Source organism: Oreochromis aureus, linkage group 3, assembly GCF_013358895.1.
Source record: "Oreochromis aureus strain Israel breed Guangdong linkage group 3, ZZ_aureus, whole genome shotgun sequence".
Classification (NCBI taxonomy): Eukaryota; Metazoa; Chordata; class Actinopteri; order Cichliformes; family Cichlidae; genus Oreochromis; species Oreochromis aureus.
The window spans coordinates 103601249-103673337 of NC_052944.1; the positions used below are offsets into that span (position 1 = coordinate 103601249).

Genomic DNA, 72089 nt, shown 5'->3' on the forward strand with positions numbered 1-72089 from the left:
AGTTTACTTATGTTTCACTTAGGTCTTCTACGTTAGTCATGTTTCTTGTCGTCTTGACGTTGCATAAAATAAGTGTTGTCATGTCTGCGTTCCATACGGTTTCCTGTTTTATTGTGAAAGTCCCTGTCATGTGTGCATTGTGTCTAGTTTTGCTTCCCCTTGTGTCCTTAGGTCTGATTTGACCCAGCTGTGTTCCCACCTGTTCCCCATCCCCTCATTATCTCTCTGTGTACTTAAGTCCTCTATCTTCCTTTGTTCAGTGTCAGGTCGTCTGTTGTTTTTGTGCCATGTTTTCATGTAGCTTTGGCTACGTCCACACGTACACGGGTATTTTTGAAAATTGAGATTTTTCGGCTTTTAAAAAATATCCCGTTCACACGTGCATTTTTGAAAAAATATCTCCGTCCACATGTAAACGCTAAAAACGAAATGTTGGCCAATCAGAAGTCTAGAAGCCTGGGAAGGAAAGACTAAACAGGGTTTTGTGCCCTCACACAATTTAGAGACAAAATACTGTTGTTAATCTGACTATCTGCAGTTTTTATGCCTAAATCTCGATGTCGGTTTTGAATAAATTTACTTTAACAAAAAAAAAAAAAAATACATTTATGTATGCATTTTGTTCATTCCTAAGCTGTGAGTCTACCCCAGCCAAAATAATGTCTTTAGTTATTAACATTTGAAATGATGAAGGCACTTGAGAAGTAACACAATGATCTGCCTTTTCATAAAAACCAAAACTTATCAGAAGTACTTAAAGTAGAAATTCATCTCATGTAAACAATAAGCTGGTGCACAGCGTCACGTCAAAAAAGGCGCACGCCTTTGATGTTGCGTGACTAAATCTCAATTTTCCCTAGCCGCACATAAAAGCAGAAACGGAGATTCAAAAATCTCCACCCTGCAGAGTTTTTAAAAAAAATCTGTTTTCAGTGATCGAAAACGCTGTTTATGTGTGGAGGAAAGGTGCAAACGCATGGAAAAATCTGCGTTTTCAAAAATACACGTGTACGTGTGACCGTAGCTTTTTTCTCCACATCAGGTTTCATGTTTTGTTTTTTTATGTTTATCTTTAGGTTTCCCAGTTTCGGTGATGGTTTAGCTTGACCTCTGCCTTTTTGTTTCGTAATGTTTTATCAGCCTTATTAAATGGCTCGCTTTTTGTTCACATTCAAGTTTTGCTCCACGTTCCTTGGTGTCTGCATTTTGGGTCCGCTCCGCAAATTCTTACAGTCAGCTTCACAGCCTGACTGTGACAGTTTAGAATATTGAAATGTAATGAAGCGTTTTTCAAGTTTAAGAGGGAACCAAACAAGCTAGGACCACCCCAACTCTAGCCATTATAATGAAAATAATCTTTCCAATCATCTCAGTTTCAATGTGTGGGTCACTGTGATGTAAAGATCTGTAGGGGCTTTGTCTTAACCCAATCCTGGATTCTGTATAATCCATCTTTAAGTAAAATAAACATTCTATTTACAGATTTAATGATTGCAGTGATCCATACCCACTGCAGCAGCAATCTTCTGGGGAGCCTCTTCAGTGAACAAAGCAAGTTCTTCTGCTTTGACAAGTCTGTCCGAAAACAAAGTTAAGCACGATCCCTGAGACACTTTATTATTAACATCATGTCATTAAAGTAGGTAGAGGTGGAGATGTGTATGTGTATATATGTACTAGATTTAGATCGCCGCACATTAAGCTGGTGCCCGACTACTTCACGGCCAATGTCTCTGTTACGTGACCTTAGTTCAACCAAAATGCCGTTGATCCTTTTAATTCCAAGTCTGACTTGAGGTGGTGACATGTTTAAGATATTTTTCATGAAAGCACAGCATCCATCAGATAACAGAAACAGGAGGTCAGTGTTTGGAATTGCTGAGTCTGCCATGAATTTCAGAAACTGGATGACACGAGTAGTTCGCTGCCTTGCATTTTCACATAGTTTTCTGCTAGGGTTCACACCTTCTGCATGGGCCTTAAATTCTTCCACCATTCTTACTGATGAGGCAAGAACAGACATCATATTAAAGTACATATGTATAACCCTCATATTTAAGCCTTGGGTCTTTTACGTCAGAGGGATTTCATTGATAAAACACACATTTTTCTTCGAGCTAAAATATAAGATATATTATTTAGCATAGTGAGGGGGTTTGCTGGGTGAAAAAGTTTACGTCTGCTATATTTAACCTGAAATAAAAAGGATCATTATGCAGATTTTTTTATCAAAAGTAACTTAAAGATTTTTTCACTATGGAGGTGTACAATCACAGAAGTTAAACAACCCATATGGAAAAGAAATAGAAAAGACTTATAAAAGACTTGCATAAGATGTGGCCTACTTCATATAGTGAATCGTATAAGGCTTATATGATTTACTCATGAAAGTGGCCACTGTCTCATTACTTTCATATATTGTTTTAGTAAGTATCCAAAACATACAAGTTTCATTTACATAACTTTTCAAGGGATCTTATATCTGTTTTCACTCTTGTATGCTTTTCATACAAGTTTCACACAAGACAGATACAAACTTTATAAGATTTATATATATCTTTTCCATATGGGAATACTCACATTTGCATGCTTGGTTGAAGAATGTAGCTGCTTGAGCTCAAGATTTCTTTCAGTTTCACACTCTAGCAGCTGCTTCACCACCTGTAGCTCAGTGAATAGTATCTGACACTTTTAGCAATCAGGAGCAGGTGTCCTCGGGAGAGGATGTCCGTTTTTTTGCTTTGCTGCATAGTAAGGTGCACTGCTTGGGCTTAACACATTAGGGGATATCACTGTTGAATCACAAGCAACCTTGCTGGCAGAGATAGAAAAAAGCTGCATAATTGGGATTGTGTGGTCTCAGGGATTGTCATCGGTAGGGAGAGAAGGCTGTAGGTTTGTCTTTTTACAGAGTCACCAGGAGCCTCCCTATCAGAGGGAGGAGCAGGCTGGTGTTTCAGTGTGGCATGGTCACTGGGAGCCTTGCTGTACGAGGCTATAGGAGAAGTAACCTTTGACCTTGCCTCCAGTGCCCTAAAGATGCCCTCTTCAATTACTGCATCATCCACTTCATCCACATGTGAGACCACTCGTGATGGGGGATTTGAAGCCCTCAGAAGTGCCAGTTCCTTAGCAATGCGTCTGTCCCTTTACCGTAAATATCTGCTGGGCCCAGTATCACTCCAGAGCTGTATATATGGTGGTGTGCTTTAGATCTAGGGCTGGCTCACCCACACAGAGACAGCAACTCAAAAAGATACCTGTAATTCGTGGACCTTTTCCAGGTGCTTGTCAAGCCGATTACGATATTTTGACTGACATAAGCAGACTGGACAGTCCAGATTTGCAGAAAAGCTGTAAAAATAGTTAAAAATGTTGTAATAGAAATTAGGTGTATAAAAAAGGTAGCAATTAAATGAATGCAGTGATTAGAAAAAAGGTGTAGGGACAGTAAATATAAAGTTAGTCTCTTTCAGAAATTATTACAGCTTACAGCTGTCTCAAAAGAGTCAGCTCAATCTCATTTACCACCTGCTGTGTGACTCTTAGGTGCTGGATAATATCACCATATACATGTCCACAAATGGGACACTTATGTCCATTTCTGACATTGTGATGCCTTTGAGTCTTGGAGATGACAGCAACCTGTTGCTGCTCCTCTGTACTCTGTGGCTCCTCAATGTTCACAAACACCACTTGTACACAAAAACCAGACTCATACAAGAACTGAAGGACAAACATTTTTGAATTTTTAAATCACAATTAGGCAAGTTTTGTTTTGTTTTTTTGTCTTACTGTGCCTTAAAACAAATTATCTGCACTACTATTAGTAATTATGCAAAAGTAATTGTATTACCTTTGATATTAACTGCAAATGCAAGGTGACTAAGGGGATATTAAATGCATTAACTGATAACAGGTGTTATTGTGTTAATTATAATTAATTAACAACACAATGACAATGTTTTCAGATCACAATTCTCATTGCAAAAGCTGCCAAACAGGACAGGTTTAAAAACAACAAACCATAAAACAATGACAAGATACGTGCACACATTGTAACGGCAGTGTGGCGAGGAAGGACCAGCTAGTAGGTCCAGCGGGCATGTGGTGTGGAGGTTAGCTTGACAATTCGGAGGCCAGTCAGTTAAATAGAACAACAGATCTTTATTTGACATTAACAGAACGAGACCATACAAGCCACGGCTTTAACCTATTCGTACATACATGTGCGTGGGTTAGGTAGTCCACAGCGCCAGCCCGCAGATGCACAGAGAGCAGCATGCTCGACTGCTGTGCACTCACACTAGGAGACTCTTCAACTACTACAATAACAGGACGACACCCCCCATAGCTGTGCTATACCACAATACGGGTCGTTACAACATGTCTGTGCAGACCTTAATTCAAGTAACTTCTGAAAGATAAGCTTCATATCTGAGAGCTGGTACCTTCGAGTTAGTCTTCCATGACGTTTCTAAACTTTCACATAACCCATCCCCCACCTTTCTCTCTATCACATGACAGTTGTTACGTTCCCGTAAAAAGGTCCAGGGGATGAGGGGAAGTAACAAAAAGTGTCCGGGTTGAAAAAGGAGAAAAAGAGGCAAAAAGGTTAAATTAAAAAGGTTTTTATTAATACTTCCACAATACTAACTCAAAGAGACGGTCAAGCTGCTATCACCTTTTAAAAAGAAAACACAACGAAACTCAGTAGTTGGCCAAAGCCCTGGAAAGTAAGTAAAACAAAAGGTTAATCACCAAACACACTCCTTTCCACAGAGCAGGAGTAATCAAGCAGCATGCGCACACACAGCTCACCAGCTGCAACACCACAAGGCTCTCTGGCCTAGAGCTTACCTATTCCTGGCTTAAGTACCTCTAACTGCTGATGGGAGTCAACTGTACCAAACACCTAGGCAAGAGAGAGAGGCCACACCCACACCAGGGCGATTTCAGGAGGAGGCCCTGCTAGGGCCGAAAAAACAGTCTTTTCTGATTGGCTGCTGTCAAGGTCGGCAATTTTTTTCTGGCCACCATCTTCAGTCTTCAAATTTCCTCACGGCTTACTTCAAGGTAATAGTTAAGACTCTATGTTATTTGTGATTATTTCTGTTTGAATCCTATTTAATTGCTTTATTTTAGTCCCTTTTTTGATTATTTGCTACAGTGCTGGTTTTAAAGCTATCTTTTGTCTTTCTGTTTTTTAAAGTGTTATTTAGTGTGAAATTTGTGAGCCACAGTTAGGAAATAGAAGGAGCTGCAGAGGAACTACAGCTGAAAGTTGTAAAAATAAAGTCATCCATTTTGTATTCAATGGTAAGCAAAAATCTACTTTGACAGGTCAAGATATTTCACCAGAAAGTTTTCCGCTATGGCTTTTGATCTTCATGGGAATATTAGAACCCCTTACCAAAGATTCGGTCTGTGCTCTAGAAATAACCTCACACATAAAAAAAAAACTATTATGTGGCTAGGGACTCCAGTGTGACCCTTAGCTGTGAGTTGGTCCTTGAATCTGAGAACTTGGCATATATGGAGAGAGTGGAACATTGTTCCTTCAAATAGACAGTAGGGCGACAAGATCAATATCTGGTATACTGAAGGTGTGATATACAATAACCTACTTCTTATTTGGCAGCTTAACCGTAGTTTAAAAAGCCCTGTAAACAACTAATGTTGCCTTTTTAAGTCTGTGTGAGGATTTTAATGACAAAAACTTTAATAATTCTCTTTATAATCATCAATCTGGAGACTAATGAAAAGTATAATAGTAACAAAAAGACTTTATTATTTGAGTAATACCTGAATCTGCTCAGAGACGTAGTGAACAGAGTTGTTGATGGCAGCTTTACATCTTTAAATCCACCTCCTCCCCCCTCCCCCCTGTGTTGCTTCAGGTGGGGTCCCACCTCCTTCCAGAAAGCAGCTCACCTGTGTGTTTGTGTTTAGTGTCCAGGTGTGGAGTGGAGCTTGTTGTTGGTGTTTGTGTTTAAAGAAACTGCAAGTTTGCGTTTTCCTCCTTTAACAGTTTGTCTTTAAGAACTTTATTGTTTGTTCAGCTCATGTTTTTACAACCTACAGCTGTTTGTGATCAGAGTCTGGTGCTCCAGGTTTACTGGTTTTAATTGGTTTACTGGTTACATTCACTCAAATATCGATATGCCGTTCCATTATTGTGTACAAAATAAGCATATATGTCTCACCTTTATTCAGCTCAGACAGTTGCTGCTGTATCTTGACCTACACTATTCACAAGAACCATTGACTCTCTGTAACTATTACACTATCTCACTATTTAACACGGGGATGTTTCCTGAATCATAATCATGTTTTTAGAGGATCACGTCCGGTTATTTGAAAAGATAAGTGACAGAAACACATACAGAATTACCTACACGTTCCCATATGGAAAAGATATATATAAATCTTATAAAGTTTGTATCTGTCTTGTGTGAAACTTGTATGAAAAGCATACAAGAGTGAAAACAGATATAAGATCCCTTGAAAAATTATGTAAATGAAACTTGTATGTTTTGGATACTTACTAAAACAATATATGAAAGTAATGAGAAAGTGGCCACTTTCATGAGTAAATCATATAAGCCTTATATGATTCACTATATGAAGTAGGCCACATCTTATGCAAGTCTTTTATACGTTTTTTCTATTTCTTTTCCATATGGGTTAACATGATCAGGAGGTTTTATTTATTTATGGAATTTATTTTATCAAAAAAGTTCTCTTCAGTAATCAGATGTCTGAGCTGGTCACACATGAGATGCGTTTGATTATTTTGTATAAAGTATTGTGATGATGTGTCCGTGCCGTTTAAGGATCTTTGTAGTTTAATCTTGGATTCGTGGTTTCTGTGCTGTGGGCCTTTTACCACCACCAACAAAGTTATGAAATAATAAAAGTAGTTTTCAGTGTCACTTCCTGACTGGTTTTGTGTATTTATTGCTGCTACCTGCATTTTCTGTTTGGCTACTCAGACAAGTACAATGTGCACATGCAAAGTCATGTGCGAACTGCCATTAAATGCAGGATTCCTCAGAGAACAGTTTCTCTTCTGTAGCTGCAACTCATAAATCTGTGGTATACATTTCTTCAGACTCATTCCAAGTAGCGGCTCGCCTTTTTCTAAAAAACAAGCACAGCAAGTTTGGACTTGTCATTGTTATGAGAAGGTTCACTTAGGACCTCTGAGAACTAATGTAAATTCTGTAAATGTGATTCAGTTCACAGTAATCCGTGTTTTTACAAAGACAAGTACAAGGTTTAATATAAAGACATACAAACAAGCATGCACGCAGAGTTAAATCCAGTCTGAAGTGAGACTCAAAGATCAGTTTGTACACAGACATATGAAAGAGAGAGATAGAGAGAGAGAGAGAGATATGAGGGAGAGAGATGGGATATATATATATATATATATATGTGTGTGTGTGTGTGTGCACAGCGAGGAAACACAGCTGTCTCACATGTTTCTTTTCCTTCCAAAGTCAACTCCACACAGAGATGTCATAATGTATGACACGCTGCGCTGGCAGGCCCACTGCTGTTTTCCACTTGCACGCCACCATGGCCGCAGTTTTCTCTGCAAAAAGCTCCTCGCCCACAACGCTTGTGTTTCCTGATCTTCCTGTGTGTCCCCCCTGCAGCCTTTATTCAATAGAAATCACAAAACACTTTTGCATTTCATCCATCCATCCATCTTCTTCCACTTTATCTGGGGCCGGGTCGCAGGGGCAGCAGCCTAGGCAGAGAAGCCCAGACCTCCCTCTCCCCAGCCACCTCCTCCAGCTTGTCCGGGGGAACACCAAGGCGTTCCCAGGCCAGCCGAGACATATAATATCTCCAGCGTGTCCTGCATCTGCCCCGGGGCCGCCTCCCGGTGGGACATGCCCGGAACACCTCACCCAGGAGGCATCCTTGTCAGATGCCCGAACCACCACAGCTGGCTCCTTTCGATGTGGGGGAGCAGAGGCTCTACTCTGAGCCCCTCCCAGATGGCTGAACTTCTCACCTTATCTCTAAGGGAGAGGCCAGCCACCGTTCGGAGGAAGCTGATTTCCGCCACTTGTATCCGCGATCTCGTTCTTTCGGTCACTACCCACAGCTCGTGACCACAGGTGAGGATAGGGGCGTAGACCAACCGGTAAATTGAGAGCTTCACTTTTATGCTCAGCTCTCTCTTCACCACGACGGACTGGTACAGCGTCCGCATCACTGCAGCCGCGGCACCAATCCGTCTCTTGATGTCTGGCTCCCTTCTCCCATCACTGTCGAACAAGACCCTGAGATACTTGAACTCCTCCACTTGGGGCAGGAACTCGTCCCCGACCTAGAGAGGGCACTCCACCCTTTTCCGGCTGAGAACCATGGCTTCAGATTTGGAGATGCTAATCCTCATTCCCGCTGCTTCACACTCGGATGCGAACCATTCCAAAGCGAGAGAAAGACCATCACCCGATGAAGTCAACAGAACCCCATCGTCCGCGAAAAGCAGAGATGAGATTCTGAGGCCACCGAAGTGAAAGCCCTCTGTCACTTGGCTGCGCCTAGAAATCCTGTCTTTAAAAATTATTAACAGAATCGGTGACAAAGGGCAGCCCTGGCGGAGCCCATCACCCACCGGGAACGAGTCCGACTTAATGCCAGCAATGCGAACCAAGCTCTTGCAACGGTTGCATAGGGATCGTTCGGCCCATAGCAATGGGACAGACACCCCATACCTCCGTAGCATGTCCCACAGGACACCCCGAGGGACACGATTGAATGCCTCCTCCAAGTTCACGAAACACATGTAGACTGGTTGGGCAAACTCCCATGCACCCTCAAGTATCCTTGAGAGGATAAAGAGCTGGTCCAGTGTTCCGCGACCAGGACGAAAACCGCATTTTCCTCCTGAATCTGAGGTTTGACTAGCAGACGGACTCTCCTTTCCAGCACCCTGGCGTAGACTTTACATTTTTCAATTAACAGAAAATATCTGTTAATGATACAAAAAATATACTGTGAATAAATGCAAACAAAAAAAAAAGGGAAAGTTGTCTTTATATTAGCATTTACAGGCACTTCGTTTCACTGTAACTCATTAAATGCACTTCTTTATATTTCTATACAATTACCACCTAAAATTTGAAAATTCAAACGTATATCTTAAAATGATCTGTGCTTCATACACGACAACAGTAGAACAGGTAATGTGAATATTTGATTGTCTTCAAATCACAAACTAAAGTCAAATCTAACAACAGCATCCATCTACTCATAAAATGATTAAACAGCTGATACATGGCTTGAACATGAAATCAGTTTGTGCTCATGTAAATGTGAATAGGATGTTTCTGAAATTTGGTATAAAAACATCCTGTCAGCCCTGTGCTGAGAGGGCTGTGCTCATCCATCCGTCCTGTTCTAACAAAGCCAAACTTCAAGATAAAAGTACATTTACTGGATTTGTTTTTTCAGCTCTTTCTTTTCAAAGACAGTTAAGAGCAAAGTCCAAATAGAAGAGCTTGTTCTGAAAAATAACTTTTTATACAGTATATAATATAACTTTATACAAAAACAAATATGTTTTTTCGATGTTTTTAGTTCTATTTACTGGTTTACTAAGAAAAATCCAGTCTGTCTTGTGCTTGAACAAGTAAATTGAAATATGGCTGAATGTCTGCAAGAGGTAACAGGTGATCATCAGTGACAGAAGGTAAGGATGTGTTGAACTTCATCACTGAGAATGTGATGAAGTTCAACAGAAAACCAAGGTCTGCAAACCAATCTGCATCTGAAAGCTCATTCACATATGTAGGTATGCTCAAAGGATTCTAGTCCTCTTTGGATCTGTCTCCTCCTGTGTGGAAAGTTCTCCTGTTTGAGTGAAGAGTAAAGTTGAAGCAGTGGGACTGACCTAAAGTTCTCTGTCAGACATTTGTCAGACTGCCAGTCACTGAGTTCTCTGTGAACATCACTGGGTGCATTATCCACACTGCAGGTGAAAGGAGAAGAAACTATGTGCAGTTCGCTCTCAACCATTTTGAAGTCCTGAAATCCCTTTGAAAACACACCAAGAACTCACCAAACTCACCTTCTACCATGGATGAGTACCTGTGGAGCTAATCAGCTCATGGTGTGGCTTCCTTCATGTGTTGGTGTAGCCGGTCTGGCCGTAAACTCTGATTGCCGTTAGTTCTCTGCGTTGTGTTGTGCGAAAGACCAGAGGAGTCAGCTCTCACTTTGCCAGCTGGGGCGAATTTATTCTCCCAGAACTGTTTAAAATAAAAATAAAACAGTACAGCGACTTCACTTTACTGGACTTCTGCCTGAACACCTCTCCTCACCGGGGCCTCTAGGCGACTGAGGTGCAACATCACAGCAAATCAAATTAACAAATAATACTGCTAAAATGTATTTATAAACATATATAACAAATGAAAATGCACTGCATCGTGACCATATAGTGACAATTACCTCATCAACAAAATGATACTTTAGTAGTTTGAATTACTTTTAGTTACTTTTACTGTGTTTATTTGCTCTGTAACTGAGAACACTAGCGTACGCTCACCTCTCCTCAGCGGGGCCTCTAGGCGACTGAGGAAAATAACGCGCAGCTACAGGAAGTGACTTCACGGGAAGTCAAAGGTCACACAAACAAAATAAAAGCTCCCAAAATATAAATACAGAAAAGAAATATATATAAATAAACACATACACATAACCAAAATAACACTGCAGGATGGATCTTTGGTGAAATATAAATTATTTTTTAATACACGCGTTACATCGGCATGTGTTGCAGTTTGATATTCAGTTCATTCATCTGAGCAGTCACATCTACAGAAAATCAAGGTCTGCAAACCAATCTGCATCTGAAAGCTTATTTCTATTTTATTTCTATTTTATTAAGCGTATAAGTTTTTCTAATCATGCTTAACTTTTCATCATTGTGTGCTGCTTTTATATGAAATGTCTATGTTTGTGTGGCATTTTATCCTCTGAATGATTCCTCGATCAAATGGGTGTAGAGAAAATAAAATACACAGCCAAAAAGCATTTGAAGCCACACAACACGAGTTAAGACAAGAACACATTGAGAACAATTGAGACAATTCTTCCTCACAGATTTGGAACCTTTGACTCCATTCAATCAATAATCTGTAAAACTGATAAAAATCATCATCAAATGATGATTTGAATTATTTCAGAACACAAACTATTTGTGTTTTTTATTGTGGGAAAGACATACAAGAGGCACAGATGAGCACGCAACTGTCTCACATGTTTTTTTTCCTTCCAAGGTCAACTCCAGACGGAGATGTTGTGTGCCCACCGCTGTGGCCGCGGTTTTCACTGTGAACAGTTTGCTGATCTTCCTGTGTGTCCCACCTGCAGCCTTTAGCCTAGCACGACAAAGGTCAAAGACACTAGGAGCTCTTCTAACATGCAAGCACAGCTAGACTCAAAGAAAAACTACAGGGCTTTGGGGAAAATAGCACAGCTGTTTGTTTGTTTTGTGTGGATGTTGCTGTTTTGTTTTAGATTCTTAAAAAAGTAATTTTTCTGTTTATGAACAAGATGTCTCGCTGTATTCTGGAAGTGTGAGGCCCCTGGTTCCTTGTCTGTGCACCGGTTCTCTCCGGAACATCATGTCCTGAAGTATTTTTGTAATGTTAAAACCAAACATGCAAATCTAATAAATAATAATTTTTTTTTAACTTTTGTGGCATTGCAAAAGAATTACCAGTTTGCACTGCATTGCAAACACACCTGCACTGAAGGGGTGTGCTTTTTATGACCAGTATTCCTCATTTTCGTCAAATTCAAAGCCAATCGCATTGAAAATATGAGGGTATTTATGCCCTTGGCAACAGTGGGAAGTAAAAACTCCCTTTTAACAGGAAGAAGCCTCCAGCAGAGCAATACATAAATACATAAATTTTACCTCTTGAAAAATAAAACACTATTAAAACAATTTTGCTGTGTTGTTGTATTAACTAAACCTTTGTCTAACAGAATTATCAGAATTTAGGCATAACCCCAAGACTTCATAGATTGTAGAGAGGCAGGTGAAGGAACGTATCTCTGGCAGTGCTCAAATTTCACTAAAATAAAGTACATCCTAAATTAGTAGCCTTTATTACACCAAAAGAGCACAAGTACCTTGCTGTGCACCCACAGCCAGACAGCCAGACACAGCTGAGGTTATAAAGGAGGTCAAGAGAGAATGACCATCTCATACCAGCAGATGGAGGGATGCAGGGAGTGGAGAAAGAGAAGCTGCAAATCAGGACAGCATGACCAAAAGCTTATCGGCTGTTCTTAAGGTCTCATCCTGTTTGCTCCAGCACACCCACCTTATGTGTATGTTAAACTTTGCAGTAGAGGAGATGGTAGCTTGCAGAATATAAATCAATGAGCGGGAGTGCAAGCAGTGAATAATTAAACTTCACACACACTCCAAGATAATTGTAAATAATACTTTCAATCCATTTCCATAAATGAGGTGGGGAGTTTTCTCCTTTCAATTTTTCATTTGCCTGGTGCACTTTCCAGACCTACTGCAGCAGCACTATCTCAGGAACACATTCGCTTACTTGTCACCTGAAGTCACCTCTATTTCTCTGTGTGTCTTTCCAGGAGCAGTTCCAGGAGAGCCAATGAAGAAGGATGAAAACTCCCGGAGAGGGAACTGGGGAAACCAGATCGAGTTTGTCCTCACCAGTGTGGGCTTTGCTGTGGGCCTGGGCAATGTCTGGAGGTTTCCATACCTCTGCTACAGAAATGGAGGAGGTAAGCATTACAATGAAAACCTGAGCCCATTTTCTTTGCATTGCTAAATTCAGTGACAAACTAAACTACAGTTATAAACTGTTTCTGAGAGACAAATAACACCAGGATCCACCAGGGCATTAACCCTCTGGGGTCGACGGAGGCGCCGGCGTGTCGAAATCACATGACCAATTTAAGACGACACAGCAACAAGATGCACCGACCTGGGTCGGTGCATCTTGCATCTCCATTGCATCTCCATTTCAACTTTGGTTTTAGGTGGCCAATCGACACAATTTAAAAACTGGTATATCGTTTGAAGTCCGCACTTTCGACCCGATTTATGATAAAAAAAAAATACACGCAATGGTTTCTTTTGAATAACAGTTGTATTTACAGCGGGAAGAAATGGTGAATGGCTAGCAAACACTCTCCGCTTGCGAGTGAAAAAAGAAAAAGAAAAAAACACCCCTTCCAACCAAAAAATGATATGGCAACATGTGGCATTTGGTTGTTTAGGAAGAGAGGGAAGTTTTAGGAGTGACACCGGCGAGAAAAAGAGGGTGAGCGAAAGAAAGAGAGAGAGCGAGTTTTCACATGTGAGAGATTTGTGACGTTTACTGTGTTTTGAGGCTAGAGTTAGTGGGTAGTGTAGTCGTTGTTTTGTTTTGTGTGTCGGTTCTATTAGTGAATGTCACAGTTGCTCCAAAAAAGCCACCAAAGGTAGATTCCTGTGTAAGTAAACTGTCTCCATGTGGAAACCAGGAGTGATACACTTCATGTTGTCAGACCTGCAGGGTTTAGGCCTGTGGGGTTCACCTCTGTCTTATAGTGGACAGAAACAATTTTTTGGAGTGGCACAAATCATTTCTGTGCCTTCTTATTTGATGCAGAACACCTAATTGTTCTGTAAATGGTTATAAATGGTTATATAAAAAAAACGCCAGAGGGCTTGGCTGCATATTTAGGTAAATAGTACCATTTTACTTTCTTGTTTGCTAAACTTGTGCATAATTTTTTAGAAATGTACAAGTTCTATTTGCATTTCAAGTTATGAAAATGATTCGTTAAACATGTTTGTGTTTTTTAGAGTAAAAATATAACTTTTTTCTACTCAGATTGTAAGTTTTTTGTCTGAATTTAGATCAATTGTGCTAATACAGTAATAATAATGCAGTTTGTCCCCCGACTGCTGGTTTACTTGTGGTTCCGAGGATGTTCAAAAGTAGAATGAGATTGCTTCCTGTTAAAATGGGGTTCAAGATGGGCTATACGTCTTCCAACAACTGCTCACGCTGTCAAGCAAATACACCGGACAATTATATCCACACTCTTTGGTTCTGTCCACCAGTTCAGAAGTTTTGGAGCGAGATAGGCTGTATCCCAATCCAGGGTCTGCAACCTTAAAGTACGCAGCCTCAACGATCCTCAAGGGCCGCGTACTCAAAGACCGCTAAGGCTGGAAGTGCGAGGCTCGTGAAATGGGACGGTCTAGCCTCCGTCGCGCTGCCCAGGTTGCCTAGCAACCATAACACCAACCGCTGGAAACGTGTCATACAGCTTTGTTTGACAGAAATGAAGGAGAACATATTTTGTTCGTGTGTTTATTTCTACACGAGCTTTGTGTGATTTAATACGTATCTGAGGCTGAGACCACAGGACTGTAAAACATGATTGTTGGCCTTCATTTCTGTACTGAACAGTCATTTAAGATTAGCTAGTAAATAACAATTAGCTAATGTTGTTCATGAGACTAAAGTCAGTGTAAATATGATATGGCCAATATTATAGTTATTATATTAATCATTATAGGTTATTACAGCAGTGAGTTTGAACTCTCAAATCACTTCTATTGTCACATCACATGTGCAGGTACACTGGTACAGCACATGTGAGTGAAATTCATGTGAGTGAACTCTGTGTCAAATACTGAGCTTCAGTAAAGATTCAAGTTTCAGGTATTTATATTTCCTATCATCTTAAATCTTCACTCAAAGACAAGTATCTCTGACAGTGTATATGTAGATGTATTATATATAAGAGACAAACATTGTCCGTTTAATATGTTGGCATTGCTAAATTTGGCTCAATGCTTACATATATGTGTAAAAAGAAAATGTACGAGCTGTGAAAACTGTTTCTAATAAACAAAGACTAGACTGATATATTAAATATTCCTTTATTGGGTGAGACAATCAGACCATGTCATAACTGCTTTAAGTCATACAGAATAGATATCAGAGCCTTAAACAGGCTGACTTCTGCTAAATGGGTCAAACTGGGCAGAAAGTAAACAAACACATAACATCCTTATAGAATATGATGTAACACTATAGATCAACTTAGCTCAAAATATATAAAGCATATAAACAATTACAGCAATGTGATGCAACAAACACAGCAGTGCTACTAATCCAAAATACTCAAAGCTTCATAGAACTGAAACAAACATTTATTTTTAGCTCCATTCTGCTGCTGATACATACTTTAGGTTTCTGAATATTAAACTTGTTGCTGCCTTTCATAGTGTGTAACTTGAAGGCCCTGAGTACTTTCTCCCACACTGAAAACACTGGAATGATAACATTATTTGAACATTACCTAATAAGACTGATTCAGGACAGACAATTAGTTATGTTAAACTTTACTAGCAGTCCTTCACAAACAGGGAACAGTCTGTCTATTCTCTCCATCTGTCAGCTGCTGCTGGCTCTTCCTCCTCCTCTTCCTCACACACTGCTGAGTTTGTCCTGGTGGATCATCAGGGTGCAAAGCCTCACAGATGATGTGCAGCAGTGGGTCCCTCAGTCTGTCCTCACTCTGGACACTTGCAGTCGTCACACATGGAAATCAAATGTGTGATAAGCTGCAGGATTCAAACACAAGTGTAACTTATAAATACATGTTCATACTTTTATTCCACAATCAGAGAGAAAGAAACAGAGAGAGTGCAGGACAGACAGACAGGTGACAGTCTCAGGTGTATACACTGCTACAAAACAGCACAAGAGAAGGAGGATTTAGTGTTTGTGTTATTACGAGTGCTAAACAAGAAGAGTTCCCAGATGGTCCAGTGGACACATGTGTGACTCCTGTGATTAAAGCATCTTTCTTTCAGCTTAACGAGTGAACCGTCAGCTCGTTCAAACACACGTTAAAGTCCGTTTGGCTCGACACCACCGAACAGAGACAGCAATATAACATAGCTAACATTAACAGTGCAGTGAATCCTGCTTGTGCCGTCATATTCAGGACTGCAAACCGAGCAGCATCACTGACTTTCAGCTTGTTGTGTTTGTGTATATATGACTGACTTTAATTATCCATAAAATCATCACATTCTCTGTAAGATTAAAGTCAGCTATTGTATTATATTTTAAAGGCTTTAAAACAAAGTAAACGCTGAAAGTACAAACATCACTAATGTCACATAACTTTGTCGACATGTGGCCAACAGTAATGTTTTAATGTTCCTCATTATTAAACATTTGCACATAAATAAGTGACATAATATTCAGTACTTACGTTTAACAGTTTACTCTTCGGCCGCTCTGCTTCTGCCGTCTGCGGCAAAATTATCCACAGTGACTGCCGTGCTATGAATTGTGGGATATGTTGGGCCACGAAGTCTACACCGCCACATCCTTAAAATTCAGGGAAATGAAGGCCGCATTTCGAGCAGCCTTTGAATTGGGACAGCCTTCGGCACGCCGCTGTGATGTAATCGGCCTTAAAATGCGGCCTTTAAGGCTGCAGACCCTGAATTGGGATACAGCCATAGAGTGCCACAGGAGATCCTAAAAAGTTATGCAAACAACAGACTCTTGGTGGCGCTGTCACTTTGTGTTCGTTCGCTCTGCGGTACAGTATCACTTCCTGTTACTGCTCAAACACAGTGGTGTTTCTGAGTAGCTTATCTGCTTAGCAATTTAATTAAAAACTTTTAAATACATTCTTTTTTCATAGTATAATCTCCACGTGCTTCATCCGAAGCACACTTTCTGTGTACTCACTACCTAATTTATAGCCAAAGTATTCACTCACTGTCTCTGTAGTGTTTCGCTAGCTTAGCTTAACTCGTTAGCACCATGGCTACTTCACCTGTCCCTCCTGCACTTTCCTGCTCATTGTGTCAGATGTTTAGCTACTCCTCGGCCTCCTTTAGCAGTAATGATACCTGTAACAAATGTAGCATATTTGCAGCTCTGGAGGCCAGGATTACTGAATTGGAGACTCGGCTTCGCACCCTTCATTCACCCGTAGCTAGCCAGGCCCCCTGTAGCTGGTGCTAGATCTTGTTTTAACATATGAAATACAAACTGAACATTTAACAGTGTTTCCTGAAAACCCTCTCCTGTCTGATCGTTTTCTGATAACTTTTACATTAACAATAATTGTAAATGTGGAAAGTAGACTTTATCACAGTAGTTGTCTTTCTGAAAGCACTGTAACTAAGTTTAAGAATATAATCCACCCACTGTTATCATCTTCAATGGCCTGTACCAACATAGAGCAGAGCAGCTACCTGAACGCTACTCCAACAGAGGTCGATTATCTTGTTAATAATTTTACCTCCTCACTACGTACAACTCTGGATACTGTAGCTCCTGTGAAAACTAAGGCCTCAAATCAGAGTCAGTACCTGACTCCGTGGTATAATTCTCAAACACGTAGCCTAAAGCAGATAACTCGTAAGCTGGAGAGGAAATTTAGAAGATCATCATTTAGCCTGGAGAAATAGTTTGTTGCTTTATAAGAAAGCCCTCCACAAAGCCAGAACATCTTACTATTCGTCACTAATTGAAGAAAATAAGAACAACCCCAGGTTTCTCTTCAGCACTGTAGCCAGGCTGACAAAAAGTCAGACCACCGTTGAGCCAACTATTACTTTAGCGTCAACTAGTAAGGAATTCTTGAACTTCTTCATAAATTTTTTTTAACCATTAGATAAAATTACCCATAATCATCACACAGATGTAATATTATCTACAGCTGCTTTTAGTACCATTGATATTCATTTAGACTGTTTATCTCCAATTGATCTTTCCGAGTTAACTTCAATAATTACTTCCTCCAAACCATCAACGTGTCTTTTAGACCCCATTCCTACAAAACTGCTCAAAGAAGTCCTGCCATTAATTAATTCTTCAATCTTAAATATGATCAACCTATCTCTAATAATCGGCTATGTACCACAGGCCTTCAAGCTGGCTGTAGTTAAACCTTTACTTAAAAAGCCATCTCTGGACCCAGCAGTCTTAGCTAATTATAAGCCTTCCTTTCATATCAAAACTCCTTGAAAGAGTAGTTGTCTAACAGCTAACAGATCATCTGCAGAGGAATGGCTTATTTGAAGAGTTTCAGTCAGGTTTCAGAGCTCATCACAGCACAGAAACAGCTTTAGTGAAGGTTACAAATGATCTTCTTATGGCCTCTGACAGTGGACTCATCTCTGTGCTTGTCCTGCTAGACCTTAGTGCAGCGTTCGATACTGTTGACCATAATATTCTATTAGCGTGATTAGAGCACGCTGTAGGTATTACAGGTACTGCACTGCAGTGGTTTGTATCATATCTATCTAATAGACTCCAATTTGTGCATGTAAATGTAGAGTCCTCTTCACACACTAAGGTTAATTATGGTGTTCCACAAGGTTCAGTGCTAGGACCAATTCTGTTTACATTATACATGGTTCCCGTAGGCAGTATTATTAGAAGACATAGTATACACTTTCACTGCTATGCAGATGGCACCCAGCTCTATCTATCCATGAAGCCAGATAACACACACCATTTAGTTAAACTGCAGGAATGTCTTAAAGACATAAAGACCTGGATGGCTGATAACTTTCTGCTTCTTAATTCAGATAAAACTGAGGTTATTTGTCTCGGCCCTGAAAATCTTAGAAATATGGTATCTAACCAGATTCTTACTCTGGATGGCATTACCTTGGCCTCCAGTAACGCTGTGAGGATCCATAAAGTCATTTTTGACCAGGACATGTCCTTCAATGCACATATTAAACAAATATGTAAGACTGCTTTCTTCCATTTGTGCTACATCTCTAAAATTAGAAATATCCTGTCTCAGAGTGATGCTGGAAAACTAGTTCACGCATTCATTACTTCCAGGCTGGACTACTGTAATTCTTTATTATCAGGATATCCTAAAAACTCCCTGAAAAGCCTTCAGTTAATCCAAAATGCTGCAGCAAGAGTACTGACAGGGACTAGAAAGAGAGAGCAGATTTCTCCTGTTTTGGCTTCCCTTCATTGGCTCCCTGTTAAATCCAGAATTGAATTCAAAATCCTGCTCCTCACATACAAGGTCTCAAATAATCAGGCCCCATCTTAACTTAATGACCTTGTAGTACCATATCACCCTATTAGAGCACTTCGCTCTCGCACTGCAGGCTTACTTGCTGTTCCTAGAGTATTTAAAAGTAGAATGGGAGGGAGAGCCTTCAGTTTTCAGGCCCCTTATCTAGCTTCCAGTTCGGATTCGGGAGACAGACACTATCTCTACTTTTAGGATTAGGCTTAAAACTTTCCTTTTTGCTAAAGCATATAGTTAGGGCTGGACCAGGTGACCCTGAATCCTCCCTTAGTTATGCTGCAATAGACGTAGGCTGCCGGGGGATTCCCATGATGCGTTGCGAGTTTTTCCTTTCCTGTCACCTTTCTCACTCACTGTGTGTTAATAGACCTCTCTGCATTGAATCATATCTGTTATTAATCTCTGTCTCTCTTCCACAGCATGTCTTTATCCTGTTTTCCTTTACTCATCCCAACCGGTTCCATGTTTCTGTTTATTTGTGTTTAGGATTTGTGTTCTCATGTTTTGTGTGGGTTAGTTCCATGTGTCATTTTCTGTCTGTCTCTCAGTGTCGAGTCTGTCTTTGTGTAGTGTTTCCTGTTTTATTGTGAAGGTCTACGTCTCATGTGAGTGTGTTCAGTTTTACCCCTGTCTCGTCTTGCTGATTACTCCCAGCTGTGTTCCCCACCTGTGCGTAATCTCCCTGTGTTTCTCTGTGTGTATTTAAGTCGCGTCTTCTGTCATTGTAGTTGCTGCTCCGTCTGTGTATCCACCATGTCCCTTCGTGTGTTCTCCCTGCTGTCACCGTCTTGTACTGTCGTCTACCTTGCTTCATGTTTGAGTTCCAGTTCGTATTCAGTAGTTTAGTTGTTTCCACTATAGTTTAGTGTTATCTCTGTTTGCTGTTTTTTCACTGTGCCGTGTATTCAATAAACCACCTTCACTCCTCCACGACTGCCTGCGATTGGATCCTCCTTTATTTTTCCACACGGCTCACTTCACTCGCTGTGACAGGGTCATATGATTGTTGGGTTTTTCTCTGTATCTATTATTGTATGATCTACTGTACAATATAATGCGCCTTGAGGTAAGTGTTGTTGTGATTTGGCGCTATATAAATTGAATTGAACTGAATTGAATTGAACATTATGACCAGGAGGCCTAATGGAATGCCTCTGTCCTATCCCCTCATCCATGAGGGCAAACCAGGGCCAAGTAGCAGCAGTGGGCTTCCCACTGACTCTCTCTCCTGACCCTAAAGGCAGAGGAAATAAAAAATGACAGTAGAAAAATAAAAACAACACAAACTCTTAGTAATTGCACATTTATTAACTTGTGTTCTTAAGAAATATCGTCTTGATAACACACATACGTACTTTGTATTTTTTTAAGTTATTTCATGTCTTCTGGCCTGCTAGGGGGGACTTTCCCCTGCAGACCTATCTTCTCCAGAATTGTCCTGATCACACACAACAAATAAGAGAAGAATGGAAACCATGGCAACTATGTTAATCCCTAAATCCAAAAGTTTTCACAGCAGAACACAAGAAGAATACCGTCTGCACATCACAGGTTCTGTACAGCATGAGGGTTAATAAAACCGTACTCATATAAATATGATGTTTAAATTGATTTATTCTTGTACCTCCATACCACAGTGGCCAAACTCTGCACCCCAGTGAAGAGGTGATCGTTTTCTCCTTGTTTTAATAAATTGAGCCGTTTGGTCTTTGTTCCCCACAACATATCGCCAAAAAGATTAATTCAAAAAAATCAAAATTGGCTGTATGTAAGCGGCAATACATGAAAAACCGCACGACCCACCATACAAACTAGTTTACGGTTACTTACAGTTTTTAAAAAAAACATGTCTATGCAGATGCCCATAGCTCAACAACACAACCGCATTAACAATTTAACTTTTGTATGACCAGATTTTCATATGCAATTAAAAGTGTTTTCCTCTCCTGCTTCGACCACCATCGCTATCATAAGAAAAATCTCCTGTATGGAATGAATCCTGGGATATGGTAGGACAAGAAGGATACACCAGACCCATCCTTAAAATTTTGGGAAAAGTAGGACGCATTTGTCGCAACATTTGGAGTACTCTTTGAATTCGGACAGCCTTCATCGCGTCACTGTGACGTCATTGCCTCCAAATTGGCATTAGAAGCATCCTTCCCCTGAATCTGGACAGCCATCCTTCAAATTCAGGGAAAAGTAGAACACATTTGTTGCCACATTTGAAGGACTCTTTGAATTCGGACAGCCTTCACCGCGTTGCTGTGACGTCATTGCCTCCAAATACGGCATTTGAAGCATCCTTTCCTTGAATTCGGACACAGCTACTAAATACAAGAGGAAAGCAGGGCAAAGGGAAAACACCTGAAAGACACAGCTGACATCAATTAACAGACACGACAGGGAAACACCAAACTAGAAACACTAGCGTAGGGCACAAGCGCTAAATAAAATTGAATTGAAATTGAATTGAAAGTAAAGCAGGAACCAAACTGGCACAGGACAAAACCAATATTAAACACTAGAAATCTCAAACTACAAGAAAATCATAAAATGACAATACACAAAACACTAGATCACCGACCCAGGACCGTGACAACTTGTCAGCTTAGAAATAATGCAGTTGCTCATATGCAATACTACTGATAATTTAATCAGTTGATGTTAGCCAGTGGCATATGCTTGGTGGATAATGTAGATGTGTTTCCCATCATGGCAACTAGTGGGTGTTTTGAAACTAGTATTTTGGGTTGTTACCCTAGTGTAGTAAGAAACTTAAAATTTGTCAGCCACTGAAAACTTTAGTTATGTCTGAAACATTTGCAAGAAAACTGTTGGATTGTCAGAAGCAGCCAACTACTAGAAAAATCCTCTGTTTGAAACAAGATAGCTTCTCTTCCTTTAAGACCAACCTTCCATTTTTGCAGAGTCTCTTTTGACCATGTCCACTGGCATGCAATTCCATCGATGTTAGTCTGGGTTCTTTTGTGACCTCCTGGAGGAGTCACCTGTGTACTTCCATCCATCCATCCATCCATCCATCTATCCATTTTCTTTTTTTTTTTTCTTTTTTTTTTTTTACCTGTCCCGATTGGTTCTTTTGCCATCAGAATTATTGTCTAAAGGCGAAGAAAGATGCCCAACGGATTTACTTTACCAAATTGACCATCCCAGCCTTGCCGTAATGGTCCATTTGATTCACCTTTTATTGTTTATTTTATTTTCACTTGCTGAATACGGGACAGACTTGACTGGGGGAAAGAAAGGGGAGAAAGAAAGAGGGAAAGAAAAACAGCTGAGAAGAGGGATGAGGAAAAAGGGCAAAAAACAAAAACCAACAGAATAAGCAGACAAAAAATACATATATCGATCACCTGGATCACCTGTTGAGAAAGAAAAAAGAAAGCAAGCAGAAGAAAATGAGAGTAATAAACAACATCACAATGATATATGGGAATATGACAGTAAATACTAAATATTAAACATTATTGTGCAGCATGTAAGATCGACAGCGCACAGTGTGCTTTGAAGTAAGAGCCAAAAAGGGTGTAGTTTGTGTGTGTGATCACCTGTGTGTACACCTGTGAGCATGGACGCGCTTGTTTTTTTGTTTTTTTTAAAAGGTTCCTTCATGTAATGATATGCTAGAGGGTGTGGGGGGCCACTGCCCCGTCCTCCAGGGCATGACGCAGGTATGGAGGAGATCAAAACTCCAGACATCCAGAGGCCCCCAGAACACAAGAGACCAAGGAAGACCAACAGAGGGGCAGCCGCGCCACTATCCCAGAAAGAGCTGAGGAGAGTCCCAGATGAGGGGTCACTCAGCAGCCGGAGCAGAAGCCGGGGTTGCAGTGACGTGCCCGTGAGCTCCGCCGGCAGCCAGCTGTGCCTGAGTGACCGAGCCCCGGGCCGAGAGGCCGAGGGCACCCCACCTCCGAAGTGGCCCGAGTGAGCCCCAGGCTCCAGGTCCCGATAAGCAGCCACCAAGGAGTGAGCCGGTGTGTACCTGGGCGCCCATCCCCGGACACAAAGAACCACCAACGCACCGATGTCTGAGGGCGTCTGCCACCGGCAGGGGAAGTGGTGGGGGGAGATAGGCCTCCAAACCTTAGAGGGCCTGAGATGTCCCCAGAGAGGTGGCGTCTGATACCCAACCTGACATATAGACACAGACATACAGGCACGCACAGATACAAACATCCATTCCCACCCTCATGCTCTCATAAGCAATTATTCCACACTCAACCAACGTGGAGACAGACATAAAGAGACGCTGTACACACAATCACACTCCCCAAGCGTACTCTAAAAACCGGGTCTAGGTACCCCTGCCCCTGGAGGGGGAAACAGCACCCAGACCCAGGTGGTGTTACCCTTTTCCCTGCGGTGGGGAGAAGCAGACCGCCCCGACTCCGCAGCAGCAGGGAGGCCCCACATTCTAGACCCCAGTCGGACGGCCAACTCCTCCTCCTAGCCCCCCAGCTCCAGCAGGCCGCAGAGAACGGGGGTGTGTGAAGACTCCAAACCCTCCCTCCACCCGCTCATATGTAGTGTTGATGTATGTGTGTTCTAAGGTGCATTTAAAACCCAGGAGGGCATGGAGCTACCTGCCAGAGCAGCAGGTAGGCGCATAGCCCCTCCTGCTAGCCCTCAATGTCTACGTGTATTTAAAATTGAGAGGTGGGCGCACGCCAGGGGTGAGGTGTACACCCTGATGGTAATTTGATTCTGTGTGGCGTGCCCACCCCCAAGATCCTATATGTATGTGTAATGAGAGTGTGAGTAATGTGAATGTCTAAGTTGTGGGATAAAATTGAGGCAGAGGCAGCCAGAAGGGGACAAAGGTGGGGATGCCTCCTCTGCACCCTGGTGACACACCCCTACCCCAAGGCCCTGCATGTGTGGGTGATTGTGGTGGAGCGGGAAGAGGGAGGCAGCTGGAGATGGGGAGGGAAGGAAGGAGGGCAAGTGACCCCTCCTGGGGCCAGCTCCCCCGCTGACCCCAGTAGGCACCCCCATACTCTGCGACCCGCCAGGGAAAGGGGGGCCCAGGCCCATCCAGACCGGGGCCCAGTGCAGCAGCGCCGCCCGGCCCCACAGAGCCCGGGACAGTCCACCTGACCCCACCACAGAGAAAACATCCATTTTCTTCCACTTATCCGGGGCCGGATCGCGGGGGCAGCAGCCCTAGCAGAGAAGCCCAGACCTCCCTCTCCCCAGCCACCTCCTCCAGCTTATCCAGGGGAATACCAAGGCCTTGCCAGGCCAGCCGAGAGATATAATCTCTCCAGCGTGTCCTGGGTCTGTCCCGGGGCCTCCTACTGGTGGGACATGCCCGGAAAAGCTCACCCAGGAGGAGCCCAGGGGGCATCCTTGTCAGATGCCCGAACCACCTCAACTGGCTCCTTTCCTTTCAGCAGCGGTTCTACTCTGAGCCCCTCCTGGATGGCTGAACTTCTCACCCTATCTCTAAGGGAGAAGCCAGCCACCCTTCGGAGGAAACCCATTTCCGCCGCTTGTATTCTTGTTCTCGTTCTTTCGGTCACTACCCACAGCTCGTGACCATAGGTGAGGGTAGGGGCGTAGACGGACTGGTAAATTGCTTCACTTTTACACTCAGCTCTCTTTTCACCACAACAGACCGATACAGCGTCCACATCACTGCAGCCACTGCACCAATCCGTCTGTCGATCTCCCGCTCCCTTCTCCCATCACTCGTGAACAAGACCCCGAGATATTTAAACTCCTCCACTCGGGGCAGGAACTCGTCCCTGACCCGGAGTGGGCACTCCACCCTTTTCCGGCTGAGGACCATGGCCTCAGATTTGGAGGTGCTGATTCTCATTCCCACTGCTTCACACTCGGCCGCGAACCATTCCAAGGCAAGCTGGAGGCCATCAACTGATGAAGCCAACAGGACCACATCATCTGTGAAAAGCAGAGAGGAGCTCCTGAGACCACCGAAGTGAAAGCCTTCCACCGCTTGGCTGTGCCTAGAAATTCTGTCCATAAAAATTATGAACAAAATCGGTGACAAAAGGGCAGCCCTGGAGGAGCTGCCCCCCCACCAGGAACGAGTCCGACTTATTGCCGGCTATGCTGACCAAGCTCTTGCAACGGTCGTATAAGGACAGAATGGCCCGTAGCAATGGGCCAGACACCCCATAATCCCGGAGCTCCCCCCACAGGACCCCTATCTGAGGTTGAGGAGTGTCATTCCCCTGTAGTTGGAACATACCCTCCGGTCCCCTTTCTTAAAGATGGGGACCACCATCCTGGTCTGCCAGTCCAGGGGTACTGCCGCTGATCTCCACGCAACATTGCAGAGATGTGTCAACCAAGACAGCCCTATAACGTCCAGAGCCTTCAGGAACTCGGGTCGGACCTCGTCCACCCAAGGGGCTCTGCCACCAAGGAGTTGTTTAACTGCCTCAGTGACCTTGCCCCTAGAGATTGGCGGGTCATCCCCTTCGTCCCCAGACTCTGCTTCCGCCACGGAAGACGTGTCAGTGTGATTGAGGAGGTCCTCGAAGTATTCCTTCCACCGCCTGACAATTTTCTCAGTCCAAGTCAGCAGCCCTCCACCCTCACTATACACAGTGCAGGTAGAACACCGCTTTCCCCTCCCGAGTCGCTTGACGGTTTGCCAGAATCTCTTCGAGGCACTCCGAAAGTCTTTTTCCATGGCCTCTCCGAACTCCTCCCACACCCGAGTTTTTGATTCCGCCACCGCCTGCGCCGCATTCCGCTTGGTCTGTCGGTACTTATCAGCTGCCTCCGGAGTCCCACAGGCTAACCAAGCCCGGCAGGACTCCTTCTTCAGCTTGGTGGCTCCCCTCACCTCAGGTGTCCACCATTTGGTTCGGTGGTTACCACCACGACAGGCACCAACTACCTTACGGCCGCAGCTCTGTGCAGCGGCTTCGGCAATGGAGGTGCTGAACATGGTCCATTCGGACTCAATGTCCCCAGTCTCCCTCGGAATGTTGTTGAAGCTCTGCCAGAGGTGTGCGTTGAAGATTCTCATGGACGGGGGCCTCTGCTAGACATTCCCAGCACACCCTCACTGTACGTTTGGGTGTGCCAGGTCTGTCCAGCGTCCTCCCTCGCCACCTGATCCAACTCACCAACAGGTGGTGATCAGTTGACAGCTCAGCCCCTCTCTTTACCCGAGTGTCCAAAACATATGGCCTCAGGTCTGGTGATACGATTACAAAATCGATCATCGACCTGTGGCCTAGTGTCCTGGTGCCACATGCACTTATGAACACTCTTATGTTTGAACATGGTGTTCGTTATGGCTAAATTGTGGTTTGCACAGAAGTCCAATAACAAAACACCGCTCGGGTTCAGATCCGGGAGGCCGTTCCTCCCAATCACGCCCTTCCAGGTCTCACTGTCGTTGCCCACGTGAGCATTGAAGTCTCCCAGTAGGACAACAGAGTCCCCAGGAGCGGCACCCTCCAGTGCCCCACTCAGGGACTCCAAGAAGGATGGGTACTCTGAACTGCCGCTCGGCGCATAAGCACAATACTTTCTGCAAATAGTATTGTGTCCTCTCAGTGGACGAGACGGTTTGTTCCCTCCAACATACCAGCAGCAAGCCAAGGGGATACCAAGATACCCACTCCAGCCCGACGCCTCTCACCAGGGGCAACTCCAGACTGAGACAGAGTCCAGCCCCTCTCCAGGAGACTGGTTCCAGAGCCCAGGCCATGCGTTTAGGTGAACCCGACTATATCTAGCTGGTACCTCTCAACCTCACGCACTAGCTCAGGCTCCTTCCATGTCAAATTGCCAGTCTTGGTAGCCGGGGATTGGTCCGCCAGGGCCCCCGCTCCTGTCCACCGCCTGACTCACATTGCACCCCCATGTCCCTTTTTTGGGCTGTGGCCAGCTGGGCCCCATGGACTAAGGCCCGGCCACCAGACGCTCGCCCTCGGGCACCCTCCCCGAGCCTGGCTCAAGGGTGGGGCCCCTGTAACCCTATCCCAGGCAGGGTTAACTGTTACCTCAATGGTCTTTTCATAAGGGTCTTCTGACCCGCTCTTTGTCTGGTCCCTCACCCAGGACCAATTTGCCATGGGAGATCCTACCAAGGGGCAAAAGCCCCCAGACAACCTAGCCCCTGGGATCCCTGGGACACACAAACCCCTCCACCACGATAAGGTAGCGATTCGCGGAGGAGGATGTGTACTTTCACAGTCATTTTGGTAGGTCTGCTACTCTTGGGAACGTCCACTACAAATTTTTCTACATTTGTGGATAATGTGGTCGCTGAAGTGCCACATCCTCAGAAATGTCTTTGCAACTCTTTCCATGCTGAAAGATGTCAATGATGATATTTATTAGCTTTTGCTTAAAATCATGGGATGATGTGTTGCTTTCTGAGATATTTTACCTCGCCTGATTTTGTTAAACAGAACATGTTTAAATGATTTCTGATTCAGCAGATCTGGCAGTTATCAGGAGTTGGTGTGGCTAGTGAAGTTGAACTTAGCTTTCCAAACAAATATGATTAATCACATTCAATTCATGATTTAAGGGGGGGGGGGATTTACTTTTTCATATATGGCCAGGTAGTTTGGATAGTTTTTTCCCTCTTTATAAATGAAATCAATATTTAAAAGCTCCATTTTATATTTACTTATATTTACAGAGCTGCAGATACTGCAGCAGGAACCGTTTCATACCAAGCTACACTAGCAAATCCAAGAAAAAAAATATGAAGCTGAAACAAATATGACATGTCCCTTTGAATCATATATGTGAATATATTCAATTATATTCAATTTATTTATATAGCGCCAAATCACAACAAAAGTCGCCTCAAGGCGCTTTATATTGTACAGTAGATCTAACAATAATAAATACAGAGAAAAACCCAATAATCATATGACCCCCTATGAGCAAGCACTTTGGCGACCGTGGGAAGGAAAAACTCCCTTTTAACAGGAAGAAACCTCCGGCAGAACCAGGCTCAGGGAGGGGCGGGGCCATCTGCTGCGACCGGTTGGAGTGAGAGAAGGAAAACAGGATAAAGACATGCTGTGGAAGAGAGACAGAGATTAATAACAGATATGATTTGATGCAGAGAGTAGTGATGGTAAATTTGATTCTTTTTACTGAATCGAGTTTTAATGAGTCACTCACCAAAGTGAATCGGGTTTTTTGAGTCATTTGAGTCACTGAGTCAGTTGACCAGAGAGTGCAAAAAATGTACATTTTCACTCAAACTTAATTTGTTTCTCTTTTAATGTATATCCTACTGCTAAGATGAGTGATTCTTAAAGAAAACAACTTTTTTATATAGCAAAAAAGAGCAAAATAATTTCTAAAGGGAACATTTCTTTTGTTTATTTTTATTTTATTAGTATTTTCCTTACATGTGTCAAATATATATTTTCTCATCTAAATGTCCACTGAGCTGTGAGCCAGGGGGCGGTAGTGCGCCTTAACATTGGTTGCCAACCAAGAAGAAGAAGAAGTAGCTGCGAGCCAGGAGGGAGGGGGTGAGTGAGTGAGTGATTCGTTCGCTCTATGATTCAGCACAGGAGGGAGGGGGTGAGCGAGTCATGAGTGATTCGCTCGCTCTATGATTCAGCACAGGAGGGAGTGGGTTAGTGAGTCATGAGTGATTCGCTTGCTCTATGATTCAGCACAGGAGGGAGGGGGTGAGCGAGTCATGAGTGATTCGCTCGCTCTATGATTCAGCACAGGAGGGAGGGGGTTAGCGAGTCATGAGTGATTCGCTCGCTCTATGATTCAGCACAGGAGGGAGGGGGTGAGCGAGTCCTGAGTGATTCGCTAGCTCTCTGATTCAGCACAGGAGGGAGGGGGTTAGTGAGTCCTGAGTGATTTGCTTACACTACGATTCAGCACAGGAAAGGAGGGGGTGAGTAGCTCAAATGTGCTGTTAGCATGTTAGCAGAGCGATGCTACTGTGAACCGAGGAGCTATTGACTTGATGTGAGCTTCTACTCAGGGTTTTTTCTTCCAGTTCAGAGCAGAAATGTTTTTGTTAAGATACTGGATGTTGTGTTTTTCTCCACAATTTGAATTATAAGCTAGATATATTTCTACTAATGAAATTAGTTTGCTAACAGCAACAGGGATGAGTCAGTGAGTCAGTGAGTCAGTTGCGCTTGTGAATCATGATTCACGAGTCAGTAAAGTGATTCTCGAGTATTGAACGATTCGTTCATGATTCGCGCATCACTAGCAGAGAGGTCTATTAACACATAGTGAGTGAGAAAGGTGACTGGAAAGGAAAAACTCAATGCATCATGGGAATCCCCGGCAGCCTACGTCTATTGCAGCATAACTAAGGGAGGATTCAGGGTCACCTGGTCCAGCCCTAACTATATGCTTTAGCAAAAAGGAAAGTTTTAAGCCTAATCTTGAAAGTAGAGATAGTGTCTGTCTCCCGAATCCAAACTGGAAGCTGGTTCCACAGAAGAGGGGCCTGATTGTTTAAGACCTTGTATGTGAGGAGCAGGATTTTGAATTCAATTCTGGATTTAACAGGAAGCCAATGAAGGGAAGCCAAAACAGGAGAAATATGCTCTCTCTTTCTAGTCCCTGTCAGTACTCTTGCTGCAGCATTTTGGATCAGCTGAAGACTTTTCAGGGAGTTTTTAGGACATCCTGATAATAGTGAATTACAGTAGTCCAGCCTGGAAGTAATAAATGCATGAACTAGTTTTTCAGCATCACTCTGAGACAGGATATTTCTAATTTTAGAGATGTAGCACAAATGGAAGAAAGCAGTCTTACATATTTGTTTAATATGTGCGTTGAAGGACATGTCCTGGTCAAAAATGACTCCAAGGTTCCTCACAGCATTACTGGAGGCCAAGGTAATGCCATCCAGAGTAAGAATCTGGTTAGATACCATATTTCTAAGATTTTTAGGGCCGAGTACAATAACCTCAGTTTTATCTGAATTAAGAAGCAGAAAGTTAGCGGCCATCCAGGTCTTTATGTCTTTAAGACATTCCTGCAGTTTAACTAATTGATGTGTGTTACCTGGCTTCATGGATAGATAGAGCTGCGTGTCATCTGCATAGCAGTGAAAATTTATGCTATGTCTTCTAATGATGCTGCCTAGGGGAAGCATGTATAATGTAAATAGAATTGGTCCTAGCACTGAACCCTGTGGAATTGACCTTAGTGGGTGAAGAGGACTCTCCATTTACATGTACAAATTGGAGTCTATTAGATAGATATGATACAAACGACTGCACTGCAGTACCTGTAATACCTACCTACAGCATGCTCTAATCGCGCTAATTGGAGATTATGTATCTGAATTTCAGGAGCGGGACCACGCCTCTAAACACACTCGTTGCCATCTATATAGGTTCCCCCCAGTCCTGCAAACTGTTCATACTTGTTTACGTGCAAACAGGGTCCATTCTCGGCGGATACTTTTAAACACAGCCTTCTCATGGGAGTAACATTATTTTACTCACCCTTCCATTCACTACAATCTTCCTCTCGTCTGTCAGCGCATCAGATGAACAACTACTCAAGCTCGGGAATGCAAGAAACACACCGAACGCCACGGCGGCGCTTTCGAGAGACCGAATGCTGTCAACCTTCTAGCAGTTTTCTCGCCACCCGACATACGGTCTGCCACGTCGATCCATCCAGCCGTCTTATCACCGCTAAATTCATTTATGAAGTAACTCCGGCCGCCCGCCGCTTCAGCGAAGACCAGCGGGGTCGCCCACCAGCCGAACTCACAGCTCCTCTCACGTTGTTCTGAAACGGGCCTACAGGCCGGGTGAGTTAGCCGAAAAGCCGACAGACGTCAACGCCGAACCCAGAAGCCACGCCGTTCCCACGTTTCCAACCTGTAATACCTACAGCGTGTTCTAATCACGCTAATAGGATATTATGATCAACAGTATCAAACGCTGCACTAAGATCTAGCAGGACAAGCACAGAGATGAGTCCACTGTCAGAGGCCATAAGAAGATCATTTGTAACCTTCACTAAAGCTGTTTCTGTGCTGTGATGAGCTCTGAAACCTGACTGAAACTCTTCAAATAAGCCATTCCTCTGCAGATGATCTGTTAGCTGTTTGACAACTACTCTTTCAAGGATGTTTGATATGAAAGGAAGGTTGGAGATTGGCCTATAATTAGCTAAGACAGCTGGGTCTAGAGATGGCTTTTTAAGTAAAGGTTTAACTACAGCCAGCTTGAAGGCCTGTGGTACATAGCCGATTATTAGAGATAGGTTGATCATATTTAAGATTGAAGAATTAATTAATGGCAGGACTTCTTTGAGCAGTTTTGTAGGGAATGGGGTCTAAAAGACACGTTGATGGTTTGGAGGAATTAATTATTGAAGTTAACTCAGAAAGATCAATTGGAGAAAAAGAGTCTAACTTAACACTGATGGTACTAAAAGTAGCTGTAGATAATATTACATCTGTGGGATGATTATTGGTAATGTTTTCTCTAATGATAAAAATTTTATTTGTGAAGAAGTTCATGAAGTCATTACTAGTTGACGCTAAAGTAATAGTTGGCTCAACAGTGCTCTGACTTTTTGTCAGCCTGGCTACAGTGCTGAAGAGAAACCTGGGGTTGTTCTTATTTTCTTCAATCAGTGACGAATAGTAAGATGTTCTGGCTTTGCGGAGGGCTTTCTTATAAAGCAGCAAACTATTTCTCCAGACTAAATGATGATCTTCTAAATTTGTGAGGCGCCATTTCCTCTCCAGCTTACGAGTTATCTGCTTTAGGCTACGTGTTTGAGAATTATACCACGGAGTCAGGTACTTCTGATTTGAGACATTAGTTTTCACTGGAGCTACAGTATCCAGAGTCGTACGTAGTGAGGAGGTAAAATTTTTAAAAAGATAATCGACCTCTGTTGGAGTAGCGTTCAGGTAGCTGCTCTGCTCTATGTTGGTACAGGGCATTGAAGATGATAACAGTGGGTGGATTATATTCTTAAACTTAGTTACAGCACTTTCAGAAAGACATCTACTTTGATAAAGTCTACTCTCCACTGCTGTGTAATCAATTATTGTAAATGTAAATGTTATCAGGAAATGATCAGACAGCAGAGGGTTTTCAGGAAACACTGTTAAATGTTCAGTTTCTATGCCATATGTTAAAACAAGATCTAGAGTGTGATTAAAGTGGTGGGTGGGTTCTTTTACATTTTGAGAGAAGCCAATTGAGTCTAATAACAGATTAAATGCCATGTTGAGGCTGTCATTTTAGCATCTACATGGATGTTAAAATCACCCACAATAATTATTTTATCTGAGCTGAGAACTAAATCAGATAAAAGTCTGAGAAATCAGAGAGAAACTCTGTGTAAGGCCCAGGTGGACGATAGATGATAACAAGTAAGACTGGTTTCTGAGTTTTACAGCTGGGGTGGACAAGGCTAAGCATCAGGCTTTCAAATGAATTAAAAGTCTGTCTTGGTCTTTCGTTAATTAATAGGCTGGTGTGAAAAATTGCTGCCACACCGCCCCTCGGCCTGTGCTTCGAGGTTTCTGGTAGTTAGAATGACTCGGGGTGTTGATTCATTTAAACTAACATACTCATCCTGCTGCAACCAGGTTTCTGTAAGGCAGAGTAAATCGATTTGTTGATCAATTATTAAGTCATGTACTAACAGAGACTTGGAGGAGAGAGACCTAATATTTAATAATCCACATTTCATTGTTTTACTCTTTGGTTCAGATGTGGATACTGTATTGTTCTTTTTCTTTTGATTTTTATGTTTAAATTGTTTATTGCTGGTTTTAGTTTGTTTTTGTCTGTTTGGGAGCTGACACGGTCTCAATGGAGATGGGTTTTTGGGGGGATAGCAGGAGGAGAGAAGCTGCAGAGAGGCGTGTAAGACTGCAACTCTGCTTCCTGGTCCCAACTCTGGATAGTCATATTTTGGGGGGTTTAATAAATTGGTCCATATTTCTAGAAATGAGAGCTGCTCCATCCAAAGTGGGATGGATGCCGTCTCTCCTAAAAAGACCAGGTTTCCTCCAGAAGGTTTGCCAATTATCTATGAAGCCCACATCGTTTCTGGGACACCACTCAGACAGCCAGCAATTTCAATTCAATTCAATTCAATTCAATTCAATTTTATTGAATGGTGGCTGTAGCTCAGGTGGTAGAGCAGGTCAGCCACTAATCAGAAGGTCAGTGGTTCGATCCCAGGCTGCCTCCTGGCTGCATGCCAAATATCCTTGGGCAAGATACTAACCCCATGTTTGCCTACTGGTGGTGGTCAGAGGGCCTGGTGGCGCCAGTGTTCGGCAGCCTCGCCTCTGTCAGTGCGCCCCAGGGCAGCTGTGGCTACAATGTAGCTTGCCATTGCCTGTGTGTGTGAATGGGTGAATGACTGAATGTAGTGTAAAAGGCTATACAAATACAGGCCATATAGCGCCAAATCACAACAAAAGTCGCCTCAAGGCGCTTTATATTGTACAGTAGATCGCACAATAATAAATACAGAGAAAAACCCAACAATCATATGACCCCCTATGAGCAAGCACTTTGGCGACAGTGGGAAGGAAAAACTCCCTTTTAACAGGAAGAAACCTCCGGCAGAACCAGGCTCAGGGAGGGGCGGCCATCTGCTGCCACCGGTTGGGGTGAGAGAAGGAAGACAGGATAAAGACATGCTGTGGAAGAGAGACAGAGGTTAATAACAGATATGATTTGATGCAGAGAGGTCTATTAACACATAGTGAGTGAGAAAGGTGACTGGAAAGGAAAAACTCAATGCATCATGAGAATCCCCGGCAGCCTACGTCTATTGCAGCATAACTAAGGGAGGATTCAGGGTCACCTGGTCCAGCCCTAACTATATGCTTTAGCAAAAAGGAAAGTTTTAAGCCTAATCTTGTAGGCATGCAGAGCGAGAGCGAAGTGCTCTAATAGGGTGATATGGTACTACAAGGTCATTAAGATAAGATGGGGCCTGATTGTTTAAGACCTTGTATGTGAGGAGCAGGATTTTGAATTCAATTCTGGATTTAACAGGAAGCCAATGAAGGGAAGCCAAAACAGGAGAAATATGCTCTCTCTTTCTAGTCCCTGTCAGTACTCTTGCTGCAGCATTTTGGATTAGCTGAAGACTTTTCAGGGAGTTTTTAGGACATCCTGATAATAATGAATTACAGTAGTCCAGCCTGGAAGTAATAAATGCATGAACTAGTTTTTCAGCATCACTCTGAGACAGGATATTTCTAATTTTAGAGATGTTGCGCAAATGGAAGAAAGCAGTCTTACATATTTGTTTAATATGTGCGTTGAAGGACATGTCCTGGTCAAAAATGACTCCAAGGTTCCTCACAGCATTACTGGAGGCCAAGGTAATGCCATCCAGAGTAAGAATCTGGTTAGATACCATATTTCTAAGATTTTCAGGGCCGAGTACAATAACCTCAGTTTTATCTGAATTAAGAAGCAGAAAGTTAGCGGCCATCCAGGTCTTTATGTCTTTAAGACATTCCTGCAGTTTAACTAATTGGTGTGTGTTACCTGGCTTCATGGATAGATAGAGCTGCGTGTCATCTGCATAGCAGTGAAAATTTATGCTATGTCTTCTAATGATGCTGCCTAGGGGAAGCATGTATAATGTAAATAGAATTGGTCCTAGCACTGAACCCTGTGGAATTGACCTTAGTGGGTGAAGAGGACTCTCCATTTACATGTACAAATTGGAGTCTATTAGATAGATATGATACAAACCACTGCAGTGCAGTACCTGTAATACCTACAGCATGTTCTGATCGCTCTAATAGGATATTATGGTCATATTAAGGAGAACATGCGGCTAAACATGTCACTCCCGGTCTGATTGGGGAGGGTACCAGAGAAAACTACAGAGTCCGACATTGTTTTGGCAAAGTTGCACACCGATTCAATATTGATTTTAGTGACCTCCGATTGGCGTAACCGGGTGTCATTACTGCCGACGTGAATTATGATCTTACTGTATTTACGTTTACCCTTAGCCAGCAGTTTTAAATTTCCTTCAATGTCGCCTGCTCTGGCCCCTGGAAGACAATTGACTATGGTTGACAGTGTCTCTAGCTTCACGTGTCTGAGAACAGAATCACCAATTACCAGAGTTTGACCCCTGGCGGGTGTGTCGCTGAGTGGGGAAAAACGGTTAGACACATGAACAGGTTGGTGGTGTACCTGGGGCTTCTGTTTAAGACTATGCTTCCTCCTCACCGTCACCCAGCCGCCCTCTTTCCCCAGCTGCTTGGGGTCTGCCGGGGAACAGCTAGCGGGGCCTACTCTACGCACCAGGGGGCCTGGCTAGCTACGGGTGAATGAAGGGTGCGAAGCAGAGTCTCCAATTCAGTAATCCTGGCCTCCAGAGCTGCAAATATGATACATTTGTTACAGGTATCATTACTGCTAAAGGAGGCCGAGGAGTAGCTAAACATCTGACACAATGAGCAGGAAAGTGCAGGAGGGACAGGTGAAGTAGCCATGGTGCTAACGAGTCGGCTACGAGCTAAGCTAAGCTAGCGAAACAGTAAAGAGACAGTGAGTGAATACTTTGGCTATAAATTAGGTAGTGAGTACACAGAAAGGGTGCTTCAGATGAAGCATGTGAAGATTATACTATGAAGAAGGAATGTATCTAAAAGTTTTTAATTAAATTGCTAAGCAGAAAAGCTACTCAGAAACACCACTGTGTTTGAGCAAGAATATGTGTCTGTATCCTTTACAGTTTTTCTGCACCTGAGAAAGTGACTTCCTTGTTAATTCTCTCCTCCAGGTGCCTTTATTCTGCCGTACTTCATCATGCTTGTGTTCTGTGGCATTCCACTCTTCTTCCTCGAGCTCTCCTTTGGTCAATTTGCCAGCCTGGGATGTTTGGGGGTCTGGAAAATCAGCCCCATGTTTAAAGGTACGTATATGTGGGCGTATGTCTTTGTGTGACTATTGATTTTATTGTTCATATGAACATTTCATTAAGCAACCGGACAATGGATTTCTTTTTTGTTTTCAAAAAGGAGCAGTAGTTTCATTCACTTCATATTTCTCTACGTGGTTATCTTTTTCTCTCCATCCTGTCCTACCTTCAGGCGTGGGCTACAGCATGATGGTGGTGTCCACCTACATTGGGATATACTACAATGTGGTCATTTGCATTGCCTTCTACTACTTTTTCCTGTCCATGACAAACTTGCTTCCATGGACCTACTGCAACAACCCCTGGAACACACCAGACTGCAGCAGTGTTGTTGGCAGCGAACACCAGTTCAACTTTAGCCTGGCAAATGCTACCAGTAGCCTGGAAGCTGGGGTGTCTGAGGTAGTGAACCGGACCAAGAGGACCAGCCCCAGCGAGGAATACTGGAAGTAAGAACAGGAAGTATATGATGTATTGTTGGTGACACTAAAAATGCACTTAAACCAAAAGTTTCTCTCTGTAAGTAGTACTTCATATAAAATAAATCAGGAATGCTTGCTCATAAAATGATTTAGTTTTGTAATGCACTTTGTTTTGCCGAGTTATACCAGTAATCTCTTTGGACTCAGTTGTGTAGGCCTGTCATTCTTAACAGAGGTCAAAATTGACTTGGGCCTATTAGATAAGCTTGCCTCAAAGAAGCCTCATGTTTGCAGAAAGTATTCAAATATTTGGACTAGATCTGACTAGACTGGCAGAAGTTTCTGTACAGTGTTGGGCCTGTATCATCTCAACTGGCATACAGGGTGTTTACCATACTCCTCCGCACTCTGTTGTGCAGTGCAGCCACAAAAATCTGCATAAAGTATGATATCTTTAAGCAGATGTCCTGGTACATCTACTGTTTAAGTTCAGGCTTCACTATGATGCATGCTCAATCATCAAGGTAAGTAATTCCCCAAGAGTCGATTATGTTCATCTGGAGGTAACATTTTCAGTGGAAGAAATGTTTCATCACTCATCCAAGTGAGCTCTTCAGTCTCAGCTGACTGCAGGTTTCCCCAACCTTATAAACAATACATTTGCACAATGACTGAAACTAGCACCACTGAATGAACAATGGGCTGTGAGGTCATTTCCTTGATCATTAGTATACAAATTTTTTCAGTGGTGCTTTCGAGGACAGGCTTCACTGTGTTATGTGAAAGTGAGAGTGAGGCATCAATTATCAGGGTTGGGACAATGCTAGAAATTAAATACATTATATATATATATATATATATATATATATATATATATAAAACACCCATCTCGCCCCTGCGGGCGGTTAATCCTTCAAGCTCGGGTCCTCTATCATAACTGCACAGACATGAAATGTAGACGCAGAACCAGGGAGACTGAGTACAGGGGAAGATGGCAGAAATAATTACATGAACTTGACAACATAAGACACACAGACATAACACACATGAAGGGCAAGAGAGACTTAACACAAGGGTGATATAATAACAAATGAGCTAGAATACTTAATGAACCTAAACAAACAATAAACATCCAAATAAACTAAAACTCAAAACACTGGGTCGCATGACCCAGGACCATGACAAGGGAAAGTGCGAAGAAGAACAAAAAAGGGGGTGACACACCAGTCATGAGACAGGAGGCGGCGCCATGTGGTGATACACTGCATTACAACAGCAACTGTTACATAGTCCCCCCTGATGACAAAAAGGCTGTCACAGCCGTACACAGCTGAAGAAGCACACACCACACATAACCGTACCCTATACATAGAGGTTACAGCTAAGATTGGCACACACACAGGGCAAAAGACCATTTAAAAGTGGATTTGGCAAAAATAAGATGAATATGTACAGTGGAAAATCAATTTTCTTTGTTTTTTTTCCTTTTTTCCTTTTTTTTTTTAATTAAATGCCAAGAATGAACCTTAAAGCACTAAAGAGCCATAAAACTGGATTAAGTAGAGCAAACAGAAACATCTACATATCATGACTCAAAATAGCAATGCAACAAGACAGCATCAAACAGGTATTTTTTTTTTCAATATATTTTTATTGATTTTATAATTGAGCAGTATACAACAATCACCTTCAAGAGAACACAATAGAAGGTGGACGGCAAGTCAATAAGGTGGTAATACAGCATACATAAATGTTAAAACAGAGTACATTTCACTTAAGTTTATCCATCAGGCTAATGACTGGTTGCCAAATCTTATAAAACACTCTCTCTCGGTCAGACAGGGTAAACCTGATTTTCTCCAGATGAAGTACATTTCCAAATTCTCTCAACCACATTTCGAAGGTAGGAGGTTTATCAGACTTCCAGCAAAGAAGTATCAGCTTTCTAGCCACAAGTGTAGTCATTGACACAGCGTCTCTGTCTTATCCCTTGCCCATCCCGGTTCAGACACCCCGACCAATGCTGCAAAGGGGGTACATGGGACCTCCCTGCCAATGGCTTTGGTCAGAAAATCAAACAGATGATTACAAAAAAGCTGTAGTTTTTGGCATTGAAAGAAAAGGTGAGATAAAGTTCCTCGATCACTTGAACACTTAACACAGAGGGCTGAAACGTTCTTACATATTTTTTCCACTTTAGCAGGAGAAAAATGCAACCTATACACAACCTTAAATTGGATCAGATTATGTCTAGCATTTATAGAACTACAATATATATTCTAGCATCAAACAGGTTTAACCAAAAAATTTCACTTCAAATCAAGCCTGGTTGTGTGAAAATCATTAGTCCATCCTTTGTTGTTCCAGCCAGACATAATTCTGGGGCAACGTCTGGTCCTGAGATTGTAATGTCCACCAGAAGCTGGGTGCTGGACAGATCTGGGTGAAAGACTGTCTGAAACAGCGCCCACACCAGAAGTGGAGTCAATGTCCGGTAAATCAAAGGGGAATGGCTCAGAGTCAATGTCAGTGACTGCAGGGGGGCCAGGGTGGGCCTGAGACTCAGAGTTCCCTGTGATCTCTCTCCCAGCAGGAGATGAAACAGAATGTTCTTTGGAACCGAGAGAGTTCCAGGTATGGAACGGTTGCATGTTCACAACATGATAAACACCTGCATCCACACCGGAGTCCACCCAAGCGAGCCTGTAATTAACATCACTGAGTCTCTGAGATACACACAATGGTCCCTCAAACAGTGGTGCAAGTTTAGCAGTAAAGTTAGACTGAGCGTCTGACCTGGGGTGTGTCTTAACTCTCACAAGGTCACCAACACGAAACGTGGCATGTCGGTGTCTCAAGTCATTGTAATGTTTTTGTCTGTCATGGTTATAGTCCAGAGCTGCTCTGGCGTGGTCGTGAGCTTCCTGCAGGGAGGCTCTCAGAGTCTCAGGGTAAGGTACACCCGGTTCATCAACACCTGCTGTAGAAGGCTGGGTGATAAGGTCAAGCGGGGTGTCTAACTCACGACCATAAAGCATCATGGCAGGAGTCATACCTGTACTGTCATGGGGGGCGGTACGCAGAGCATATCTGAGGGAGAAACTTGTCCCATGATGTCTGTTTATCTCCTACATAAGCGCGGATTGCAGTTTTCAGAGTCCGGTTGACACGTTCAGTAGCATTCGTCTGAGGGTGATAAGCTGTAGTGAGTCTGTGCACCGAGCCTAAGGCAGAAACAACATGTTCAAAAAGCTCACTCACAAAAGGAGACCCTCTGTCAGAAATCAGGTAAGTGGGTGTACCATGTCTAGCAAAAATGTCAGTGACAAATTTACCAGCCGCTACCTGAGATGTAGCTTCTTTGACAGCACTGGCTTCAACCCATTTAGTCAAATAGTCAACAAACACGATCAAATATGCATTACCAGTGGGGTCACGGGGAAGTGTCCCAACAAAATCCACACCCACATACTCCCAGGGTTTCTGGGGGACAATGGGAACCATAAGACCGGCTGCTTTTTTCTGACTTGGCTTGGTGAGTTGGCACACTGAGCATGAAGTCACATAGCGCTTCACATCAGCTGCCATTTTGGGTCAGAAAAACCTAAAACGCAGTCTAGCCAATGTCTTAGAAACACCCAAGTGACCTGCTGTGGGGTGGTCGTGGTAATAGTCCAGCAAGGTGCCTCTCATGGAAGTAGGGGCAAACAGTTTCAGCTCTTTCAAAAGGTGCAAAGCACATGTGGACTTGGGGTCTCTGTAATACAAAAGAGAGTCATACACAACATACTGCAACAAGGTGGCACTGTCTGAGCTGTTCAGAGAGTCTGCTTCAATGTCTCTGAGGAGTGGACCTGTGACATGATCATCTAACTGCAGCTGTCTCAATTGTGAACGGTCAGTCAGAATGATGGGGGGCAGAGTACGAATGTCCAGGCTGCCCATGACAGCATGATCTGGTAAAAGATCTGTCGGCCTGTCACAGGTCAGAGGCAAAGGGTTGCGTGACAGTGCGTCGGGAACTTTGTTTTGTGCAGCAGGTTTGTGCACTATTGTGAAATCAAAGTCCTGCAAGCAAAGTGACCAGCGGGCGAGTCGGCCCGTTGGGTTTTGACGAGACATGAGCCACTTGAGACTGTTGTGGTCAGTGAAGATAGTAACATGAACACCTTCAACATATGGGCGGAAGTGTTCCAGGGACCATATCACAGCAAGGCACTCCTTCTCTGAAGTGCAGTAGGGGGAGAGTTCCCCGTTGTGAGTTGGTCCCACTGCTTTAGTAAACTCTGCTGTATGTTCAGTGAGTCACGTAAACAATCACTAAGCCTATTCACCTCTGTTCTTAATTCCACCACTTGTTGGCTAAGGCTGGGAGTTACATTTTCAACTATCTGGCACATTAATAATGAGGTAAGTTCCATGTCTGAGTCAGAGTTGTCTGGGTAGTGTGCCATTGCGATTTCAAAAAAAAAATTTAAGCTGCTCCAGCGCACAGCGCAGTCATTTATATAGCAGTAAAAGAGTCAGGTATGTCAGACTACAAAGACAAAACTGCAAAAATGCTGTTCAAGACTAAATTTGGAAAAACCATATATGAAAATGTCACCCAACAACTAAAATTAGACTGAAGTGATCAAAACCATGTTATTACAAAGGCATGTCTGCAACACTAGAGCTCAATGCAAGATTAGTTTTAAATCGTTTCGTTATACTGCGCAGAAGACCAGCACTAACAGTTGTAGTCGGCCAAGTTATCACTTACATGTGCTACAGTCAGTCTAGTCTCAGCAGAGGGAAAGGGGAATGAAAAGCCAGCAGAAATGTTCATTTCCAGGCTCCCCACAGAAGAATTAATCCTTAGAAGACGAAACCAACAGCATGTCCAAATAACAGATCCACAGTGTCCATTCGCGTCATGGAGTTGGCTTCTCTCTTTTTCTTTCTTTCCAAGCGGAGCAGCGGCACACCGCAGTATCCAGAAATTAGTCGGGTTCCACCAGAGCTGAGGCTGCGGCCATGGCTGGGGAAAACGTCTGAGTGGCTGCAAAAGTGAGGGGATTTCCGAGACAGTTCATATGCTAGAAGAGAAGAATCCTCGGCGGGATACAAAAATAGTCTGAACTCCAAGGGGAAAAAAGTTCGGGCGCCAGTTGTAACATGCGGTGGAGATGAAGCCAGGCGCGGAGGTGTGCAGGTGGAGAGCGAATGAGCAACAGCTTCTGACTTTCCAAAAGTACTCATTTATTTAGAATATCAAAAATAAAAGTGCTACCTCTACCACACATTACTTGAGAGCACACTAGTCCGCTTACACACGGGAGCATCCATTACAGGGAGAGTGCGAAGAAGAACAAAAAAGGGGGTGACACACCAGTCATGAGACAGGAGGCGCCGCCATGTGGTGATACACTGCATTACAACAGCAACTGTTATAAGTTGGATGGGACCGGTCCCTTCTGGGGGTCCTTGAGGATCAGGACTGTCCTGCTTCTTCTTCAGGCAATAGGCGTGAACCATGTCGGGGTCTGGTGCTGTCCAACTCTTCATACTGGAGACCCTTTCTTGGATGTCTGCCACTGTGTTGGATACTGGACCCTGTTCGGGGAGGTTGCTGTGGTCTGCCCTCAGATCCACTAGCCACTAAGCATTGCTGTTATGGGTTGCGCCATTCTCCCATATGCTCTACTAGTATTGCTGTGTCTCCAGCCTTGGGGCTGCTGTTCTCATATTGTTCCCCTGCCACTGAGAGTACACCTTGGCTGGTTCCGTGGAGAACAGCTGGTTTATTCTCCTGCCTTCTATCTCTCTGGTGTACCTCTTTAAGTGGCTGGCCAAGGCTGTGAGTCGTTGCTTTGCAGTTTTCAAGGCCTCTGCTATGGACAGCTTGCTATACTTCTTAGGCACCTTCCTCATCGCACCTTTCTGCAGCTCTGATAGTTGGCTAACCTCCCTCCGTGCTAACTTGATCTTAGCCTCCAGTCTCCTTCTCCATGGGCGGTATTGCTCCCTGTGGTTGTTCAACTTGTAGCCAAGCATCTCACTGATCACTGCTGCTGCGGTGTAGATCAGCTGGTTAGTCTCGGTAATGTTGGCCATAGGTATCGTCTGTAGTGCTGCATTCACATTATCTAGTAGACCTTCTGAGGGTAGTTAAAGTAGTCAGCTTCACCATGATTCTATCTTTCAGGTCAGTTCCTCTCGCATTCAATGATCCTTCTATTGCACTTGGGGCTTGGTACCGAATCTTGGGTGGGGTTGATGTTATCTCCCCCCGACCTGTCATCCTGGCTCCCCCTTGCCGTAGCATGGGTGTTGTACCTTGTCAATCTCTAGGTGTGAGAGCAGCCCCTTCTTCCGAATGTTGGAACACTGAGCTACTAGTTGTTTCGCCGTCAATGTGGATGTTGGGTATCGAAGATTCCATTCATGTAACCCATTCCGCCAGGGTTACTTGCATAGTAGCATTCAACAGCGCCCTATTTTCGTCTCTTGCCCACTGATGCCTTCTTGTTCCAGTAGCCCACTTCTCGTCAGTATGCCTTCATATTTCTGTCTGTCGCTCATGTCTGCGGTAGGGTTGCTTAGCATGGAGGGTCTAGTCTGGGCAACCTTACTGGATACAGACGCCCCCAGGCGAGAATCGAACTTGTGACCCCCCACTTCAAAGGCGTGTAGTTTTACCCCAACTTTTTTCTTTTATTTTATCATCATTTTTGTGCCAGTATTAGCATTAATATTGGCCATCAAAGTGGAAGTCAGAGTGTTGTCATTGTCTGCTGCCTCTTATTCAAATGTGTTCAGAAGAAGCAGCCCTGTGTAACTCCACTCCCTGATGCTTTTCTTGGCATTTAAATGACAGAGGGCACATACGATTATGTAATGTGGGACTGCTCAGCTTGTCAGTACAGACCACCTGTTAGTTACTAATTACAATATGACATATAAGACCATTCAGACTGATGGATGTGTTTGATCACAAGATACAAGGTTTGTGCGGCCCTGCTTAAAGTTTTATATTGTCTATGTGCTGAAGACTGTTGATAGAGTGCAAAGCTGGGCTTTTTTTTCTCTTTCAGAGTTTTCTTCTCTTGCAAAGGAAAGCACAACTTTAGTCAGGCATGTAAATGTGGAGTATTTAAAGCACCTGAAACCTTCTCTGTCTGTCTGTCTGTCAGACACTATGTGTTGAACATCTCTGATGATATTGGGAACTTTGGAGAGGTCCGTCTCCCTATCCTGGGATGCCTGTTTGTATCCTGGTCGGTCGTCTTCCTCTGTCTCATCAGGGGCGTTAAATCCTCTGGAAAGGTGAGCCTACGGCACACACACATGCAGACATGCACCCTGTCTTGACAGCATTTTAAAGCCCTTATGTATAGGATGATTTTATCAGCTTGGGTGATTATGTGTGTCTGCAGGTTGTGTACTTCACAGCCACATTCCCCTATGTCGTTCTGACTATCCTCTTCATCCGTGGCATCACCCTGGATGGAGCCATCAATGGCATCAAGTACTACTTAACTCCACAATGGCAGAAAGTCCTTGATGCAAAGGTATGCACTTCCATTAGCAGGTAGATGAATGAGATACACTGGATATAGAAATGTTTTTGAGCTGTTTTTTTCCCTCATCTTTGTACTGCCTCTGACAGTTTGTGGTTTTGTTTGTGTAGGTGTGGGGAGATGCTGCCTCACAGATCTTCTATTCCTTGGGTTGTGCCTGGGGTAGTCTCATTACCATGGCATCATATAACAAGTTCCACAACAACTGTTTCAGGTTTGTACAGACTATGAGTAAACTCATTATAAGCTATGTTAAAAAAAAACAACACACATTCAGGGCCAGGTGACGATGAGTTACTGACAGCAGAGGAGTTAAGGAGCAACTGTGAGCAGTGGGGTAAGATAGTCAGTCGCAGAACGAGTAGGTGAGGTAAGTGGGCACAGAGATAAAGCTCTTTTGGACTTGTGTTAGGTGGCTGGTGTTCAAGACTGGCTTTTTGCATGCTCCCCTGGTGTTCAAGCACAAAGAGATGGTGAAGATGGAGGAAAAAGGACAGAGGGGGGAGGTAAGGAGGGAAAAATATGTAATTTACTCTCCTGAGCATGTCAACACATGGTGATGGAGTGAGAGTGTCGGGGGAGGGGGCTAAGAGGAGAAGTTAAATATATAATTGTTCCTCTGCTGGAAGCTTGAAGTTGTGCTATCAGTGGGCACTGCTGTATGGCAACTTAATCAGCTTGTGTTCTGCAGCTTCATCCCTGGTGGAGCTGCCTTTTGCACTCCTGTAACATCACCAGTTGGTGGGCATGCAGAAGTGCAGAGAGTGGGACTGAGCAGAATCCATATGTGTGGGAAAACGAACTGGCATCAAAGTGATCAGAGACATCCTCTGTGATAACCCTAAACAGGAAATGTGAAAAGAAAGCAGCAAGAAAGATGAAAGAAAGATGAAAAGGTCTTTCCTGGGCAACAGTCAGCTGTCAGAAACAGAGTGTAAACAGAGTAAATAAGCTTTACAACACTATCTTGACTCATACCTCATACCTATTAAGACTAATAAAGCTATGTTCTATATTAATTCAGGGTTTTATTAAACATTGACATTTCAGCAAAATGTTGAGCAGATCGAGATCAGCCGATCCTGTTTATTTTCTTTTAACCATTTCAAATGTGTTCGGTATGTATTTATTGAATTGGTTTTGGTCTTTGTTCCTTTCAACATACAGAGACAGCATCATCATCAGCATAACCAACTGTGCCACCAGCGTTTATGCTGGCTTTGTCATTTTCTCTATCCTGGGCTTCATGGCACATCACCTCAACGTCCCTGTGTCAGAGGTGGCTGACCATGGCCCAGGGCTGGCCTTTGTGGCCTACCCAGAAGCCCTCACTCTGCTTCCAATCTCGCCGCTTTGGTCGCTGCTTTTCTTCTTCATGCTCATCCTTCTGGGACTGGGAACTCAGGTGAGAGCAAGAAGCTGCAGCGCCATGCAGCACTCAAAGATTTCATTATGAACTATTAGAAATCATATAATTAATTTCTTAATTAATCTTAGTAATCAGTAATTAGTCAAGTAATTAATGACCTTGTGGATATAAAAAATTAAACATTACACTTAATGTGTATGGAGACAGATGTATAAATAGGTGACGATATATCTGCAGTCATTAAAATAGAATGGTTTTCATGTTTTCAGCTGGAGTGGTCTACCAAATTCCAGTTTGCCTTCAAACAACAAAACAATGTGCAAATGCTGTCTTTAATCCTTGTTTGTGGCATGCTGAGTGGACCTCCATGCTGATGCTGTAAACAGACCACATGAATTCACTGGAATGAGAACTTACTGGAATTGTTTGCATGGGGAACTCAGGATTAGATTTGATCTGGACCTGCTGATGTGTAATGCTAAAAAGCTTACAAGTCAGTCAACAGTAAGTCAGCCTGTGTGCCATATGTTTTTCATCGCTGACTCAGGGAGACTATCGGTGATGTTTGTAGGTATAACTTAGATGTGACGAAGTAGTATGCTATTTTTTTAATTGATTGTGGGCCCATAGCTACAAAATGATACTCCTGCAAAAATGAGATGGTGAACATTATGCCCCATTAAATAACAGTGTTTGAATTTAATAGACGTAACCTCTTATAAGCCCGATTCCAAGTTTGGACTTTGCTAAATATTTAAAAATAAAGGAGTGGCATCCTGTGTGGTCTTTTGCTGCTGATCATTTACATCTTATTTAAATGATATCTTTAGATGAAAATCTGTATCTGGAACGATGTATTTGGAGTGTTTCAGAAGTAAAGATGGAAGTTCACCCTCCTTAACATATCTCACTGTAAAGTTAATCGGTGACCATGGCATCAGTGCTATTAAGGCTAAAGGGTATATTCAGGTTTGGAGCAACATATGCAGCTATCCAGGGGACATCTGTGCCAGTGAAGGTCTTGCTTATTTCATCAAGATAACATGCACAGCACATATTACAGTGCAGCTCTGGCTATGACACAAATAAACTGAACTGTTATGTCTGTGAAGGTTCTCACTCATCCAGGTCATTGTAGTCTAAGGAGCTTGGAAAGAAAAGCGTCTGGACTTCTTTAAGTTGCTTGAAGACGTTTCACCTCTCATCCGAGAAGCTTCTTCAGTTCTAAGGGTCAAATGGTGGAGAGTCCCAGATTTAAACCCAGTGGGAGTTTCCCACAGTTTCTGTAGTGGGTATGCAAGTGAAGTTTGGTAAGAGGAACTCTTGTGGGGAACACCCCACACCACATCAAGAACTCCACCGACTTCACTGACAAGGTCCAGAAACTTACCCTGGACCCAGATGAAACTATGGTGTCCTTTGATGTAGTCTCTCTCTTCACTTGCATACCCACTACGGAGGCAGTGGAGACTGTCAGAAAACGACTACAAGAAGACAGCTCCTTGGAAGACAGGACCAACTTCACACCCGATCAGATTTGCACACTGTTAGACCTCTGCCTCACCACTACATATTTCAAATACAACAAAGGTTTCTACAGACAAAACCATGGCTGTGCCATGGGCTCCCCTGTGTCACCTATTGTGGCTAACCTTTACATGGAGGAAGTGGAAAGAAAGGCTCTTGGCTCTTTTAAAGGGAGAGTACCCAGCCACTGGTACAGATATGTAGACGACACCTGGGTCAAAATCAAGACACAAGAAGTGGAATCCTTCACTGCGCACATTAACGCCGTGGATAAAAACATCAAGTTCACCAGGGAAGACACAAAGGACAACTGCTTGCCTTTCCTGGACTGCGCTGTGCACATTGAAGAAAATGGCAACCTCAACATTGAAGTTTACCGGAAGCCCACACACACGGACCAGTACCTCCTCTTTGACTCACATCACCCTCTGGAACACAAACTTGGAGTAATCAGGACCCTACACCACCGGGCAGAACATGTTCCCTCTAAGCCTGAAGGGAAAAAGAAGGAACACACACATGTAAAAGAAGCACTTAAAACATGTGGCTATCCTAATTGGGCGTTTATAAAGTCAGCAAAGATGCACAGAAAAGAAGATCAGACACCAGCGAGGGAGGATAAGAAAGACAGACGCAACAACATTGTCATCCCCTATGTAGCCGGTGTATCAGAGAAACTCAGGAGAGTTTTCTCCAAGCACGACATCCCAGTGTACTTCAGACCCAGCAACACACTCAGACAGAAACTGGTTCACCCGAAAGACAAAACTCCTAAACACAAACTGAACAATGTGGTGTATGCTGTACAGTGCAGCGAGGAATGCCCAGACCTCTACATTGGAGAGACCAAACAGCCACTTCACAAGCGCATGGCACAACATAGAAGAGCCACCTCCACAGGACAAGACTCAGCAGTCCATCTGCATCTAAAGGATAAAGGTCACTCTTTCAAGGATGCCAACGTTCACATTCTGGACAGAGAGGACAGATGGTTTGAAAGAGGAGTGAAAGAAGCCATTTACGTCCACTGTGAGTGACCATCTTTGAACAGAGGCGGTGGTTTACGACACCAACTGTCTGCCATCTATAATCCAGTTTTGAGATCCCTTCCCAGACGCCTTAACACCCACTCACATTCTGGGCCATCTGACCTCAGGAAATCACATGATAGGGTGGGGCCGGGTTTAACAATGAGCTCACCCGAAACCCTGGCTGATTGTGACCCACACCCACTTTCACACCTTGGCTCATGTGATTAGGTAGAGGATCATCAGGGGGTCCATTGTCCCTCTTTGGGGGGAAACTCCCACTGGGTTTAAATCTGGGACTCTCCACCATTTGACCCTTAGAACTGAAGAAGCTTCTTGGATGAGAGGTGAAACGTCTTCATGCAACTCAAAGAAGTCCAGACGCTTTTCTTTCCAAGCTCCTTAGAAAACTGAACTGTTACGCTGCTGAAATCTTATATTAAGCAATACACTTAACAGCTGCTTTGTTAGGTACACCAACTGCTCATTAACACTATTGTTTAATCAGCCAATCACATGGCAGCATTTCAGCACAAGAACATGGTCAAGACAACTTGCTGACATTCAAACCAAGCAATCCAATACAAAAGAAAGGCCATTTAAATGACTGTAAATGTGGCATGGTTAGCCAGATAGGCTGGTGTGAGTATTTCAGAAACTGGCGATCTGCTGGGATTTTCCAGAACAAGCATCTCTGCAAAGAAGGGTCCCTAAAAGAGAAAATATCCAATAGGCAGCAGCTTTCGGAGCAAAATTCCCGTGTTTGATATCACAGGAGATTGGGCAGATTCAAGCTGATGGAAAGACAAAAGTAACTAAAATAACCACTCATAACAATCATGGTATGCGGAAGAGGGTCTCTAAACGGCCAACACATTGAAGCAGATGAGCTCCAGCAGACTGGCCAACAGAGAATTGGAAAAAATGGTCTGAGTCTCATATTTAAGCTGCAACATTCAGTCAATACTGTCACAATTTGGTATAACCAAGATGAAGACGCAGGTCCATCCTGCCAGTGTTTCAAGCTGCTGGTGGTGCAGTAATGGTATAGGGGATATTTTCTACACTCAATTTAGGCCTTTGGTGCCAACTGAGCATTGTCTAAATGCAACAGCCTACATGAGTATCATTTCTGACCATGTCCATCCTTTTATAGCCACAGTGTATCTATGATTCTGGCTATAGTCAGCTTACAGTTAGTTTCTTAAACATGACATTGAGTTCACTTCAGCTCCCCTAAATATTTCCTTGCTGAACCTGTGCCATGAAAAATTAAGGATGTTGTGAAGGGAAAATTGGGTCAAACCTGACACTTACCAAATTAAAGTTTTGCCTAATAATGTGGCCACTGAGTGTGGAACAGGAAAACATTTGGCTGTAGCAATTGTTCCCCCATTTCCCAATACATACATTTGAGTGTTGTCAAAAGATAATGCATCACATGCTGGTAAACATGGTTTGTGTGTGTGTGTGTGTGTTTGTGTTTGTGTGTGTGTGTTTGTGTGTGTGTGTGTGTGTTTGTGTGTGTGTGTGTGTGTGTGTGTAGGTGTGTGTGTGTGTGTGTTTGTGTGTGTGTGTGTGTGTACTTGGCTTTTTTAACCTAATCTTTTAGCCAGTATGCATAACAGGTGTTTTATTGTGAGTGCGCATGCGCCAACCAGCATGCAGCCTGTTACAGTTGCTCCTGGTTTTTCTCGTTAGTTTAGCTTTTTCCCTTACTTATTCTTTTTTTCCTTACCGTACTTTCATCCATTTATTGTCTTTCCCTCAATCATGTGAATTGAGAGTTTTTGTTCTGCTGGTGGCCGCAGAACTGTTACTTTTATTGAGGAGCGGGATTGCGGCACAACTCCTACATACTGCACAAACTGTTTACTCCCGAGATCAGCTGATCACCCTGATGCCGGCCGGCTTGCCGGCCAGATCCGCATACGTACCAGCTGAAATTTGGAGAAAAACACATCGGGGATGCAGAGGTCAAGGACATCAGAGAAGAAGGAAGGAGACGGTGAGACAGTGGCGGCTCGAAGCGAGGAGAAGGTACAGACTGTGTCTGCCATCTATCGTAATGGGAAATGTGCGATCGTTAATAAATAAAATCGATGAGCTCTCAGCACTGGTACGGAGTCAGAGGGAATACTGGGAGTGTAGCTTGATGTGTTTCACTGAATCATGGATGCACCAGGACATTCCCGACAATAACGCATCCGTGGAAGGCTTCCATACTGTTCGGGCGGACTGGTACAGCATCGCTAGCAGTAAGCGGAAAGGAGGTGGGCTTGCTGTTTTAGTTAACAACCGGTGGTGTAACCCTGCCCACATAACAATTAAAGAAAGGATTTGTTGCCTGGACATTGAACTGTGTGCTGTTGGACTCAGACTGTATTATTTGCCCAGGGAATTTACTCATGGCATCTTGGTGGCTGTTTACTTCCCTCCCTCTGCTAACCCCACAGCTGCATGTGACACTATCCACTCTGCCATAGCCCGGATACAGACTCAGCACCCGAGTGCTTTCATTGTGATCTTGGGTGACTTCAACCATGTCACACTGGACGATACACTACCAACTGTTAAGGTTCAAATATTGAGAGAGGAATCCATAAATAACCACAGATCCAGGCGTGTGCAATTAGACAGCATTTTAATGAATACACATGTGTGAGTTCAACAACCCAATCAGTGTTGAACTGTCTTTCTCATATTCAGACAACTGTTTTATGGGGTTCAGGTAGTACAGCCCCCTTTTCTGTTACTAGGCAGAAATACGTCACACCAAAACCACAATGACTTTTAACATAGAACATCATCTTCGTGTCTACGGCTGATGCTTCCTGTCAGCCCGCCTTCACTGTCGCTTATCTCCCTGGAACATCAGGTGCACTTCCTGTAGAAAATGTCACTCATACAGGCACAACTTTGCAGTCTAAAACTCATTTAGTAGGTAAGAGTTTATATCTGTGTGTGTGCACGTGCGGGGGCGCGTGCATGCTGTGTACTGCGTACGTGTCATGACCTCTCACTATTTGTCTGTCTGTACGTGCAGAGTTTGCATCTGCTTTCTGAACCTTAGTTGACCTCAACTTAAGCAACCAACCAGGCTAAGGCCATCCTGTGTGTAATGATCTTGACTTATATGTGAAATATATAACAACTGTTTCAGTCTACCACAACTACTTAAGGCTTAATCCGCAGTATGCATACTAAACACCCTGCTCTTAACTTGCACTCACTCTGCTTTCGGTTTCACTTCTGCAAAAGCTGCAACTTCAAAGACATAACTTCCTGTCTCATTTTGGCACAAAGTGTATTTTCCTGTCTCTGCCCTCTACACAGAGATCATAAAAGCATTAATAACATTTAAATTATAGATTCAACTCAACCATTTAAAATGGTTCTTCTTTGGACCTGTAATAAAGGCTAATATAATACCAATATATTTGAACATCTGAATGCATCTGAATGCAACATCCCTATTAACATGAAATGGTAATGATGATTATAAAAATAGCAGCAAATAATAGCAATAAAATATTTCTATTCCCCACACAACATTCAAACAATATGTGGACTGTCCCACCAGGGGGGAGAGAATCTTAGACCTACTGTATGCTAATGCTAAGGATGCATACAGCTCGTCCTCCCTCCCCCCACTTGGAAGGTCAGATCATAACCTGATTCACCTCACTCCCCGCTACGTGCCAGTTGTGAGGAGGGAACCTGTGATCACGAGGAGCATTAGGAGGTGGTCAGAGGAGGCCTTAGCGGAACAACAGAGCTGTTTCAAGGTGACCAACTGGGAGACACTCTGTGAGCCTCACGCCGAGGACATCAACGGGCTTACTGAGTGTATCACAGACTACATAACTTTCTGCACCAACTCCATTGTTCCAGCTCAGACTGTCCATTGTTTCCCAAATAACAAGCCGTGGGTGACTAAGGAAATCAAAGCCCTCCTCAACGACAAGAAGAGGGCTTTCAGAGGGGGCAATAAAGAGGAGGTGAGAAGGGTCCAGGTGTTGCTAAAGCACAAGATAAGAGAGGCTAAGGACAATTACAGGAGGAAGCTGGAGTGGAAACTCCAGCAGAACAGCATGAGAGAGGTGTGGAGGGGCATGAAGACCATCACTGGATTCAGGCCAACCAACAGCAGGGGAGCTGAGGGAGGTGAGGATAGAGCTAATGAGTTGAATTTGTTTTTTAACAGATTTGACACTGCAGTGACTGCTCACAGCCCCACAACCTCACCTGTAGTCAGCCTGGAATCCAGAGCCACACACTGTGCCTGCCCCTCTCTCCACATAGTACTGTTGCCTCCTGTGAGATTCCTGACACCCCTCCCCCACCCATCACTTTCACTCAAGACCAGGTTCAGATGCAAATGAGGAGACTCCACTCAGGCAAGTCTGCTGGACCAGACCAGCGTCCTCAAGGCCTGTGCCCCCCAGCTTTGTAGAGTCTTCCATGAACTGTTCCTGCTGAGTCTGAGTCTGCAGAGGGTCCCAGTGCTGTGGAAGACATCATGCCTCGTCCCGGTACCAAAGATGCCACCTCCCAGTGGCCCCCAGGATTACAGGCCAGTGGCACTGACCTCCCACATCATGAAGACCCTGGAAAGGCAGACCCTGGACCAGCTCCGACCCATAGTCAGACCACATCTGGATCCCCTTCAGTTCGCTTATCAACCCCGTCTAGGAACTGAGGACGCCATCATCTACCTGCTTAATCGTATCTACACCCATCCGGACCAGCTGGCCTGCACTGTGATTTTTAAGGCCAATAATGTTATGGGGATGGAGCTGGACTCCCTTAAGGTGGTGTCGGAGAGGTGAATGTTGTCCAAAATAAAGACATTGTTGGATAATACCTCCCACCCACTCCATGACATGCTGGTCAGTCACAGGAGCACGTTCAGTGAGAGACTGACAGTACCAAAAAGCACCACTGAATGACACAGGAAATCATTCCTGCCTGTGGCCATCTCCTGTACAACTCCTCCATATATGTATGTATGTGTGTGTGTGTATATATATATATATATATATATATATATATATATATATATATATATATATATATGCATGCATATACATTGTATATATTGTGTCTATTCCTTACTTTGTGTAGTGTCTGTCTTTGTTACTGTTAAGCTGGACCAAAATAATTTCCCCTAGGGATCAAAAAAAGTATTGTGATTCTGATTCTCAGACATTTATTAGGCTTTCTGCATTTTTGGTAACATTTATAGACATTATGCTACAGAGGTAGGTTTTTGCTTCAATATAGTAAATATGCACAGATAAAATTCACAATACAGTGGATAGATATGTGGCTGCTCTTAAGGAATGCTGTAATAAACCAATTGTATTTCATTAAAAATACATTTAAATACACAGGACAATGAAGTCGAGGAGCTGTTATCCTCACAAATCACTCAACAATGGATAATCCCCTTGGTTTTTGTCAAGATTCCTTTTGGTCTGTTATCATGTAAGCAGAAATTTGATCAAGAATTCGTCTCCTCTCAAATCTTTTGCCCTGTTTGCGTAGTTCTGTCTGCTGGAGACTTTAGTGACGGCCATCGTCGATGAAATTGGTACAGACTGGATCATCAAGAACAAGACAATAGTCACGCTGTCAGTGGCCATAGCTGGTTTCCTTCTGGGAGTGCCGCTAACGACACAGGTAACATGGATGCATGTGGCGAGCACATCCTTAAATGCAACCACTTTCTCACTGGGCTGAAGTTTTTGACAGTTTTTCTTTTTTGTGTGTGTGTGTGTGTGTGTGTGTGTGTGCACGCAGGCAGGAATCTATTGGCTTTTACTGATGGACAACTATGCTGCTAGTTTCTCTTTGGTCATCATCTCATGCATCATGTGCATCTGTATCATGTGTATTTATGGTAAGGAGGGAAAAAGAATGAACATGGTGCATTTTCTAACTGTGGTAGTTCAATTTCACAAATATTACAATATTACAATTACATTAAGTTAGCACAAACTGAAGCACACTGAAATAAGTGAACTGCAGACAACAGGCACACAAGTCTTTTTTTATGTCCTGTCCATTAAATTGAACGAAGTGGGGTGCAATTAATGAAAAGACAGTATTAGTGTAATTGTTTTTATGCCTCCAAGACAGTTACAACCAGTGTTGGTCAAGTTACTTGAAAAAAGTAATCAGTTACTAATTACTGATTACTTCCCCCAAAAAGTAATCCCGTTACTTTACTGATTACTTATTTTCAAAAGTAATTAATTACTTAGTTACTTAGTTACTTTTTAAAAACACAATTTACAACCTGAATAGGTAATAAAGCGATAGATCTTTCAGCCCAATTCTACTTTTTCTGCATAATCCATCATACAAAATGTAATCAAATGGAAAAGTCTCTTTTTAAAACTTGTTTTATTAGTTTTAATCTTTTAACTTAAATTATATGCCACATTCTCTGACTGGAAGAAATTTGTTTAACATTTAAACCTATTTTCTGCACATTCCAGCACATAAAATAAAATATTTTTTTTGTGTTTACACTCAGTCTTTCAAATAGATGCAAGTAAAACACAGCAGAAAATAAATAAAGTCAAAGACTAGTTGCTCTATTTTCACCTGTAAAGCAGGAGGTTTAGGCGGAGGTTTGCCCTGGTGCAGGTGTGCCGCAGTGGTCAGTTGAAGACTGCGCGAGTTTCTCTGTGAATTTCCCATTACAGTCGTAGCGCATTCGGCGCTTGCTTGGAAGTTTAGGGGGGTTTTTTCGCTGTAAAAAGAAGTTTTCTTCCCACGCACAACGGACACTAATGTTTTTGTCACTTTTTATGGAATCAAACTCAAAATAAGGTCAGTACTTCCACACTTTAAACGCTGCATGCTCATACTCTCTCCCGCACTCGATATATTATCCATTGTTGATCTGCAGACAGCTGTTGTCACGAACGTCGCACTCGCTTACGTCATTGTCATGAGACATTCTCGCAAAAAACTCACGGTTTTAGTAACGCAGTAACGCAGCGTTCCTACGGGAAAGTAACGGTAATCTAATTACCGTTTTTGCAATGGTAATCCCTTACATTACTCGTTACTTGAAAAAAGTAATCGGATTACAGTAACGCGTTACAAGTAACGCGTTACTGCCCATCTCTGGTTACAACTGTCGCCAGGCCCCAATCAGCAAAAATACTGAAGGTGCTCTACTAGTTGTCTCATAGAATGAGTAATAGACTCATTCCAACAGCAGAGGATGAAACAAGGCCAAGTATTCAAGCTGATCTCAGATATACCACCAACGTTAGTGGATGATGGAAAAAAAAGGTCAAATTTACTGATAGACAAGTTATAGATGATTAGCAGGTACAGTACAGTGTCATTCATTATGGATTATGAGCCCAAATACACCAAAAAGCTTTAAAAGAACCCCTTAAACAACTAATTCAACAGTTACCTGAACTCTACCTCAATTACTCACCATTTATAGACAGTATCAAAGATCAACGTGGTCACAGTGATGTCACCCAATGGTTTTGGACTCCATAGTTTAAAGCGCTAACTTAACAGACTAATGAAAACTAGAATACCACTTACCAAAACTGAAGCAGGGTGTTCTTGGATGGTCTTTATCACACAGCAGACATAATATTAGTTACATAATCCAGTACAAGTAGTCAAAGTTGATGATGATGATGATGATGATGATGATGATGATGATGATGATGAATGCTGGGTTTTTGTTCTTTTGGAGGCCACAAGAACTACTTCAAAGATGTAGAGATGATGCTGGGCTTCCCGCCTCCTCTCTTCTTTAAAGTCTGCTGGAGATTCATCTCACCTGTGATTATCTCTGTAAGTGAACACACACAAGCACACTGATCTAAGAGCAGTCATAGTGATTGCAATATTTTGTATAGTCTGCAGGATGTTGAATGGAAGGTTCTTAACTTCCCTGTGCTGCTGATGCATTGTTATGGACCCAACCTACACTTGAGCTGCCCTCAGTGCTAATCTTTTTGGCTTTTTTTCCAGTTAAAACCTCTAAAAGCAAAGCTTTCTGACTGAGAAATGGACCGATGCAGCTGATATCAATGGTATTTCCCAAGCAGCCGTATTAGTGCACTAAGCTGCTGGGCCAACCAAGAAATTCATTGTTGTTCATTACTGGTCAGATTTCAGGCATTTTTCTCTCTCTTTCATTTCTTTGCACAGAGTGCTGCCCTGCCCTCCAGGGCCACTGTTAGCACTGTTGGCCAAACTCACTGCCTTTGGCTGCAGTAAGAGTTTATTTAATCATCTGCAACTTTTAAACGCTGTCAACAGTGATTTCACCTGCACTGGGGTACTTTCCTCTTACATCTTCATGTTTTTACCCACTCATGTGACATATATCTTTGTTATTGTGTTATACATGCATTTTGCACACATTCAGGCTCTTCCTGTTCTCTTTTTGTCCCTGCAGTTCATCCTGATTTTCACAGTGATCCAGTACAAACCCATTACTTACAATGACTATGTGTATCCTGGCTGGTCCTTGGCTATTGGCTTTGCCATGGCTCTGTCCTCAGTGGTCTCAGTGAAAAGCTGGTCATCATAGAGACTGGGAAAACAGAGGAAGGTGTCGTTTGGGGTAGAGGGCATAAATGCAGACATTGCAGCACACAGGCTGGCAACAATGAACAAAACTGAAAACACAAGAAGATATGATGCGGTACAAACAGAAAGATATGACCGCACAGTGAATTGCAATACATGGCTAGCTTCCTTCTCGCTCTTTCTCTTTCTCTTTCTCTCTCTGCCTGTCTGAGTCTCGCTCACTTCCTGTGGAAAGGAAGCTCTTCCTCCCCACTATCATCAAGCATCTTCATGTTTTTACTCACTCATGTGACATATATCTTTGTTATTGTGTTATACGTTCAGGCTCTTCCTGTTCTCTTTTTGTCCCTGCAGTTCATCCTGATTTTCACAGTGATCCAGTACAAACCCATTACTTACAATGACTATGTGTATCCTGGCTGGTCTTTGGCTATTGGCTTTGCCATGGCTCTGTCCTCAGTGGTCTGCATACCCATCTACGCCCTCTACAAGATCTCAAAGTCATCGGGAGCTACCTTTAGAGAGGTACAGCATCATCGAAAGTCTCTATAAACCTCTCCATTAAACTGATATAAACTGCTCTATAGTTAGATACAAAAGGCTAAATTTCCCTCTGAAGCATTTAAACAAAGTTTCAAAAAAGGTCAATGTGTTAAAATATTTTTGCATGCAAAAGCTGCGCTAGACATTAAAGCACTTAAAGTTTTAACATCATCTGAGCAACTGAAAAGCTCTCAACTGTATATCAGCTGAAGTATGCTTGCCGAATAATGGAAAGAGCTCTTTCCGTGATTCAATTGCCCGTTTGTATTACGTAAGCTCTAAAAGCAGTTGAACTATTAGTTTAAACCATAAACAATAAATATTAATTCAAGTCTTGATGCATGCTTAATCATGCAGGTAAGTTAATCCAAAAAAGTTGATTCTGTTCTTGATGTAGCGTTTTCTGTGGGAGAAACGTTTATGAATGAAAGAACTGACCATGCAGCCCAGTGTTTTGTGAACTTGAGCTGTGTAAATAACACTGAATTAAGAAGCACAAGGGAAGTGACACATTTACAAAAAAACAAACAAGAATAACAAAAAACCCATACACATGAAAATGAGCAGGCTATAACAGTGCAGTCTTTTTATGCAATCTCTCCAAGGGGACATTGATACCACATTAATGCCACATGTTTAGTTTCATAAAGACCCCAAGTGCTGCAGAACTGTTAATAACAACTGGGAGAAAGTATAGAAAGTACAATGTGTGTCAGCACAAAGCTGTCCTGCTGTTGAAATGCTGCAATTTCTGACAATTAGACAGGCCATAAATCTTGTTTAAGAGATGTGAATGTGCAATGGCAGCTGCTAAATTATCAGATGAACTAAAAAGCATGGAGAGAAAATGAAAGTTAAGTGGAGTTTAGTCACAGTGAAGAAAAGAAAGCAGCTAAAATGTCACAGAATGAAAACCTAATTTGACTTCATAAGCCTTGATGTTTCTACTCTAAAAGACGTGTCTTTCTTTCTCTCTCAGAGGTTGAAGGCAGCGTGTCGAGCACATCCAAATTGGGGCCCTGCCCTCCAGGAGCACCGGACAGGCCGCTATGACCCTGTGGTCTCCAGAGACACTGTGGAGGCCCTTCCCTTAGAGTGATGAGCTGACAGAAGAACAGAAGGAGAAGGAGAAAGAGAAGGAGGAGGGAAAGGAGAAGGAGAGGAAGGATGAGATTAGTCTCACCATCCAGGGAAGCAACGTGCTGTGTAAATAACACTGAATTAAGAAACACAAGGGAACAATCCCACCCTCAGCGTGTAGATGGCACTCTGCTCTATCAGCATCAGGGGGTCAAAGTCCCACATCCTTCCTTCTCCTTCATCCTTAACCCCACTTTCCCACAGTCCTCTGTCGGGGAGATCCCATTCACTGGAGTCCTTTACATATTGTAAGGGCTTATTATAGCTATCCTAACTTCTTCTATCTATCTGTGTGCTGTCTCAACATAAGTGAATAAAAACAAAATGAAAGAAAGAAAAAAAAATTGGCTCAACACCCAAAAGATTTGTGTATTTGCATCATGTGCGTGAGTGAGTGTTTAATTTGTTCTGATTGCGTTAAAAATTTTAATCGTGTTAATCGCGAAGATGGTATTAACGCATTAACGTTGACAGCCCTACAACAAACACAGACTTATAATTTGCACCAATGTGTTTTCTAAATTATATCACACACATATATGCAAAACGTGAGTGCGAGGGCCCTCGGTGCGCCTGCTTGCTGCTGCTGCTGCTGCTATGCTGAAGTCTCACACATGACCTGTCGAAGGGGGAGGGGGCGTACTGCTTCCAAATAGAGCACATTTCATTCATGACATTGTCAATCCAAGCCCATTATGTATTAATTATTTTTCCTGGGTTGTGTGAAATCTCAGAAAAAAACCCTGAATCTGTGCAGTAAGGTGTAGGTCAATTAGTCTATTAGTTTATGTTGTGGGGTTGGGTGTTGATACTGGAGTGCAAAATTACTGATGGAAGATGGACAAGAAAAGGTCAAAGCCATCAGGTCCTCAGTTTAGGAAAAAACAACAGTAGACACTGATGTGGCTTATTGAATCTTTTGGACTGTGTTCAACATAATATTAATTAGCCATTAATTGGAAGAGCTGTATCGTGTATTTCTCTGCTATTCTCAATGTATGACAAATTATAATGGCTGTTTGTTAACCACTTGAATGCTCTCTCTCACTCTCTCTCTCTCCCTCTCTCTCTCTCTCTCTCACACACACACACACTATATAAAATATTTATCTGGTTAAATTCAATATGGTTCCGAACAACAATTTTCACAAAAAATATGTTAATGTGCAATCCTTAATATGTTTGATGTGTGTGTGACTGTGTGTCGGCACCAAACAGGCTAGGACCACCCCTGGTTTACAGAACATTAATACTGATCATTTCCATAGAGAGTCCATCAAGTAAAAAAGATTCAGCACATGAAAAAAGTGAAAATGTGCACACAGGTGGACTTGTGCAGCACAGCAACCACAGCAGCGGTCAGATCACATGTCCTGTTATTATGTATAACACATGAACGTCTTCAATCATTTAGACAACAGAGACATCTAGTGGTTCAGAGGGAGAACTGCAGCAGGTGGAGCTGTGTATTCACATGAGAAGCTTTTTTATTATCTTTTAGGCGCATATAATAATATGGTAAAGATGTAACACTAAATTAAATGCCACAAATGTAGAGCTGAAAAACAGGAACCCAAGGGGGGATATATTTTATCTCAGGTATCCAAATCAGATGCTTTAGAGTATCATATGCAGGGCTCTAGACTAACTTTTTGTCATGGTTGCACTGGTGCGCATAACTTTTTTTTCTTAGGTGCACCCAAATTTTTAAACCCCATCGCTTAACACCACAGCTTTACATGTTCACTTTTCTTTTTTTTTAATTACTGCCCATACAGACAATATTAATGTGTAAATGATTAACTAACACTCTTGTCAACACAAAGTTCTTTATTCTGAGCAGAGTTCTCCAAGAAAGATAAGTTACTGTAGTTTTTGGACCATAAGGTGCACCGGATTAAAAATCGCACTGTCGATGAACGGGTCTGTTTTCATGCATAAGGCGCATTGAGAAAAACCAAACAGTCAGATAAGTTAAACTCATTCTTCTGGCTTCCTCCACTTCCGTACCATTGATTCATTAATGTTGAATTCTCTCACAGCTGCTCTATTCCCATGTTCTACTGTGTGACTGATAGAGTTTAAAATCACCTTTGTAAGCATGTCTCTTAACAGGTGCCATTTTGGGCTCCTTGTATACACACACAACACAATAATATTATGTTGAAGCACAGTACGTAAAACCCCATTTCCACTGAGATTGTGTCAGCTCCCAAACAGACCAAAAACAAACTAAAAACAGGCAATAAACAACTTAAACATAAAAAAATCACAAAGAAAGAACAATACAGTATCCACATCTAAACCAAAGAGTAAAACAGTGAAATGTGGATTATTAAATATTAGGTCTCTCTCCTCCAACTCACTGTTAGTACAGTTGTGGCCAAAAGTTTTGAGAATGACACAAATATTAGTTTTCACAAAGTTTGCTGCTAAACTGCTTTTAGATCTTTGTTTCAGTTGTTTCTGTGACGGAATGAAATATAATTACAAGCACTTCATACGTTTCAAAGGCTTTAATCGACAATTACATGACATTTATGCAAAGAGTCAGTATTTGCAGTGTTGGCCCTTCTTTTTCAGGACCTCTGCAATTCGACTGGGCATGCTCTCAATCAACTTCTGGGCCAAATCCTGACTGATAGCAACCCATTCTGTCATAATCACTTCTTGGAGTTTGTCAGAATTAGTGGGTTTTTATTTGTCCACCCGCCTCTTGAGGATTGACCACAAGTTCTCAATGGGATTAAGATCTGTGGAGTTTCCAGGCCATGGACCCAAAATTTCAACGTTTTGTTCCCCAAGCCACTTAGTTATCACCTTTGCCTTATGGCACGGTGCTCCATCGTGCTGGAAAATGCATTGTTCTTCACCAAACTGTTGTTGGATTGTTGGAAGAAGTTGCTGTTGGAGGGTGTTTTGGTACCATTCTTTATTCATGGCTGTGTCTTTGGGGAAAATTGTGAGTGAGCCCACTCCCTTGGATGAGAAGCAACCCCACACATGAATGGTCTCAGGATGCTTTACTGTTGGCATGACACAGGACTGATGGTAGCGCTCACCTTTTCTTCTCCGGACAAGCCTTTTTCCAGATGCCCCAAACAATCGGAAAGAGGCTTCATCGGAGAATATGACTTCGCCCCAGTCCTCAGCAGTCCATTCACCATACTTTCTCCAAAAGGTCAATCTGTCCCTGATGTTTTTTTTTTGGAGAGAAGTGGCTTCTTTGCTGCCCTTCTTGACACCAGGCCATCTTCCAAAAGTCTTCGCCTTACTGTGCGTGCAGATGCGCTCACACCTGCCTGCTGCCATTCCAGCCCACTGGGCTTTGATCAGTGGGTTTTGGTCAGTGGGTTTTGGTCAGTGGTTGTTGATCAATGGTCATGAGAATTTGCATAATTAAGATTAAGGAACTGACCTCCCAGCCCATTGTTCCTTCAGTGGGCTGGTTTCAGTCAAATGTAAATGTACTGTTTATAAGATTGGGGAAACCTGCAGTCAGCTGAGACTGAAGAAGTCACTTGGATGAGTGACGAAACGTTTCTCCCACGCTACGTTCAGATGAACCGAATCAACTTTTGGAGATTTACTTACCTGGATGATTGAGCATGCATCAAGACATTACAAATGATCTTCTTATGGCCTCTGACAGAGGACTCATCTCTGTGCTTGTGCTGCTAGACCTCAGTGCAGCGTTCGATACTGTTGACCATAATATTACATTCACTAGCTGGGCCCACGTCCTCATTTTAGGATTGACAGCGTTTTAGTAGGTAAAGGTGAATGCTTGGACATGACTTGAGCTGCGGTTTGGGGAAGGCCTCGAAGGGGACTGGCGACGGCTCACGGGCCTGGCAGATCCCCATGTACTAAATAGAAGTGAAGAAGTTAAAGAATTAAGAACAAGGAGGGAGGGTGGGGCACGTAAACGAGAATGAACAGTTTGCAGAACTGGGGGGAACCTATATAGATGGCAACCGGAAGGAGCGTGTTTGGAGGCCTGGTCCCGCTCCTGAAATTCAGATACATAATCTCCAATTCACTAGCTGGGCCCACGTCCTCATTTTAGGATTGACAGCGTTTTAGTAGGTAAAGGTGAATGCTTGGACATGAATTGAGCTGCGGTTTGGGGAAGGCCATGAAGGGGACTGGTGACGGCTCCCGGGCCTGGCAGATCCCCAAAGAAGGCATCCCCTAGAAGCAGTAATAACTGTGCAATACGAAGGTCGAAGACGTCAGCGGAATAGTTTGATTTTCGATTCTACTTATTTATACAGCACCGAGCCACAGTGACAGACCTCGAGACACTGCAATGATGTCTAGAGGAAAACCCAACAATCATATGACCCCCTATGAGCAAGCACATTGGCGACAGTGGGAAGGAAAAACTCCCTTTTAACAGGAAGAAACCTCCGGCAGAACCAGGCTCAGGGAGGGGCAGCCATCTGCTGCGACCGGTTGGGGAGAGAGAAGGAGAAGAGGACAAAGATGAGCACATGGAGAGCGAATGTTGCTCCGTGGTATGGAGTGGATAAACTTGGATGATTCGGAAGGAATGGCAGGAGAAGAGATCAAAGGAAGTTGCAAACAACGGAAATCTTAATGGATGAATGAGGGGAACCCTCGATCGGGTAGCAACGTGTCTCGACTTTGAGCTGAAGCTCTGACATTTGAGATTTGAGGTAGGGCTTGGCGGCTCGAAAAGCTTATGAGCTTGTCTTTGAGTAGAAGATGGAGAGGGGATGCCCCACAGAGCCCGGGACAGCCCACCCGACCTCACCACAGAGAAAACTGCACCCACCCCGTCATCCACCTAGTTTTTCTAGTTTAAACTTCCATGGAAGAGCGTTTACTTGACTGAAAACATCCGTCAGTCAAGGCAGCTTTGTCTGAAGTCAGACGTGTAGAGGGTGAAGGGGAAGGGTGATAGGACTGTCCCCTGTGGTGCCCCCGTGCTGCCCATGATGCTGTCTGAGTTGCAGCCCTTCAGTCGAACATACTGTGGTCGACTTGTTAAATAGTCCGTGATCCAAGCTACCGATGGCATCCTCCACACCGATACGGGGTTGATAAGCAAACTGCAGGGGGTCCAGCCAAGGCTCCACCAGCAGACGCAGATGTCTCAGGATGAGTCTCTCCAGCGTCTTCATGACATGTGAGGTCAGAGCCACTGGCCTGTAGTCACTGGGGGTCGACGGGTTAGTCTTTTTAGGGACAGGAACCAGGCAGGATGTCTTCCAGAGTGATGGAACCCTCTGCAGTTTCAGGCTCATGTTGAAGATCCGATGTAGAACTCCAGACAGCTGGGAAGCACAGCACCTGAGGGCCCTGGGACTGACACCATCCGGGCCAGCAGCTTTACTGGAGTGGAGTCTGCCCAATTCCCTTTTGATGTTATCTTCTGAGAGGGATAGAGTGAGACAGGCTGAGGGGGCAGGAGAGGGGGGAGGAGAATGGAGTCGATGGAGAAGATGAGAAGAGCTGGGTGTGGAGACAGGAGACGCAGGGCAGTCGAACCTATTGAAGTGTAGATTTAGGTTGTTTGCACTTTCAACATCCCCATCCATCCCAACACCTTTCTTTTGTTTCAGGCCAGTACTGCCCCGCATTCCATTCCACACCTCCCTGGTGTTGTTTTCCTGCAGTTTGCTTTCCAGCCTCCTCCTGTAAGACTCTTTTCCCTCTGCAATCATGGCTTTTAGCTCCTTCTGCACCATTTTCAACTGATCTCTGTCACTGTTTCTAAAAGCTCTTTTTTTGTTCTTGGTTATCCATGGTTTACTTCTGTGTGGACACTGTTGTGTCCACACAGAAGTTGATGTAATCTGTAACACAGCCTGTGAGATTGTCTATATTGTCCTGATGAGACTCACAAAGAACATCCCAGTTCGTTGCCTCAAAGTATCCCTGCAGAGTTTCTTCCGACTCCCTTGTCCGTGTTGTAACTGTTTTTGTGACTGCAGGTTGTATCTGAATGGCAGGTCTGTAAAGGGGCTGGAGGTGGACAAGGTTGTGATCTGCCCTGCCCAGAGGAGGGAGAGGGATGGAGGTGTTTGCCTCAGTAGCATTGGCATAAAACAGGTCCAGTGTTTTATTGTCTCTGGTTTTGCAGTCCACATACTGCTTGAATGTGGGTAGAACAGTGGAGAGGTTTGTGTCGTTGAAATCATACCTTACAGCCACAAACGCAGAGAGGCTTCGATTCAGGAGATTCGCTGTCGCCGAGCTGATGATGTCATAAGCCTGCGCCGCATTAGCGTCAGGGGCGATGTAAACAATAGCTGTGTCCAAATTCATGGGCTGCATCCTCCTGAGGACCCGGCCCACGTAGACCGCGAAGGCTGGGTCCTCGAGTAGGCCGGAAGTAAACGGCAGTGAAATTGGACGGTCTAGCCTTCAGATTAGCGTCACCACTGTCTCGGTGGAGTTAAATAAACTCGGCCGTCTGCTCCTTGCTATCAGGACACTGGTGTAAATTCTCGACCATCTCACACTTCTGTTTAATCAGTTTTCTGTTTGACGTTTATTCAGCTGTGTGAAAATCAAGGAGGAACCCACCTGGAGGATTAATAAAGTTTTATTTTATCTAATCTAATAACTTTAATTTCAGCCAAACCGATTTACTCACGAACAAATAAAACACTGAAAAAAGACAAACAATAACATTTTTAGGTTGTCTGAGTGACTTCTATATTACGTTTAACCTGAGTAGCGAAAGTCCGTGGTGATCTGAACATAGGGTTGCCAACTCCCTGAAAAATAAATAAGGGACACCTCGTGGCCAGGGCCAGGCAACAAAGTTGTCTTCACCCTTCCCAGTGTGGTGAATTTTGTAGCTCTTTTTTTTTGTGTGTGAAATTATTTTTTTAACCATTTGACTTGAATTTGATTTAAGTAGATGCATATTCTTTGCGATATGAACACATGGGAAACAAATGATCATTTAGCCATTTATTTTTAGCTCAAAATGACAACATTAACACAATAAAACAGGTCTCTTTCTTAAACAGAAGCCTGTCATGCTTAACTTTTGAGAATATAAGTAAATCTTTCTTTAAAAGAACTCTGTCCTGCTTAACTTAAAATTATATAAATTAATAGAAAACAATAGAACGAAAAACATTCTTGTAACAGTGCACATATAGTGCATTTAGTACAATTGGCTTTAGTTGAGGTATTATTTCAGCTTTTCTAATGCTAATCAGCTGCTCTGGTTTGTAAACCTGCTTGTTCCCATGATTACGCATCATAACTCATCATCATCTATGTATTACTTTTATGTATTAGTCATCTATTTGTTGTAATCATCAATCCCTGCAGTTGTTTATTACACAAAATAAATTATATTATCACACTTCTGGCCACATAGCGCTGATATTCACTGCACATGCCCATATTAACCTTAACCAGAGGGTTTAAAAAAAACAATCCAGTGTTTACATACCATATCTGCTTCTGCCGTGGCCTGGTGGACAAAAAATTGGTTAAGGGTTCCCCGAACTTTCACCCCACACATGTTCTTCATGTGCCCACCATTAGAAGCATGCCTATGGAAAAAGTGCACCGGCACACAGTGCAGTGCGCGTTATAGGTGTTATCGTGCACTTTTCCAGCCAGGTGTTTTCCTTTTGCCATTCCTCCCTGTACTTTTGCAGCCTTTTTTTCTTTCTCTGAGGCGAACAAACATTGCTGGTCTAATGCTGGGCTTACACTGTGCGATTTTTGACCCATTTTGAGCCGATTTTTGAGTCATGCGACCGATTTGGTGATTGGCCCGATTTTGGCCTTCATCGTGTAGTATACGTGGGGTAACGAGAAGCGATTAACACCTCACGACCAGCTTCCGATCATCAATCGCTCGTGAGGGTGTCACCGCAGCCGCTCACACTGCTCACGCGCAAACACGTAAACATCGGTGAAAAAGACGGAGCAGCACGGCTGTGCAGCGTGTGATCTGGACACAAGTGATGGAGGCACAACTTGTAGAACTTTGGAAAGCTCATCCGAGCCTTTTCGATGTGGCATCACAAAATTATCACGACCACAACAACCGTGAAAATAGTTGGATTTACATTGCTGCTCAATCACAGCTGCTTGATCAATGTTTTTCATTAGCAATTTAGCAAAGTTGATGGTGGTGGTGTGCGTGTCTGTGTGAGTGAAAGACAGAGGGAGAGCGAGCGACAGATTTTCTGTTATAACTTTCATTTTATGGAGGCACAGTGTGAGCACTCAGGTCGCATCAGAGCATCGGGCGGTATAGTGTGAGACCCTGCATCGCGACCTACCAACTTATGACCCCTGCGAGTCAATCGTGCAGTTTGAAAATCGCACAGTGTATGCCCAGCTTTAGGTGTACTGTCGTCCGAGACTTGCACCGCAGTGTCGGCGTTTGTTTCCCTGTTGGCCATGCTTCTTGTTGTGGTCATCTGTTGTCTTCTGGTATTTTCTCCGTAAGCGACCTTTCCTCGACCAATGAGATAAGCGGTAATCTGAATTGTCATACTCGAATTGTCATAAGTGTGCTGTCAGCTCATTGGTCACAGAGCAGGAGAGGGGCTGGGAATTATGTTTTCAAACAAAGCGTTAATTCCATTAACATTTATAGACTACTTTTGATTCTCACTGTATTACGGGACAAAGTGCGTCCCTTATTAGCTCAATACGGGACGTGTACTTTTGTTTCTAAATACGGGACGATTCCGTTTTTTAAGGGACGGTTGGCAACCCTATCTGAACATGATGTGCCGGGAGTTGTGCCGTTCTCGGCGGCTTCAGTGACTCTCGAGCTCTCGGCTAGCTATCGAGCTGGTGGGTAACAGACGTCTCCGAAAACATCGAAGCACTTTTGCAAATATGCGATGTCTTGATAAACCGAGCAGATAGTTGAAGTTTACACACCCACATTCTCGCCTGAAAATATGTTAAAAGTTTATTTTGTGACCCAGAAAGATTAATAAGAGTAATTTTAAAACTTAGTAGCGGCCGCCATTGCCGGAAACTGGAGTTTGGCTGGGCCGCGCTATGAATTCTGGGATATGGTGGGCCACGAAGGACACACCCGACCCATCCTTAAAATTCGGGGAAAAGGAAAACGCATTTGTCGGCTGCATTCGGAGGAGTCTACGAATTTGGACAGCCTTCGGCGCGTTGCTGTGATGTAATCGGCCTACAAATGCGGCCTCAGGAGGATGCAGCTCATGAATTTGGACACAGCTATTGATGATAATGGCGAGAGAAAACTCTTGCGGTAAATAATATGGTCGAAGACCGACTGCTAAAAGTTCAATGTGTTTGTTACATACAGCCATCCTCATCGTAATGTGACTGGGGAACACCTGCGGTTGTTAACATAAAGAGCAAGTCCTCCTCCCCTCTTCTTCTCGCTGCTGCCTGGGTCCCTGTCCACTCTCACACACGTAAATCCATTTAGATCCACCGCCTGATCCGGGATGTTTTTATGCAGCCATGTCTCCATGAAACACATAACACTGCATTCTCTGAAAACTTTCTCTGTCCTTGTTAGCGTCACGATCTCCTCCATCTTATTAACCAGCGATCTAACATTATCAGTCACTACTGACGGGAGAGCAGGACGCAATATTTTCCTCCTCAGTCTTCGTTTTTTCCCAGCTCTGCAGCCGCAGTAGTTCCTTTTGATCACCACAGGGATCTCGTGCTGAGCACCGGCATGGCTATGCTGTCTGAGTCCCAGCAGCTGGTCTCGGCTACAGACAAAGGGGCAGCGTGGCGTCGTGGTCATCGCAGTAGTTTACAGGGAATTTTTTGTATTTCTGTGGGCCAGCAATAAAGCTGTTTTGTTTTTTTTTTACCATATTTTTTGAGTATAAGGCGCACTTAAAATCCTTTAATTTTCTCGCCTTATCATCTGGTGCGCCTTATGTATGAATTCTGGTTAGAACAGCTTCTAACCAGAACAGCTTTGAATAGAACAGCATAGGGGAGTGTGGGGGAGTGTGATTGTGTGTACAGTGTCTCTCTATGTCTGTCTTCACGTTGGGTGAGTGTTGAGTAATTGTATATGAGAGCATGAGGGTGGGAATAGATGTTTGTATCTGTGTGTGCCTGTTTGTCTGTGTCTATATGTCAGGTTGGGTATCAGACGCCACCTCTCTGGGAACATCTCAGGCCCTCCAAGGTTTGGAGGCCCATCTCCCCCCACCACTTCCCCTGCCGGTGGCAGACGCCCTCAGACATCGGTGCGTTGGTGGTTCTTTGTGTCCGGGGGTGGGCGCCCAGGTACCCACCGGCTCACTCCTTGGCGGCTGCTTATCGGGGCATGGAGCCTGGGGCTCGCTCGGGCCACTTCGGGGATGGGGTGCCCTTGGCCTCTCGGCCCGGGGCTCGGTCACTCAGGCACAGCTGGCTGCCGGCAGAGCTCACGGGCACGTCACTGCAACCCTCCCTGGCTTCTGCTCCGCGGCTGCTGAGTGACCCCTCATCTGGGACTCTCCTCAGCTCTTTCTGGGATAGTGACGCAGCTGCCCCTCTGTTGGTCTTCCTTGGTCTCTTGTGTTCTGGGGGCCTCTGGATGTCTGGAGTTTTGATCTCCTCCATACCTGCTTCATGCCCTGGAGGACGGGGCAGTGGCCCCCCACACCCTCTAGCAGATCATTACATGAAGGAACCTTTTAAAAACAAGCGCGTTCATGCTCATAGGTGCACACACGGGTGATCACACACACAAACTACACCCTTTTTGGCTCCTACCTCAAAGCACACTGTGCGCTGTCGATCTTACGTACTGCACAATAATGTTTAATATTTAGTATTTACTGTTATATTCCCATATATCATTGTGATCTTGTTTATTACTCTCGTTTTCTTCTGCTTGCTTTCTTTTTTCTTTCTCAACAGGTGATCCAGGTGATCGATATATGTATTTTTTGTCTGCTTATTCTGTTGGTTTTTGGTTTTTGCCCTTTTTCCCCGTCCCTCTTCTCAGGTTTTTTTTTTTTCCTTTCCCTCTTTCTTTCTCCCCTTTCTTTCCACCAGTCAAGTCTGTCCCGTATTCAGCAAGTAAAAATAAAATAAACAATAAAAGGTGAATCAAATGGACCATTACGGCAAGGCTGGGATGGTCCATTTGGTAAAGTAAATCCGTTGGGCATCTTTCTTCGCCTTTAGACAATAATTCTGATGGCAAAAGAACCAAACGGGACAGGTAAAAAAAAAAAAAAAAAAAAAAAAAAAGAATAGAACAGCATAGAACAGCTTTGAAATTCACATGAGTTGTTCGCACTAAAATAAAAACCACCATCATGTCATGCGGCTACCACTTCGGCGCCAGCTGTGGTCTCAAGGTTGGAGCTGAACAAAAACACCCTGATAACAGACTGTGCATAGACAGTTTCTTCCGATCCTACGCAAGGCCACCTGGGTTGGCTGGAAGACTGTTTACTTAGCCTGGCAGGGCAAAGGACACTGTCTCAGCTGAACTCTGGACACACACACACACACATGCAGAAATACACTCATCCCCCCTCCCCTTCCAAACACCTTTGAATCTTATTCCCTCCCGATGCAGACGATGGATCAAAGGGCACCAGCGCATTGCTGCAGGCCCAGATGCACTGTCTACACTGGCTGTCTCTCACCTTTTACCCATCCCTGTTGCTTGTGTCAGAGAGTCCACACTAAATAGTCATTAGAAGGAAGCACACAGAACATGAACAAACTGAAAACACTGGGTCAACAACACAGGTACCCTGGAATTGATCCCCAGAAATATAGTAAAATTCCAATTTTTGGTCCCCACAGACATATGTAAACATGTACACACAGACACACCAAGAGGGAGGCAGCCGAGTGAGAGAACAGCTGCTACAAAGACAACAAGCTGGAAAGGTGAGAAAATGAGAGAGAGAGAGGCAATAAAATGTAGATGCACTTCAGTCACACTGTAAGATAAAGCCTCGACCTTCTGTGTAAGTCTATAGTCACTGTTTCCCTTTTACAAGACATATATTCCAAGGTAACTTCCCTTATACACCTTCATTTAACCAAGTCTGTCACTGTTACAGCTTTCACAGGAACAAATACAAACAGCGCCACCTAAAGGTTGAACCAGTCAACATCAAAGTCAACATGATGCGTTTCTACAGCTCGCATCAAGCCAGTCACAGCAAAGGTGCATCCAACACATGCATACCAAAGCTACCTGGTTTTACAGGTACACACTACATTTGTCACAGTATATATGGAAATAGCTTCAGTTCATGTAATGATGAAATTTATCTCCTGTGTTGAGCACAGGGGGCGTGTCCAAATGAAGCCTGTGTTGAGGCCCATATCATTCTTCAGAATATCACGTCACCAAAGATAAACGAGTCCTTGTTTCTCTGAAATGACATCACTGCCTCATTATGTGATTCAAACTGTTGAAAAGACACAGGGATTCATTTTTTTGCATGAACTGAATCTGAGGTGAATCTGGGGATGATCACCCACTTGCAGGAACATTATAAGCACATTATGGAGCCACCAAAAAGGCACAAATATCAGCAGTTAGAAGCATTTTGACATGTTGTCAACCATTAATAACATAGGTCTTAAAACAGTTTCAGAGAGGCTGGTTAGTTAGGGGCGTGAATGTGTATAATACATAGTGGTGTTCTGTAGTTGATAAAAAGTTATTTTTGCATGGCAAATTTTGGTCCATTTTGAGCTGTTTCGTAACGTCAGGTGATTTGTTTCTTTCTGAATGTCTAGTGTTGTTGTTTGTATGACATCTGCATGACATTCTTTTGATCTCAGTCATTTCAGCATTTGCTTCCTTGTTTATGAGGTTCTCCTTGTGTCTTTGTCCTGTGTCCAAATCAAAATCCAATCAAACAATATTATTGTCACATCACGTTACTGGTACACCGGTACAGCATATGTGAGTGAAATGCTTGTGGGCAAGCTTCACAAGCAACAGAGATGAGCAAAATACAAGAAACATAAGAAACAGGAATATGAGAATTGCAAGAATTAAAATATGTACAAATATAAGATTGTATGCACATATGTATACCAAACATGTATATACTTATGCATATGTGTGCGTGTATATACACATATATATATATATATGTAAAATAAAATATACAGAGGTAAACAGAGGTCAGTTATTGTGCCAAACAAATGGCATTTATGTACAGTATGGAATACATAATGTTGGAGTTCCGGTAAGTGAAGGTAAGGTATCTATGAAGTGCTCAGCAGTACGATGGCCTGATAGAAAAGCTGTTCCTCAGTGCACGATCTGATATCCTCGTGTTGGTGTTGTTCCCACTTCATCATAAGAAATGTTGTTCCGGGGTCAACATCGCAAGTGACCAATCACATTTGAGTTCAGAAAAAAACGGTGTAAAACAAACAAAACTTAACTTGCGATAAACCGCCTCTGTCCGCCGATTCAACAATTTGAATTCTTTGCATTTCAGGATATTGTTCTTTAATTAACGGTAAACATTATACATATTGTCCTTGCAACATTGGAACTTCACAAATGAATGCATGGCTTGGCTTGCAAAAGCATTACATCACAACAATGTGATTGGTCACTTGCAATGTTGAACCTGGAACAACATTTATTATGATGATGTGGGAACAACACCAACATGACGATATCATATCATCCGTCTCTCAGTCTGCTGGTTCGGGACCAGATACTGCAGAACCTCCTGCCTAATGGAAGTAGTCTGAACAGTTTGTGACTGGGATTTCTGGAGTCTTTGATGATTCTCCCCATTTTCTTCAAGCACTGCTTCCTGCAGCTGTCCTGGAGGGAGGGAGCTCACCTCCAACTATCCTTTACGCATGCCACACCACTCTCTCGTGTAAGTGGTGCTTTTGCAATACCAGGTGATGATGCATC

General features: G+C 43.3%; 2 pseudogenes; one reads left to right on the top strand and one right to left on the bottom strand.

Annotated features, from left to right (window-relative positions):
- Positions 1-33049: 33049 nt before the first annotated feature.
- LOC120438672 lies at positions 33050-35575 on the bottom strand (annotated as a pseudogene).
- Positions 35576-35895: 320 nt separating this feature from the next.
- LOC116316820 lies at positions 35896-58406 on the top strand (annotated as a pseudogene).
- The last annotated feature ends 13683 nt before the right edge of the window (positions 58407-72089 follow it).